Source organism: Argiope bruennichi, chromosome 9 (genome assembly GCF_947563725.1).
Source record: "Argiope bruennichi chromosome 9, qqArgBrue1.1, whole genome shotgun sequence".
Classification (NCBI taxonomy): Eukaryota; Metazoa; Arthropoda; class Arachnida; order Araneae; family Araneidae; genus Argiope; species Argiope bruennichi.
The window spans coordinates 18,138,540-18,210,628 of record NC_079159.1 but is presented as its reverse complement, the minus strand read 5'-3'; the positions used below and the strand labels follow the sequence as shown (position 1 = coordinate 18,210,628).

Genomic DNA, 72,089 nt, shown 5'->3' with positions numbered 1-72,089 from the left:
CTTGGGACAGTTCAAGACTGAATTTTGATGTTTTTTTAATTTGAAAATTAACGAGTCTTAATTGATTTTTAATGAAAATTAACAGCACTGTTTGACGCTTATCACTCTAATGTAAAAATGTAGTTGAATCAATCTGAATAAGATGTGTAAAATTTCATAAAAACAAATTACAAAAGTTGTCTTTCCAAAATTTTCTCGCATACTCTCTAAATAATGTATTATCCACGAATTACCACATAAAAATTACCACATTCGAGCATAAGGCAGTGAATACATTATATGTCATTGGTGAAAAACAGTTAAGGAATATAAATCTTTGACAAGAATTTAGCCTTTTTATATTTTGTTTTGGACGAATATGTGTATTGGACGCCTTTTTTTCTGGCCGATTGCAAACAAAATTTAATATAGATCTGTAATTGTATTTGCTTTACTCGAAATGAGGATGAGATGCTTCCGGCATGGTGGTTGGATCTCGCCACCCTGGAGGGTACTGGGGGATCTGACTCCTCCCATCGATGACGGGACGTACTTCCTTCGGGGAGGGTTGTACCGTGGCCGGTGACGGCCCTTAGGACTGAACCACAGTTCCCGCCAATGTTGCTGTTGCGGCGGTCCGGGCATTCAGTTTTTATGGTTTAAATCCGTGTGCCTTCGTGACGGGTTCTAGAGTTAGATGGCTGACTGACTTACTTAAATCTTAAACCCCCGGGGGGCATAGTGATTGAAATGAGGATGAGATGCTTCTGGCTTGGTGGTTGGATCTCGCCACCCTGAAGGGTACACAAATAGATGAGGGATCTGACTGCTCCCATCGATGACGGGACGTACTTCCTTCGGGGAGGGTTGTACCGTGACCGGTTATGGCCCTTAGGACTCAACCACAGTTCCCGCCAGTGTTGCTGTTGCGGCAGTCCGGTCATTCAGTTTTATGGTTTAAATCCCTGTGACTTCGTGGCGGGTCGGAGAGTCAGATGGATGACTTAATTAAGTCTTCGGATTTTTGAGTTACTGCATAGCTCATATACTAAATTCCACAAAATCAAGCTCAAACCTTTTTGAGTTACCATACCCGCGTGTGAACAAAAGATACAACGTCAAAAATATATTTTTTGCATTCAGGGATATCTGAAATTTGCAGATTCGGCAAAGTCTCGATTTCGAATTTTTTTTGATAGTTTCAGAACTGCTCTTCGTATACGAGAAAGTAAAAAAGTATTGACAGCACAGAAAGTGGATATTCTATCTCTTTTAGTTATTTTACCTTTACAAATGAAATTTTTATTAATTAATTCGAAACTCATAGAATATTTTTCTCTTTTCTACTAAATTGTGCGTAGTTAATGCTAATGACAATTGATATAGCAATTTGCAATCAATATCAGCAACTAGTTCAAGAGATACAATAATCAGAAGTGCATCGAAAGTAAATGACTTACATCTGGTCCTTCAATTCCCATCATATCACCTCCAAAGAGGTCAGGATTTTGCATTGCTCGCCGAATGGTTTCTGAAAAAGCAACAATTGTTCTAATAATATGTTCCTTTTTTTTCTAAAATAAACATGAATGCATTGTTTATTACCACATTGCTTATGAATTATCATAACAATAAAATTAAAACTTTAAATGTAATTAAAAAAATCAATAAAAAGTGGAATGTAATTCTTTTCACATAGTAATTTTTTGCGTTTTTTGAGTATGTTACAGATAAGTACTACTATTAATTTGGTATTTTATCTGGATTAAGTAAATCATTTATTTTCTTAAAAAATTTACTTTTCGCTCAATGAAAAGATAGAATTTTGAAATAATAATTTAATTCTACTATTTTTCTACTCAGAGTTCAGAAATGAACAGCAGTTTCTCTGAAAGTAATTCTACCTATTTTTAATACGAAATTATAACAGTCATTATGTTTTTTTAACCATATCGTAAAATCGTATTTGAATTTGGAAATGTAAGAATTTTACCTGTTTTTAAGCGAAATTATAAAAGTCATCATGGGTTTTGGTCCGAGACCGTACATTTATGTTTGAATTTGGAAATGCCATGGCTATTCTTAGATGAAAAGACACACTTTATGACCAATTAAATACAATCTATAATGCAGTCATTGAATAGGTGAATACAATTGCTCTTTATCTTCTATTTTTTTAAGCATGTTTTTTAATTTTAGAACAATTGAAGATTATCAGAGACATGGAGGCAAAAAATAGCAAAAGAATGTAAATTCTTTAAAAATATAAAAATCATATTTCCCATTAAAGTTTCAGATGACCTTTATTATATGGTAAATGGGGGAAATGCTTGTTAGAACATGTCAAGATATTGAATATCCTCACCGGCTGATTCAACAATTTTTTGAGATTTCCAAGTATTTTGGGTTTTTTCGTGCGTTTACCATTTTTAAATCTAATAAAAGTTATGGCAAACCACATTTCTTTTCAATACTTCCAATTCTTTTGAGAATTTTTCTCAATAATATGTGGTTAAATGTCAAAGCAGCATAAAGAACTACTATGTGTATCATTTTGAAATTTGCTGTATATCACTTAACGAATTTAAAAGTAAGTAGATATGAATTATTAAAAAAACCTATGCTCGAAAATAATCGTTTAAAATAATATCAAAAAGAAAAGCATTTCTTAATATTTGAGGGTAATAAATTCACAGAATCTTACTTTTAATTGTTTTGTTAATTTCTTATATGCTTTGTGTTTCAGTATGTTTTTTTTATCAAAAAAAAATTTTCACCTCTAAATATTAATAAATTTCGCCTTTTTAGCACATTTTAAAAATTATGTCTACAGGCTTGTTGCATTAATGTAAATTTTAGATTGTTGTATTTATTGGTGCCGATTGTTGTATTAATTGAAAATGAAACAAGCTTGATGATTGAAATGTGGTATATGACTATCACAAAAATCGCGTATTTCCATCAAATTTTTGAATTATTTTGATAAACAGAAAAGCGTACTTTTACTGAAAATACACTTTATTTTTTCTATAGTTTACTATTACTATATTCTATAGTTTACTACTATTTTTTCGACTATTAAACACCTTGATTGCATTGTTAATTACATTAAACTATCGAATAAGATGGAATATTAAAAGTAACCATTCTAATTGGGAATTACATGAGAAATTCCAGGAAAAACATTGCCGAATTTTATTAATACAACTTAAGAAACTTCTGATATGTGAAATTTTTCTGTTGTTTAATATTACTATACTCTATATTTTACTGTTTTACTATACTCTATATTTTATTGAGTACTAAAACCTTTATTGCATTGCTTATTACATTAAATTATCAAATAAGAAAGCATTCTAATCAGGGATTAGGAAAGGACATTACCGAATTTCAATAATCCAAAGTAATAAAATTTTGATAAGAAAAAAAGTATTTCGATAAAATATAATCATAATACCTTCATCGGGCTGATCTGCAAAAGCAAAACCCAAAAAACAAAGAGCAATGAATAAGTGCAACATCATGACGATGATACAAGACATAAATGTTTCTTGAAGAAAAATTTTCCCCAAAATGTTATCAGAATCACTCCAGGGAAATCAAGCATATGTTTATCAAAACTTCAGAGATAAACGTGGCAAAAGAACTCAATAATGGAAATGAAATCAGTTCCAATTTGAAATATCATCAAAGATTTGATTTTATATTTGCTTAACCTTTGCATTATATGCAGACTTAAGTTCAAATACCGTTTTAAAATTTGGCTATAGGTTGGTAAAAAAAAATTCCAGCCTTTTTACGTTAAAAGAGGATAAAATCCCACATCATTTTTTACTACTTGTTAAGTTAACTCAAAAGCATAAAAAGAAAAAGAAACTATATAAAATAACTTTTAAAGATACATTTTTAGTATTTTTTTTATTTTAATTATTGTCTATATTTTAGTCTTCCATTTATAATTCTGTGTAATAAATATAATGGAGATTTTTCTTCTATAAAAATCATTAACAAATTAAGCCATTTGAATGGAATAAAAAATTTAATTCAACCAAGCGATTATTAAGAAATAATTATCAAATAATATATTGTAATCCCAAAAATACGGAAATGTAACTTCCCCAGTATCTAGAACTAAAAGGCAATCAAAAGATGCTTCAGAGGTTTTTAAAATCTATTTCAAAATAAAGATAATTTCTTATTTGAACTTGCATAGGAAAAAAATTAAATGAGAGATTAAAACAAAATGAAACGAATAAACAGAAACATAAAAACAGACAGAAATGTTTCTAAATGTAGAGGTTTATAGAAAACACTTTTTCTCATAAAATTCTTTTATGTATTCAAATTTCGAAATAAAAAAATATTTCCATATATAATTGCGATTTCATTTCAAGAAATTAAGTATAATATCATAATAAGAATTTCTGAAATTATTTTAATTAAGTCAGAATATTATTGAGATTCATACCAAACATATATACGACTGAAAAATTTCATTATTCATGAAAATGAAAATAAATTTTAGCATTTAGTGATAAAAAAAAATCATAAATATAACACTTAGATTTATTGACGCATCTAAAATTAATTCTTCATTTGACCGCTTAAATTCAAAGATTAAAATAATTTTAAATTTAGCTTCCGTTTAACGGAGTTTCTAATTTTTTTCTACGCCTCTCAAAATCTTATAAGCATAACTCTAATTGCCTGATATTGGTTTTCAATATTTTATTAAACTTGTTCGGTAAATATCATAATCTAAATCTGTTAATAGACATTTAGCAGACGATTCCTTTTCAGACATTTTATAACTGCTACTATTTTTATTTTGTTAAAATATTATTAAAAAGTAAAAGCAAACGAATTTTTCTTTAATAAACATATTTTGTTAATATTATTTCGGTTTTTTTTTTTTGTATAATAGCTGATGATCAATTGTAAACCGTCTGGAATCTGGCAGTGTTTGTAATATACGCTGTTAAGTTGAAAGAATAAACAAGCCGATGGAATTCTAAAATGCTTGGAGTATTGTTTTAGTTTTTAAGAATTTAAGATGCTCTGCAAGCTATAGTTTGAAGCTTAAGAAAACGAAATAATATTAGTTTCTAGAAAGCATGCAAAAAAAAAAAATCATAAGTTTCAAAGAAGTGTCAAGTTTTTTTCCCAGGAATGAATGGAAAATTAGCTGGAATGATTTCCTTGAAACTTTCTGGCATAATTTACAATTAAGATTTTATGTCCCTTCGCTCGCATGAAATTATAGGCCTGAGTAACGACGAAAATACGTGCATGACACTGGAAAAACAACAGTTACGGGAAATAAATTTTAATCGTGAATCTAACATTTTTACTGAATCTATTGGGAAAATATGTATCTTGAATACCTTCTTACAGAACGAATTAAATCAAAATGTGACAGAAAAACTACAGTTGTAGCCACAAGATGGTGTGTACTAAATTTCAGTGATTTAAACCTTTTCATTTATGAGTTATTGCTTGACACTCATGCGAAAGTACACACCGACAGACGGACAACCTTTTGATGCATTTGGCTCACAATTTGATATAAATCTATATTTCAAAAACTAAATTTGTGTACAAATTTTATGTACCTAGATCTTTGCGTTTTTTAAGTTTTCGAGTTTTTTAAGTCTGTCCGGCTTACATCGAACAACTGGATAGACTTCCTGCCAATGAATTTCGTTCAAATATTGATAGAAGATTACAAATCTGGTCTTAAATCCACATGCCAAATTTCATTCATCTAGCTAAAAGCGTGTTAGAGTTATCCTGTTCCCAGACAGATAGACAAATTGACGGACTGACAGATATACCAAAAATTAACATGTGGACAAATTTTGTCAAACATTTTATAAAAATCTGCAATTTAGATTCTAGGTCTGAGTTCCAGATTATATTTATCTTTTGTTGTTATCGATTGCACTAGTAATGAAGGCAGACAGACTTGCTCTAAATGGGTTTTCTTCAAAATTTGATAAAAATCTATAAATTTGTTCTAAAGTTCATATACCAAATTTCTCAAAATCTAGCTCAAAGCACTTTTGAATTATCATGTTTGTATACAGACAGAAGAAATAATGGCAAAATTGTGTTTTTTTGTATTCAAGGAGATCTGAAATATGGAGATAAATGAAAATCTGGAATTCAAGTTTTTTGACGATTGCAATACCTCATCCACAAGAACATAAAATATTTAGTTTTGATACGTACTTATGTTTTCCTTGTTATAAACTGAAAGTTCAAAAATTATCAGAACCTGTTTTTATGTAGAAAATGGCTTCTCATTTAAACCTTTAAGTATTAGATTCGAACTTGATGTAAGAACATTATATATATATATATATATAAGAAAATTGTTAGTAAGCAAAAAATGATTTACTGAATATAGAAAAAAAAATCTTTGGTAAATTTTCCAACAATTAAATTCTTTGCAAATATGTAATATATAAAATCTTGTGATTTTTATCAACCAAAAATAAGATTTAAATTTAAGATGATATTTTATTTTTATTTTGTCACGCAATGTATAAAAAAGTTAGGACATTAATGTCTAAAGTTGCTTTATTTTCTGCCTTGATATGATTCAGATAATTGAAATTTAAACATTAACAACCCATAATTACCCAACTTTAGTATGTGTATCAATTCCTTTAGATACCCTGCAATTTTGTCATCCCTATTAAACAACATTTATTAAATATTTATATTTTAAATTTCAGCTTTAGCGTCTTTTTAACTAGACTTCACTTAACATTGACAGACTGATTGATCACACTGAATTTTTTAAAAATAATTACATTGTACTCTTAAAACGTCAATTGAAGATTTTTGCCTCTCAAACATTTACTGAATCATTTTAAAAACATCAGTTTACTACTATAACTTCACGAAAACTTTATGAGCTTACATTTGTTGTAACAGACCAAATAAAGCCCTTGAGCTACAAACTCCAATCAAACCTAAACATGAACCTGAATAATTTATTTATTCTAAAGTGAAATTTTAAAATAATGAGTCTCCGATTCTTAAATTAAGAATGTAGAAAAACCTGGAATTTTCGGTAACAGCCGAATCTTAAAAATCAGCATAAATACGTTTGACACTAAATTGTATGCTGAATTCGTGGTGCATTGAATTTTAAAATATTAAATTTTACTTTCAGAATGTTCATTCAACATCTTTATCTCACAAATTTTTAATAACCGTTTTTAAAGCATCACTTTACTACTATAACTTTCGACAATTTTATGAGCTCACATTTGGCATAACAGACCCCATAATGGACCTTGGATTGTAAACTTTCATCAAACCTAAACTTAAACCTGAATAATTTATTTATTCTAAAGCGAAATTTTATGATGAATCTCCGATTCTTAAATTGAGAATGTAGAAAAATCTGGTAAAGCCAAATCTTTACATAAGCACCGTTGACACTGAATTTCCGTACTGTGCACTGAATTGCTCATTCATTGAATTTTAAAATATCATTAAATTTTATTCTGAGATTTTTAATTCAAAATTTTGCCTTTCAAATATTTATTAATCATTTTTAAAAGCATGTTTACTACCATAATTTTCGACAATTTTATGAACTTACATTTGGCTTAAGCGACCAAACAATGGCCCTTGCGCTATAAACTCCAATTAAACCTAAACTTTAATTTAAATAATTTACTTATTCTAAAGCGAAATTTTAAGATAATGAATCTTCCAAAATTGACAATTTAGAGATTCCTTTGAGAAAGTAAAAATAATGGCGCCCTGCTCTATAAACTCCAATCAAACCTAAATAATTTATTTATTCTAAAGCGAAATTTTAAGATAATTAGTCTCGATTCTTAAATGGAGAATTTAGAAATTGTTTTGAGAAAGTAAAACAATCTGGAATTTCAATAATAACCGAATCACTGCATAAACACAGTTGCAAAATCTTGCAAATTAACATCTATTTTTATTCGAACCAAAAAGGAGATACTATATCTAAAACATGAAAGTATGCAGGTGTTTCGACATCCATCAGTATTTAACATCTGCAGGACACAAGGTCGTGGTCCAACCTCCGCTAGACCCTCTTTCCGTACGAGACGATTTCTTTAAATTCAAATGATTTTACAATCTGGGCCGAATTCGGGGAGGAGTCGTCTGCACCTTTGAAATCGAATTCACTCTCTCCTTTTTTACTTCTTTTGACCACCTTATTTCAGAGCAGAAGTTCGAATTTCTCCTTTTCCTTTCGTACCACGCCCGGACGGACGCGAACGCAAACAAGTAGCAACAAAAAAGTTTAGGTTTTCTGTGGCAGACCGGTAGGATTTTCAGGTCAGATCGTCTGTCATACAGGTAGGGTCGAGTTCAGGGTTGTATCGCCTTTCACTTTCTATGGTAGGTGTGAATTAAAGAGAGGTATTTGATACTTCAATTTTTTTCCATGCAGCATTGCCTTGTTTTTTCTACTTCTCAAAGAAAACGTGTTTGTATAGAAAAGGTTGCAGAGTACATAGGACAAAATATAGAGTTCTTTTCAATTAAATCGAGAATCAATTTGATTAAATTCGTTTCGGCTTTCAAAAGGTTTTAAAAGAAAGAGGATTTTATTTGTTAGAATTGCGAAACAACTACTAAATTAATATTTTAATCATTCTCCAAGCAGAGATGCAATAACTGCATCATTATTCACAATTTAAAGGCTATTTTTGAGTGCAATAACAATTTTGTACACTAATAAATAATTTTAAAAATTTATATTAATAAAATATATTTAATATATTTTAAAATATAAATTTATTTTAAATAAATTTATATCTATATGTATTTCATTTTGTACACTAATATAATAATTAATAAAGTAAATAAATTAATGCATTGTGATATCATATAAATAAATTTTAATTTTTGATTTATTTGAATCAATTAATTTGTAAATGTATTAAATTATTTCCCGTATTCTTGATATTTATATTAATATATATACGCATAATTGAGATGAAAGTAATTTAACATATTTTATAAATATTTATAAATATTTTCACAATTGTATTTATGTTTTATTTTTATTTAAAAATAACACCAATAATTTTTTAAATATTGAAAATATAAAATATTTAACATTTTATAAATTATTAATAATTACTTATTAAAGAAGATGAACCACTATGAAAAAAAATTTTTTTATTAGATTGGAATACTGCACAAATAATTAAATGGTTAGTTGTATTTCTCTTTTTAATGTTAAATTCTTATCTCGCTTTAGTTGGAGTATGTGAAAAACAGTTGTTTTGTAATTATAAAAAATAATTTTCGATATCAGGGCATGTTTCATAAATAGTCAGTCAGCATTGCACATGAGTAAAATACTTGAGTATATGTGATACATTTCTGTGTTGTGACTGATCAAGTATAATACATAGGTTTCTTCAGATTATCTTTTCTTGAATAAAAGGTTGAAGCTGAAATGTTGTTTTAGTTCTTCCCATCAATTAGGTCTAGGTTTCTATGATAAATATTGTTTGTTCTTTTATGTGCTGACTTTTTTTATGTAATACGCAGTTTTTTTTCTTTTGTAATTATAAAAAATAATTTTCTATATCATACATGCTTTATAAACAGTCAGTCAGCGAAGTAAGTCGATAAAGTACTTGGAACAGCAGAGGAACATAATGTGATATCAGTGTAAATGCAATTCAAATTTCTTTGATAAATATCTTTTACCGTTTTATGCGCAGACTTTTTTTTGCAATATGCAGTTTTTTTTTTTGTAATTATAAAAAAATTAATTTCTATATCATACATGCTTTATAAATAGTCAGTCAGCGAAGTAAGTCGATAAAGTACAAACATCAGTGGAACATACTGTGATATCAGTGTAAATGCAATTCAGATTTCTTTGATAAATATCTTTTGCTTTTTTATGCCCTGGCTTTTTTTTTATTTTGAACATTTGAATTTTCTGGGTGAACTAATTACATCTCTAACATTTTGAATATGCTGGGTGAACATAAATAATTTATTCTAATTAGATGTTGTATAGCTACAAATATATACGTTGCAAATGTTGTATAGTAAAATTTATTGTCATTGTATCAAAAATATATACTCAATGATACTGAAATGAACAAGCATTTCTATTTACATCCTCTGGGTAGTAAGTTTGGCCAAAAATATTTAAATTAATATAGTAAATAAACATAACACAACGAACTAGATTTTATGAAAATTTTTAATTCTAAATTTTATTCTTCAAAATATTTGAAACTGAATATTTATTTTTATTTTCATGCTAGAATATAACACCATGATTTACTTAAATCGAAAAATGCTATTAATATTCCATGTGAACTAATAGAAAATAAATCCTTTCTTAAAGATTGAAGGATTTTACGATGGTCATGGTAATGCTGAAGAATCATTCTTCGGGCTAAAACAGTCATCTTTCTCGCACATTCTCTAATAAAAGTCTAATCCATCTCTTATAAAATTGTGGATTGATTGTGAATTAGTGACATTTTCTCTAAAACCGTGTATGGCCTTGGCGAACAATTGTAACAAAATATCGATTATTTTTGCTATGTGAACTTAACCTTTTTACTGAATGTATCAAGCGAATATATTTTTTACCAACCCATTAAATCCAAAATTTGACACAGATCTGCAGTTGTATACCCAAGATCACATAAAGAATTTCGTACTTTTCCGTTAGCCTGGCGCAAATGTCGCCAATTGTGAAGCAAACGCGAATTTGGAGTAAGAAATTTGGCGGAATTCTACATTATTTGCCGATTTTTCGCTTGCTCCTGGCTAACGGAAAAGTCTCAGAATTTCATTGTTTAAAATCATTGCGTTTACATGCACGCGAAGGTTCAGAACGATAGGCGGCCGATCCTGAACAGATTCGGTTCAAAATCTGATTGGAATCTACATTTTAAATGCTAAATCTCTGAATCAAATTTTATATGCATAGCTCTTTACGTTTTGTATTTATCCATTTCACTTGTATTCGAGCTGCCAGACGGATATATTTCTTCTCAACGGATTTATTTTAAAATATGACAGAAATCTACAACTTTCATCTAAAAGTATATATACCAAATTTCATTTATCTAGTTCTAAGTTTTTTTCAGTTTGTTCACAAACAGATAAGCATAATGCTAAAACTATATTTTTGAACTCAGGAAGATCTGAAACTTGAAGAATCGTCAAAACCTCATGTTCGATTTTTTTTTAATGATTAAAATGCTTTGCTTATATTTATTCATACGATAAAGTAAAAATAATTGCTGGGATTAAAGTAAGCTTTGACAAAGATGACGCAGATAATGAAGAAAAGGGATATTTAAATGTTCAACCCTACAGATGATGCACGAGAACTATGTTTGCAAAACTGGAGGACGTTTCTATAAACAAATCCACACGCGGTGAAATACTCGTGTTTTTACCCAATTTTATAACCTGATTATAGTCAACACTTACATTTATTATAAAATCTTGCTTTTATAAAAAATATATTTGTAATTGGTCCTTATAGAAGTTTTTTGATTACAAAGCATTACTTGTTTCAGATATCTGTTATAACTCGATTCAACTTTCGTCTATGTAGAATTATGCACTTTCACATATGGAATGTGTGATGCGTTGTTATAAAATTTGTTAATTTAATATTTTATCCAACACCAGATAAAACCAGAAATTCGTCGTATCTTCCCATCTATCTGCTATTGCTTGTTGCCTATTGCTTCTATCTGCCTGCTTCTTTTTGTTTCCTGCCCATTACTTCCCATCTGCCTGCTTCTTATTATTTCCTGCCCATTACTTCCAATCTGCCTGTTTTTTATTATTTCCTGTCCATTACTTCCAATCTGTATGCTATTGCTTTCCTTTAAATATTGAGCAATTTTTATTTGAGGAGATGGCAAAAGAAGGTTGTGGCGAAACCGTTTCACTTTTTGCAGGCCTGCATATTTGAAATACTGGTGATCACTTGCGGTCAGTGGTTTGAACTCACCACTTATCTTTTCCAAGTTATACAGAGTTGTATCGTGGTATATATTGAGCAATTTAATGTTACTCATTCAAACTTGTGGCGATTTGAAATAAAATTGTTTTTCAACATTCTGTTATATTTTGCAAATCACATAATTTTCAAAAATATCCTCTATTGGGCAATCTTGAACTTTTGTTCAATGAAAGGCTATGATGTATGTGTCGAAATTTTGGTATAATAGCAATTAAAAAGTTGTAGCTGTAGACTGCTGTTGTTTTATGTCCACATATATTATTTAAAAAGTCCCCAAACTCTTAAAAAATGATGTCGGCATACTGAAAGATAAGCCAAGCAATATTTACAGCAGAGCTTTGATCGCAAGCCGCACTATTTTCAGGATGTGTGAATCGAGAAAAAGCAGCTTGAATTATAACAAAATATGAGCCAAACTATTCGCCAAAATATGCGCCACTTCTTATGAAACCTATACCCATCACTTTTCGTTACAAGAACTCATTGTACTCTCAGTTATTCATACGACAGCCTCAGAAATAATTTAGCTATCTTCAAAGTTACAATACGATTTAAATGTCCTTGTAAATACATTACTAGCCGTTTAAATAGCTGTTGTTCTGCATTCTATATTTCAAAAACACTTCTTAAATGTACTTATTTTACATGGAAAAAACCTAGAAAGCATCCGCCAACCATACCGATTTCGTTTGCTTGATTTAATTTTTTAAAAAAAATGCATGATACCTAATATTTTATTTTATTTTATTAAAGTATATTTCATTAAAGTTGGTCAGCATGACTATATTAATGACATGGTGATTGAACTGCTGGTCAACAATGACAGCTTAATAAGATTAATTTAGCCCTGTCAATCAATTTCAATGAACTGCATTTTAGCATAACTTAAAAAATATATATATATTATTCGAAATTGCATTTTCAAAAGGATGTCAGGGCATTTTGATTGATTAGCTATGCTCACAAAGTGACGAAATTAGATGATGTAAAAATGGGTGAAATGTTCACTTGTTGAGGATGGAGGTTCTCTCCAAGTTTCATTTTACAATATCTATACAAATGAACTATTAATGACTTATCTGTGAGTCATGAACTGTCACATAAAACAGAAATTGTCGAAACTGGTACATCTGTTTGATACTGGAGAAATCTGCCATAATTATTTTCCCCTAGTTGATGTATAGCGAAACAAATTGAGATTTTTATATATGTCTTGAAAATGGGGGTAGTAATAGTAACAATCATGGATGAAGCTTTTGTATGCAGTAATGATTCTTAGTTTATGTAGGCAATAAAAATTGCAGAAATCAAATCAGTGATTAGGGCCAGAGGTTGATTCTTTGGCTTTCTCATTATTTTAAATACCAAGTGATTACAAAAAAATTATCCCAATATATATGAGCTGCTAGCTATTAAATTTTTCACACAGACTGAATGAAGTTTTGGTTAAGGTATGCACTCAAAAAGAAAAGTCAAAACAACAGTTAAAGTCTTACAGATATGATTGAAATGGCAAAATTTTGAAAATTTCAAGCAGCAATATTACTTATTCATTGGAATGTTATTTACTCAGTAAAAAAAAACTTTAATAGCGTTGGAACAGTACATTTAGCGCGTTGTTCAAACTAAAAAGGAAAATGAATACATCTGCGAGTTTACCAAGGAACTTCCTTTTCTAATGTTGTTATATTAGACGCTGTGTCTTTCTTAGTGGATTTCCTTCGAAATGGAAAGAAGTGACCATGGAAGTAAATTCCTTAGTTCGGGGTAAGACACTGACATCATCTCTCAAGGTAAAAGAAAAAGTGAAAAGTGTGAAATGAACCACATATCTTGCTTCCTCATATTCTTACCTGCCACAGAGAAAACAACATGGTATATTTATGAAGACTTATTATCTGAAGGGGCAAAAAGCCTCAGATGCATTGCGTGTCTACTGCAAGAACCATTGGCTACGTCAAGCCATGTATACTGTAAAAACTGTACAGGATTTGATACTCTAATGTGAAAATAAACGTTGCACATGCGAATCGATCACGGGCAGAACGACCTTAATTTCCCAACGAGACTGCTGCAGACGTTCATGAGACTAATCCGAAGTTAGTCTTGCAAATGTACGCGTTCTTCACTTACTGAATTCTAAGGTTCCTTTGGTTCTGCTCATATCAGTTCCAAAGTGTTCAGATATTACAAGCGATTGATAAGTAAATAAGGTTAGATCTTGTAAATGAATTCCTCGTGCGCAATGGCGATGTTAATAGTTGTCCTTGGCGCATTCTGTGGATGGAAGAGGCTCATTTTTCGCTGATGGTTCATGTTAATGATATGCACGGAGCAGGCAGTAATCCCCATGATATGGTTGAAGTTCTGTTACATGAAGAGAAAGTAATTTTGTGGTATAAATGTAGTAATCGTCTTCAACCTTGGCTCTTATTTTGTTTCGGAAAGGTAACTGCCGAAAGCCTACAAATGTATTCAGTAATGACTGCTCGCTAACTAGAGATGTTGATTATCTACATAATTTCTAAATTGCAAAAACCCAGAACCCAATCTGACGTCATGAGTATGCAAGATCCCATGTGGGGTCCTCTAACAAGCATTTCTTAAAGCAACAGTTGGAGATACAGTTATCTCTCGCCATTTCATGTTTCCGTGACGGCCGATATTCCCCGATCTCACTATAATGGATTCCAGTCAACCCTGACACAAGCCCTTACCCTTAATCTCAAAACAGAACTGTTGTTGTTGTTTCTGATGGCACTTGCCACGGACAAGCCCGCTGTTCAACGACAGCCGATTTAAGCCAGGGGGGGGGGCATTTTTGTTTTTATCGTAGAGCCAACTTTGGCCAAGATTACGACTTAACTACTCACGCATCACTCATTCACTTGCACAACCCCTTTTTACAGGAGGACACATTCACACATCTCACAGATAAAACAGGAAGAACAACCATGCCCAAACCGGGACTCTAACACGGAACGTCCAGATCACGGGGAAGATGCGCTACCCCTATGCCAGGACGCCGGCCAAAACAGAACTAAACTGTATAAACAGGGATTATTTTGACTGGCTGTTAATCTAATGAACTATCCAGCTTTTGCATAAGAGGCTAACGACCAACAAAATTTCAAAAAAAAAAAATCTTTAGGCTGTTGGTAAAAGGCTAGAAATCTTTTCCGTCATTTTTTAATGTTTCGAAATATTAAAGGTATTGTTACATCTTGTTAAAATCATTACTATCCATAATGAGTTCTTCCTCTAATTTCATTGAGTTCGACACATTCTGTTATGTACTGCAGAAAGAGTCTAGTTCCCCACATGTACATGTGTTGTCTTGCATCCTTCCTAATGTGTCGAATTATTCAGGAAATCGTCCATGTACTATAATGGATTTTTGGGTACTGTATGCATTTAACCCACAAAAAATTCACCTGACATGAAGGATGCCTTCAGATATCCGATGCCAGAAACTTCTTGCCATAGTACGTGCTACATCTGCTACGTTCGAAGTGTCATCGTGTGGGAAGGAGGTTCAAGTAAAAAATTTATGATACAAAATAAAATGGTTTACTTTCTGTTGCATTTTTTTATCATAATTGGTTGCTTTCCCTTTTTTTTTTCTTAATATAGCTTCCAATATTAAATTTTTTCGCTAAGGAGATCGCATTCCAATAAAAAGAAGCTGTTATCATTTGAACTGCTCAAATTTTTTCATGGTAACTCCATCTGCAAGAGTTTAACAATTGTTTATCTTGCGATTCTTGAATGTATACCTTAAATCAAAATTTGATTCAGTTTGTTTGAATGGTATGATAATTAGGGATTTATGTGTCAGGATAGAATTTTTTTTATAATCACCCGGCAAAATCGTAAAAATTTAAGATAACATAATTTTTTCTCTTTCCTTAATATACTTTCAACGATTTTTTGGTGAAAACAAAAGTATTTTAAGTTTGTAAATTGAAATATGTGGAAATATTTCGCTTTTCATCATTTTTTTTAATTTTATGATGCTATCACTCAAGGAGTGTGGATTTTCCAGATAACACTAGGCAGAAATCCTATATATAATTAATTTCTCATAAATATAAGAATTTTCCTTTCTTTTATAGTAATATTTTATGCTACGTGATAAAATAATTTAACTTTTTGGAACAAAATTAAGAAATTTTTTAAAAGTCTAGAATAAATATGTCTGAAAGTAAAATAGCTAATTCATTTAAGAATTGTTCTCATTTATAAAAAAAGAAGTGTATTTTCAGGTCCATCCCTCAAAACAGAAGTCCTAAAAATTAATTAGCAGCGAACAATAGCATAATAAAGAAGGAAATAAAGTTATTGAAAACTCTTGAAATTGGCCTTGACTCTTCGAATTGCAAAACTATACTAAATGCAACTCTTGAGAGTTTGTTCAAATTTGAATGAATAATGGACAATGTAAATTAATAAAAATAATGAAGATTCTAATTACAATGTTATCCCTTTGCATTTAGGTCAAAGTCTACTGACGCTATTTAGAATATATTATAATGTTAAATTAGAAATCCGGAAAGTGTGTCGTAAAATGTTATTCTTCAGTGAACGTGGTAAAAAGCAAGAAAATTTATTTCAAACAGCTATAAACTTTTATTCACTTAAATAATTTGAAAATAAGCCTCTTATTATTAGGTCTAATTATCAAATCATGAATAATCTATTTTGGTTGGATTGTTCCTTTATGATTGTAAATTGAACGCTAAAATGTAAAATTTGTTGCCGAAGATTCAAATAATTGAAATTATGCTACATAAAAGACTATATGTACAATAATTTTAAAGAAATACAGCATTTTGAATTTTTTTAAAAAAATTATTTACAAAATTTAAAAGGAGATTAGAATTTCTCGTCTCTAACTTTATAGAATGGTAATATTTTAGGCTGGATTCATTCTATTTATTTTAATTTCTGATTTTTTTATTTAAAAAATTTCCTCTTAATTATAAGTAAGTAACACACTCAGAAACGAAAAAAAAATGCATGTACTGTCTTCACAATACGCTTGAATTTAAATCTAGTAATTGAAACAATAAAAAGAATTTTTTGTAAAATGTAATTTAGAACAAATTAAATAAATTTAAATAATTGAAAAATAAACAATCAATACACAAAGTAATTATGGAAATATGAATTAGAAACTAGCAAATATGTTCTTTCTCCTCTAAAACCCTACTTAGAGGTTGATTTTTTAAATAAATCACTGCATATTTGGAAATTTTTCTATAAAAATACAATGCATTGTTATTTTGTCATCAATTTCATGATGATGTCATGAGAAGAATTTAATGATAATATCTCAGTAAATTGTAAATCTTTAAAGGTTTGAAGTTTTGATATCTACCAAGTAATACCTGTCACATTTTCAATTCACATTTTTCTGCATCAATAAATTTAGTTCACGATACAGTTAAAAGTATAAATAATCAAAAATTAAAGAGGGAAGTCAATAATCTTATAATGACTGAATTCTTTTTCGTAGCTGAGAGTCTAAAACTGTACCATTCGTTTTATTGAAGATTTACGAAATAATTTTTATGGCTTATTGTGAAATAAACCAAGCTACTGAAGCCATATGAATTAAATTAGAACAATAATAAGATGAAAGACATCAGAGTTTGAAGACCATTATCTAATAGATTGTAAATGCTTTTACTGGAAAAATTACAGATTGTACAATATACTTCATTGAACCCCTCATCTATTATAAAATATTAGGAATTCTTTGTAGATTCATAAACATCCTCATCTTTACAAGAAGCATGTAATTTTTAAGATGCAAAAACAACTTTATCTTTTGTATGCAACGGCTTGGGCAATTATATATAGTTTTAGCAAATTCATAAAAATAGAGAAACCAATTTATTTTTAATAGATCTTGCTCGATCGTTTTGCAAAAATTTAATTCATATTTTAACAAAATGAAGTCACTGTTTACAAATGATATTGGCACGATAAAAAATAAAGTAGCGAGATGGATTGTATACGTCATGAAATAATTACAAACACCTGCTCTTCCACATTAAAGCAAACTATGCTGACGCGTGTATGAAAGAAAACAATACAGGTACTCATTTTTAAAAACCTGAAAGAACAAATAAAAATTCTGTTAGTTAAACATTTCAATCCTGTTTAATATTTATGATCATCCTTTTTTTTTCAGCAAATATAAATTTGAGGATTTGTATTTTTTTTTTAAAAAAAAGAGTTTTTACCAATTATTTTCGAAATTATTCATAATGAAATTTCCAATTATTTTATTTATGATGTTGAAACTCACTGTTTTTCTTTAATTTAAAGGACGAGTAAAATATCTATAAACTGATTCTGTTGAATTAGCAAAAACTGAGGCAGATTCCTTGATGAAAGATTACCAAGCATAAATTAAAATTGAGAATTATGCATGCTACTTTTACAAAAGATTAATTTATTACAAACAAGAAAATTTAATCTATCATTAAAAAAAAAATAATTTACGGATAAACCCAAATGTTCATTAAATCTCTTAATGAATATCGGATAGAAAAAGAAATTTTGAATATTTCCTATAGCATTTAATTATTTATCGATTAAGAAATTCTTCAAATGTATTGTTATTTATTATTTACAGACTTTGTTTATTTTTCGCACGTTATATTTTAAGGAATCAAATGCAAAAAGAGGCAAAGCAAATGAGAGGAAAGTGTTTGAATATAGTACACAAAATTAAAATGTTTTCCATTGTGATTTAGCAAGCAAACGATTGTGTGCTATCTTTTTGTAAAATACTTATTCTTTCGCTTGCATATCTGGGAAAAGACAAAGATTAAAATAATACATTAACAATAAAAATATCAAACATTTAAATGTAATTTAACAAAAATTTTAAATATAGGAAATTTGCACTGAGAATACAAGAATTTTTCAAGCAACAATAATTCTCTACACTTACTATCTAATGCAAATAGAGGCATAATATTTAGTAAGTAACTTATCCTTAGTGGCCTTTTAATCTTGTACCGTCTTGTGTTCTTGTGTCGGGATTAGGATCGATTGCCTTCAGATCCTAAAATCTTATTTATTGAATAAGCAGGTTCATCATAAAAGGATACATCATATTTAGTGAAAACGTTCTAGTGCCCACCAATCCGTAGATCACCTTTGTAAATAAGCAGTGTCGTCATAAGCAGATACATCAAATTTAAAGAGTAAGCAAAGTCAAGGTGACCTTGAATCTTGATTTAGGTATTAGGTTCGAATGTTTATCACCCTTTCAATCCAAAATCCATCAAATACTTGCAGCGTAAAAATTTTTTAATTAGATGAATTTGTCAAGGAAAAGTTTCCAAAAGTTAGCAATGTATAGAACTATGACGAGAGAAGTTCTAGATTTCATATCATCTTCATCATATCTGGCTTCGGTATAAAATTACAGAATTCGAATCTAAATAATTATAATGAATCATTAAACAAAATCCTAATCAATTTCAAAAAGAATTGATGAGCTAGAAATGAGTTCCGTTTAAGGATACTTAAATTACTTTATAATTTTCAGCTGCCAGCAATAATTAATAAAAATCTTTAGAAGAGTACTTTCCTAGTTTTACTCTTGGCTAAATTTAATGTGATTAATCCAGTATTATTAATAATAACCAATCAAAGTTATTTATCGGTTTACCGTATTGAGCGAGCTTAATTAATACTAACTATGGTAAATATTAATAATAAATTATTAATCATATTAATCAAAATACTTATCCGCAATACAACATTTAAAAAATGTAACTTCGTATTAAAGAAAAGATAATAGAATTTGGATTGTAAGCATTATCCACTTAATCCACATTTGGTCCAAAAAAATATTGAATTATGGTCAACAATTTTGATTCCAAAACTATTTATATCAAATTTTATTTATTTGACGCATTCAATTTAAGAATTATAATGCTCATATTTCATCGCACAGCATATGCGATGAAGTAAAATAAAAAAAAAGTTCTAAAAGCAACATACAACTTGGAAATAGAAGTGATACATTTCAGATTCATTTCACTCATATAATTATCTTTAGGTTTGAACTTTGATCCGAGTACAGTCTAGTTAAAATCTTGTTTCATCTGAAAGAGTTACTTATGATCCATTTATCGTTCAGTCTTTTGTTACTTTTGACAAACTGGAAAATTCTTCTTTCTAACCGCAATGAGAGCAGACGAGAAATGCTTTTTCAGTCATCTCTAGCTTCTTTATTCCAAACGATAAAAAAATGAGGAAATGAACATGTTTAGATGAAAGTGATCGACCTAGACTAGTGAAAGCAGTCCACATATTTTACTATTCTATTCCAGTTTGTTAAGCATAAAGAATTTGTTTGGATTTTAAATAAAATGTTTCTTTTTTTATTTATTAACTAGCCACTTTTGGTGATCAATAATTCTTCGTTATTATGGGTTATGTAAAATTTCAGTTTCTTCGGGACAGTCTTTTTAAAGATCAAGTTTATAGCCATGTATTTTGTACTACTATTTATGCGTCTTACGCAGCTAGGTTTATTGTGTTATATGTAGCTCTTTATTGTGTTATGTGTATCATTTTATCTAAAATTTACCTAAATTCCAATTTATTCTGTAATATATTTTCTGAATTGAAGCAAGTTTTAAAAAGTACAGATATTGAAGGAACGAAAGAATATTTTCCTGTTATGGGAATTTATCCAAAATTGGATAACAATTTTTCAATTTTATTCTAAATTATGATACTCATAGGTAAAAAGATAGACAGAATTACCAAAATACCTTTTTTCAGATTTATCGAAGTCTAAAAGAAATAGATGCACCAAAACCACCAGAGCGAATTCTTTCTATTTATGATTCTAGAGTTTATAATGGAGTAAAAATACAAATTAAACAATCCTTATTCTTCATTTTTATAAGAACAGAATTTAATTTTTTTAATCTAAAGAAGTTAAAGCTATTTAAGTATATCGTGCGAAATGAAACAAAATCAAATCCACTGAATACGAATTTTTCATTGCTGTTGTCGATTAGTTCCACGAATAGAAAGAATAATATTTTCTTTTTACATAATTACATGAAAAATAAATTTATATAACATTTTCTTAATATTATTGTTCGAGTGTTCTAGATTATTTTCTGTACAAACTTTATATAATGAGTCATTTTCAGGTTCGGCTTTTTCTGTCATTGATGAGTAATGTTTGTGAGCAAAAATAAATACTCCATATGAAAACTTTTTAATTTTTAATATAAGTAATAGGAATAATAATTTATTTAAGACAAAATATAATAAAAATATGAAATCTGAAATTTGAATATTTTTAACGAATAATATAAAATTCCATCTTTTTTTTATATGTATTGAAATGGATTTATTTTTGCTTGAGATTCTGCCAACTAAGAAATGCAAATTCCTTTTGTATAAAAAAAAAATAGAAAAACAGGTTAAAGCGTGGCAGTAAACAATTAATAGAGCTTTTTAGGTACAGCTTCTTGGGTAAAACAAATAATATAAAATAAATGATAAGCATCTAAACTCCATCAGTTTTGTAAAAGAGAACTAAAACTAAATTGGCTAGAATTAAAACGGAGAAAAAAAATAAAATAATTTTTTTTCAGTGGTTCATATTGATCTATCATCCAAACAAAAACTGACTTGATATATTACTTAGTTAGAAACTAAATTTAAAGAAAGTTTTCTCTGTTTTCAGTGCAAAAAAAATGTTTTTTATATTATAAGGCCAAAACCAGGATGATAGGTAAAATCCTTTTAAACCCTTTAGATTCAAAACGGTGTTTCGTATAGCCAGGAAAGTAATGTATACCTATAAAATGACTATACTGTATTTATTGAAACAGGTTACAGTACGTTTAGCGGTGGAATAAGAAAACTACAAAAAAGTAACTCAAAAAAAAAGAATAATAAAAAGTAAAGGAAAGGATAGTAAAATAAAGGCCAAAAATTCGAATTAGGAAAATGCACGCTATATCATAATAAAAATATTTCGCTGAGTTATCTGTAAAACTGGTTAAGAGATTTACGATTAAAACTAAGAAATTTCAGTGAATTGAAAAAGAGTTCATCCTAAAAATGAAAAATGTATCCTTAAATCCTCCCTAGTGCGTTTTTCAATTATTATTATTTTTCAAATTATTATTTTTGTTTGTTTTCCACCATGTTTAAATTTCACTTCATCGTTGGTTGACTTGAGAAAACTGTATGATGATACCGGTAGACATATATATATATATATATATATATATATATATATATTACAAATAAATACTTCAGCCAATTTTATAAATAGCTGCATTAAACCTTTCCCAGTGTTTTATGATTATATGCATATCAAGAAATATCGAACATCCTAGAACTGAAACCAATATAATCTTTTGGTTTAGTTTTGCTCTAATTGGCTGTTTTAGCTGTTATTTTATAACTCTCAGTGATTCGAAAGGCAATCTATTCAAGGCTTGAAGAATAGAGAAGCTACAAATAAGTAACCGAAACTTTTTACGGGAACTGAGACCTCCTCATTTGTTTGATGAAACGGAAAGATTTATATCGTAGTTATACAAGCATTTATGCATTTTAAAATGAATTGCTACCAAAACAGAATTCCAGCAATTACAAAATTTAGATAACCTGCAATTAAATGATTTTCACTGAGTACAATGCAGTATTGGCGTTAAGAATGGCGATGAGCATATAAATAATAATATATTTTGAAAATATTTTTATTGTTTTTATTTATTTTTAAGTACAATACTTTTCAATAAACTCAAACTATAAGCCAATAATAAAAGAAAAATGATATGCTAATTAAGTACATTAAAATTCTCAAATTATTGAACCATTAAGTCAAGCAATCAAAGAAATTTCTACAAATTTAAAGGAAAGCTTTAAAAAACATGTATCAAAAGGTACTAATTAAAAATTCAACTCAAACTAAACTAAAAAGTTGTGTGCCAAAAACAGAAGTAAAAATATCCGAAGGCAATATGGAAAAAGAACATATCAATGTAATCAAATACTAAAATAGGTTTGATATTTCAACGGTGGAAAAATGCATTGATTTAAAAAAATGTGTTTAAATTAATTTTAAAATATTAATTAAAATTAGAGAAATAACCCTTTAGAAATGAGATTTACGGCACTAAATTTTACGATGACAATTTTTAAAATCAAAATTTTTAAATTTTACTATAGTATAAAAATAATTTTTGAGTAATAATTTGTTTCAGAAGATATGACAGAAAAACTTAAAGTATTTCACCCCACATTTTTGTCCCCTTTTAGGTGATCGTCAGAAATTTTTGAAAGCATAATAAATATTTTTAAGTGCTAAGAATTCTTTTAATAATTCTTCATGTGTGCCAAATTTCGTTTAAATCCGTGAAGAAATGTGAAATTGTATAAATTTACAAACTTACAAACCAATAAACAAACGAATCAATTATATAGCTATAGATTGCCGTACAGTTAGCATTTTTCTTTAGGGAAAAGTATCGTATATATTTTTCTTTTGTTTTTCTGCAAAATATGATTTTTATATATATTTCTCAAAAGATATTTAATAAGGAAATACATAAAGGCTGAAATCAAGCAGTTCATATATATTTGCATTTTAAATATGATCCAGAATTTTCTTTATTTCCACATGAGAGTATTTTGGTACACAAAGATATTCAATAGATCTATTTTATATTGTCTTTCTTGAATAAGCTTTTTTGTGGCTGAAACACTAAAAATCATTTGCTTTGAGATAAATAGTCTGACAAATTTATTTGGCAGATTAAAATCAAGTATTTCAGAAGCATCTTGACGACATAGTAAATTTTGCATTTATTTGTATATTAAGAAGCATTTTTATTATAATTTTTTGTGAACAAAACAACTCTAAATTTTATCACTTCATCAATATTTTACCTCTTGCTACATAAATAAATTGACAGAAACATGCATAGCAACATACATAGGACGTCATTACAGCGTCTACTTTTATCAATCAGTAGTCTCATCGAGAATTACAATTAAATCGCCAAAAAAATTACAATTAAATTTTTTATACATAACTGTAATTATTTAGTAAAGTGTTTCTAAACTTAAATTTTCTTTGTAACTCGTACTTCTTTAGCAGCTTCACACTTTTTCTTTTCGTATTATTATACATATCCTTAATTCTCTCTCTAATTGAGCTAAATTTGAGCATCAATTGATTATCAAACTTCTACTAACCCAATCATTTTCTTGCTGACTTGATATAGTTTAGTAAGTTTGGTAGAAAACTCAAAACTCATGCTATTTTAGAAGTCTTACACTTTTTCTCCTCTTTGTGCTATACAACTCCTTAATTCTTTCAGACATCTGAATTAAAATTTCAGCTTCAGTTGATTAAACGCCAACTAACCAATAACTTGCATGTTGATGTTTTATAATTTAGATAATATATTAGAGCATTTGTTTTACTGATTAAAAAAAATTCAGTAGGCTGCCATCAGAAAGCAAAAATTGCAGGCAAAAGACTAATAATACATTTTTATTTATCCAGTGATAATATTGAAAATAGCAAAGATGTCTAGAAATCAAACTAACTATAAAACTTTTCCTCGTGGCTTGCTTCCGAAGTTAAAGCTTCATTGCAATTGCCACAAAACTAAAAATTATCAGAAATTTTATTAAAATGGTGCATTAAAAAAAGAATTCTAATTATTATGCAAAAAAATAAACCGAATCTTTATTCGATGAACATCAATATTAGAAGATAAACCCAGGATAAAAAGTTTACAACAACGAAATTTCCTTATAGCGAAAAAAAGGTTTTGTTGTAATTGCTTTAAAAAAAGTTTTTAAATGGTATAAATTGTTTCCCAATATTTTTTCAACAGGATGATAATAATTTTATAACATGAAAATGCTACGACTTCGTATAACTTTTTTTACTAAGACTCTAATTAGATTTAAAAATTTCCTCTGAGATCCGAATTCCTACCTCTATTTGTGATATTATGTTAGTCTCAGAAAGTCAAAAAACAATACACCCCTTCGTCTTTAATTTTTCCAGAATTTTTTTTCGAATGCTTCATAAATTTCTAACCGTTATTATTAAATATTTGCTTAAAGTTATTTATCATATTCAGCTCAAATGACGCAAAAATAAATAATGCGATTAAAGCAGCATTTCTTACACTTGGTAATGTTTACTATTGTTGCTTTACTGACTCTTCTTATTGGCGAAAAATTCATATTGCAGTTTTTATATATGTTTATTTAACTGTGCATTAATTACAAAATAAAATGCTTATGTAGAGCCGTGTTACTTGTTTACGAAGGATTGGTAAGATTGATGAATATAGGATAGGGTGTGCCCATCAATAATGTGAGCACCGATAAAGAGATCATTAATATTTACTTTAAATAAAAATTAGAATTTTGCTAGCAAAAGAATAAACCTTGCAAATTAAGAAAACAAAGATACTAAACAACATATACTGGGTGCAAAATAGTTCACAAATAAAGATAAAAAAATAAAAATAATAATAAAAAAATAAAGAAAAAAATAATAAAAATATTAAGAAGAAAAAAAAAGTTATAAAAAGGGGTGGAGGAAATTAAAAAGAGAGAGGAAAAAAGAAAACGTAAAAGAAGGAAAAGAATAAAAATTCTAATATTAATAATAGTAAAAATAAAAAAGAAAAGAAATTATTGTTGCTAAAAATTAAAAACTGTTCAAACCAAGACTAAGTTTTGCATCTGAAAAAAATATTGAACTGTTTATACACGTCGCAGAGTTCGCTGGCAGTAAATTGAATAGTACCAAGATTTTCAATGGAGAACTTGAAAAATATTATTTTCAGGCTGAATAAATAAGTTCAAAATGTTTTCAACTTCAAATGTTAGAAGACTGTGACAGGATCGAAAGAAGGTTGGATTGACCAAATATCAGGTGATTAGACAGAGGGTACATAATGTTGCATATTATCTTCTTCATCTCCATAATGCTTAATGCAATAAGCGAAGATTGAACTCAGGTGTTTGGGATAAAATCCCTGGTCCATTGATAATTAAATATAAAATTAAATAATAATTTGTTAAATAATTAATAAAACATTTTCTCGAGTACAAAATATCGACCTCGAAATTTTGATAAAGTTCCACATTTTAAAAATCGTCTCATTCGACAAAAATATTATTAAAGTAGAAAGCTTCGCCGCCTTCTCGCTTTCGTTCACCAACTCCGATGGTGTCCTCGAATTATTGATGTCCTGAGGAATTGATTTCCCCCAATACCTAAATATTGATTCAATTTTTTATGTTTTGCCAACATAGCAACTTCAGAATAAAAGTTTCTTTTCAAATTAGCAGATTCTCGCTCGGTCATTTATCGAATTTTTCTTCATCTGATATCTTTGGGCTCCCAATTCCTATTTTAAAAAACAATGTAGCGTTAACACGTGTATAGCTTAGGTATTCAAAAGATCGCTAGTCAAGAGACAAAAAATTTTTCGTTTCTCAAAAAAAAAAAAAAAAAAAAAAAAAAAAAGATATTTATTGGTGTTGCCACAAACCATGTGTCTAAAATCAGAATAGATATATAATATTTTTTAAACTGATTTGTTGTTAATTAAAGCTTTATATTTCCTGTTTATCATTATTTCCCATTCAAGTGCGATTTAAATATTTATTACATAATAATAATTTTCATTAAATATTTTGAATAGTACTGGCAAAACAATTCTCAAGTATCATGGATCAGATGATTCGCGACCTAACAATCACAAAACAAATGGAAAACAATATTTACATAAAAAAAATTTTAATTATAAGAATAGATTTGTCTCCCTAAATATGAATTAGATAACTCAAAACCAAGAAAAGATAACTGAATTAATACTACAAATAATAATAACAATAATACTACAAATTTTGGTCTCTAATCCCTACACCTAATTTAAATATCTGTATCAAACACAAGAGAAATTCAACCGTGGAAAATTGTCGTTTTGGCCATGTATACATGAACACATACATTTTTAATCTGCTTACGAGACGAAGGGCTTCCTTGATTCAATTCACCGTACAAACAAAACGCCTCATTTTGGAACAAAAGGAGGAATGCACAATTGTTCTTTTATTTATTAGTCTTATTTTTATTTACATATTTATTTTATGACTAACAGAGTGTCAATTATTTATTTATTTTCTATTTTGCTTACAACAAATATATTAATCTCTTCATAGAAAATATCTAAAATGTAGAATAAAATTCTTTCAAAATTTAGTATTCTGCGCCAAAAATTTTACAAACAAATAAAAAAATCCTAAAAATTCCAATTTAAATAAAATTTTATAGTTAAAAATATTAATTAACTAATTATTTTTTAAAAATTTTTTAACACACAGCTATTTTTTTATTAATTTATCTTATTTTTATTTACATATTTAATTTAGAAAAGCCCAATGTCAATTATTTATTTTTTCTATTTGATTTACAGAAAAAAATTATTACATTTTTTTCAGTAAATCAAAATTTTTGTTTAATCTTTTCATGGAATGTATCAAAAGTGTAAAATAAAATTCTTTCAAAATTTAGTATTTTTCTCCAAAAAATTTGTAAACATATTAAAAATATACCAAATGTAGGAAAAATTCTTAAAAATTTCATTTTAAACAAAATTTTATAATTAGAAATATAAATAATTTAATTAATTTTTTTAAATATACTTTTCTTACTTTTCTATATTTTTTTAGAATAGAAAGTTCTGTAAAGTAAAATTTAGTAACCAGTTAAATTGTAGTTCATAAAATTTTTACAAAATAATAGTTTATCGAATTTAATTGAAAAGTATCAAAATGCAGTAATACTGCAAATTCTAGTCCCTATGAAATATAGGAATATTTTTTTTTTTAAATCGATGGTTTACTGAATGAAGATAAGTTTAAAATTTATTTTACGAATTTCTTCGAAAGTTGCTTTTTTTCACAAACAATTCAATCTGTGCAGTAACTGTGTTGAACTGAATTATCATTTTACATTCAGTTACTTATTAATTTAATGTCCGGAGGCTTTATGAGACAGTGACATGTACATATCGCGCAGAAGGCCTAATTACGGCATCACCCCTCCCTAAAAATGCCCCCAATTTACTAAATGTTTGATCGAGGCTAATAAAGGTCGGTTGGACAGCCTTGTGGAACAGTCCGACCAGGGTGTGCCGGCTCTCTTTCCCCTCCCCTGCTGTGAAGCAAGATCAAGAGCAAGAAATAGACCTTTAGCTTAACCCCTGGACAGTATAAAAGCGACCAGAGATCAGTTGCAAATCATTCGAATCGTTTTACTCCAGTCTTGCATATTCCTCACTAGGAACTCAAAGCAACCTTACAACATGCTGTTTAAGGTAGGTTTGCCTGCTTGGTTTGGCATCTTATATTTTTGTCCTTTATAAATATATATCTATAAAACTAAATATTTAAATTAATTTCCGTTGATGTAAAGCATTTTAAAATAAAGGAAAAATTTATTTTTTAATTCTTTAAGTTACATATAAAATTTTCATAATTTTTCTGAATGCAAAATCGGAATATTTTATTACTGGCAAAATAGAATACTTAATATTACATTTTTAAATTAGAAATAAAAATTATATTTTCTTTTCGTGTATAAATAGAGGATATTTGAAAGCAAAAAAAAAAAAAAACTTTAAAGCATTATTTGAAATTTTGAAGAATTTTTTAAAAATAAAAAAAATTACATTCCTAAAATTATCGTTTAAAAAGTATTTTTTTTAAAATCAAAGTATAAAAATTGATGCTAGAGAGCGTAATTGCTCAAATAGAACAAAAGTAAAACTGTTTCGAATTTTAGGTTATTGTTATGAATTAACAAAAAAATAGTACCACTGAAAATTGGAAATCAAAATTTATTGCCTTTCGTGAAATTATAAAAGGATAATTCCATTTTAAATATTAGATTTATTTAAATTTTTACACGATAATTTATTTTTAAAATATTCACAATTAATTAGAATTTAATTAATAATTTTTAATACTTTAAGCCCCTTGATTCTGATTCTAATTAAAAATAACATTTGACGAATTATTGATGTATTGAATTTCAATAAAGAATTTTTACTTCATAATCGTTTTGAAGACAGAATGCAATGCATTTGATTGAATCATAAACATATTTAAATTTACATCGGCATATAATTCTTCACTAGTTTCTTAAACACAGGAAATATAAATTTAAATACGAAAATATAAAATATTAATATTTCTATTTCTTATTTGTTTCATATCGGTCCTATTTTGTGATTCGAAGTTTGAAATAAAATTTCTATAACAAACAATTTCATATGTTACAAAAATAATTCCTTAACTGAATTAAATAAATTTAGTCTTCACGATGAATCTCTCATTTTTTTCAGGGTCTTCTTCTCCTTTCCATCGCCGCTGTAGCCTTGGCTCAGTACGGACACGGATATGGTGCTCCAGCTCCCGCATATGGTCATGATGACTACGTAAGTGATTTTAAATCAACAAAATTTATCTTCCCAGTTATATATTAATTAGATAGTAAACATAAGCATAAACATATAAAAAATAAATAATTACATAGAACATATATTCTAACAATTAATAACAGTTTTTGTTTTTAAATTTTGGGGTATAGCAAATGTTTTCTTCCTTATTTCAAAACCCCGATTGATTTGTTACAGTTATCGTCAAATGACTTTCTTGAAGATTAGTTTAGTTTAGTTATATTAACGTCCCGTTGTAAAGCAACACTAGGGCTATTTTGGGACGGACCTCGTAATTTTGAACCGCAGTCAGATGATGAGGACGACACCTGAGATGCCCCCCCTCTCCACGCCACACTACACCAGCATGACGGATTTAACGTGCAACAGACCCCCTTACACGACGGTTCTTCGGTAGAATCGAGTCTCGAACTTGAAATCCTACGGCTCACAAGCCGAGACCTTATCACCAGGCCACCGCGGCCACCGACTTTTTTGAAGCGCATGCGCATTTGTCTCAAATTAAAATTAATATTTCAGACATCTTTCCGAACCTAAATTACACACTGGAAATATGGAATAATTACACTGCAGAAATCTGTGTTAACTAATCCTAGTTGGCTTAAGTACAGTACACAGTTATGAATCATTTTCTTTAAATGAATCTAGGTCATTATTTTAAAGTAAAATAACCCCTTTTATTAGGAAAGAAACTACGTGACCATGTTCTCCTGATACTAATTAAATACTTCTGCAGATGAACTAATATCGATTTTTTAACACATCCAGTTTTTTCCTTTTAAAATACTTTTTTTTTAACGTAGCTCATATTTTTACATTAAAAATATTTAAATTCAGGAAATCAAAATGCTGTAAATATTCTACATCTGTGTGAAATCACCAAATATTTCGTACTTCCAGTTAATAATACGAAACTTCATTGACAAATTCTGCATATATCGTAAATGGCATCTGCTGAAAACGATTTCTTCATTTTTGGTCCATGTTTAGTCCATGCCTCTATGTAGTGTTTCTAATATTATGCATTAATAGATAAATGGAAAATAGGTGCATACGAAAACGATAATTTCGATAGAAAATTACTTAAATTAATTAATCGTATTTCAAATAGGGAATTTATATACTTATCAAAGCGTTACAGAAAAACAACTTGAGTTGAGGTACGTTTTTTTAATCCACATATGTATTGAAAAAGGAACTTGTGTACAGCCGACCACCCTGTCACCACCAGTATCGACAGAGATAGAGAAACTCGAATAAATAATATTCACAAATCTCCATTTGAATTAAATGATTCTGTAAAATAAATATTATTCATTCAGTAACGAAAGGAATATTGATGTGGATAACCAGGATTAATTTAAATAAATGTTTACGTATTTCATTATTTAAATAATACCATTATATTTAAATACACTATTCATTTTAATATAACTTCTTTGTTTAATTTTTACTTGGTGTTTTTTTATCAATCTAAAAGATAAAAATTCTTTTAAGAGTCCTATCCCCAGTCTTTCCTCATCAAAAAATATTGCTTTATAATTATTGGTTGAAATTCCTTTAAAGTGAATTTAGGCATTGAATTAATAGTTACTGAATTATTCAGGAAAATATTTAAAGTTCCAGAAAATTAAAACGCTTCTTGTATAATTAGTCTTTTGTAGATTCAGCACCACTGAATCCCACTAAATTAACCAATATAAAAAAGCACAACCATCTCAGTAAATTATTTTCTTTTAATAAAATATGATCAAATCTATTAAATTCAAATGATTAAAACAGTGCTGTCATAGTATTCGATATACATATATTTTAATAATTAATGATTTTCTGTCAGGCCCAACCCATCCCCTACCAATACGGATACGACATCGCCGGTGACCACGGTGAATTCAAGCAGACCCGACAAGAACAAGGTGACGGACACGGCAATGTCCAAGGAAGCTACAGCTACGTAGATGCCCACGGTATCTCCCGACAGGTCGACTACGTCGCTGACGGACACGGATTCAGAGCCCAGATCAGAACCAACGAGCCTGGAACCGAAAGCCAGAACCCCGCTGATGTTGAACTCCATGCCCAACCCGCCCAGGTCCATGCCCCAGCACCCGCTTACGGATATGCTGCCCCAGCTCCCCGACACGCATACTATTAAGTAAGTAAAGATATCTATCCTATTAATGAGTAATTCATATCTACTTTTTTTAATTAATTAATTTTGTTAAATAAATAATTAAATTATTTTTGTGATAATTTGCTGATTTTCACTCCACAAAATGTGGAAAGAATATTATGATTTTCAATGATTTTTTTTAATCACAATATTTTTTGCTCGTTTTAAAATCAAAATATTTGAATAAAAATAGAATAAAAACTATTTATTATTTAATAAAAAGCTTTATGCTGAATAATCAAGATAAAGAATATAGAATATAAAGGACAAATCATGCCATATAAGAATCATAACAACTTATTCTGCTCTAATAAAGAGACTTAAAAATTTCTCGTCATATCCAAAATCTCTAAAACGTATTGAGATTTACGATTAATATTTTTAAAGTGCTTATATCCAATTTCTGTGGTTCTTTTGTTTTTCATATAGTTCGTATATTCACCCTTTGAAGCCTAGCTGTTATTATCATTTATAATTGACTAAGTTATTAAATTTAAAATTTGTTTCATTTAAAAATATTTAATAAACCTTAAAACTAATTTTCAGATTTAGTAAAAGATTTGGAGAACTATAAAATTCACATTTTCATTGATTTAAAAAAATTTTAACATTTTTGGTGATTTCAATGTTTGAATTTCGTTGTCACTATTTAAAAAAATTCCCGGTGCAGTTGATTTTTAATAATTTTCTTTGAACTAGCGAATTATACAAGATTAACTATTTAGTCATTCAACAAGAAATTCATCTTCAAAACCTCATTCAGAAATTTTAATTAAATTTCATATCCTTTGAAGAGTTTCTTTTTTCTAGGATTATTGAAAGTTCTCGTATACTTCTTTTTCAATTATATGACATTATGAAAAAGATAAAACCCTAGCAATAAGTTCTCCAAACTAAAAACAATATTTGAAGGGCTAAATTTGATTGTGAAACTTAAAATATTAAAACAAACTATAAAATATTTATCAGAATTAATTTTTCATCAACTGTAACTCTGAAATTTTGAAACACGCAATGCAAGCTTTAACGATCATTTTTCGACTGTACAATGTACTAATTGTTCGGCAATCTAACTAAAAGCTTTTATTTTTAAATAATATCGAATAAAAATTAAGTAACTTTTTTTGTTTGGGTGTTTATTAACTGTTTTTACTAAAAAAAAGTTATAAACTGTTTTTTACTAAAAAAGCTATAAGCTGTTTTTACTAAAAAAGCTATAAACTGTTTTTACTTAAAAAAATCTATAAATTGTTCTTAATTAAAAAGCTATAAACTGTTTTTACTGAAAAAGCTATGAACTGTTTTTACTAAAAAAGATAAATATTGTTTTTACTAAAAAAGCTGTAAACTGTTTTTACTAAAAAAGCTATAAACTGCTTTTACTAAAAAAACTATAAACTGTTTTTACTAAAAAAGATATAAATTGTTTTTACTAAAAAAGCTATAAACTGTTTTTACTAAAAGAACTATTAAAGGTTTGATATATAATTATAAAATAGAATTTTTCAATCAGACAAAATAAATGTAATGGTAATTGTCTGGGTAATAGTCTAGGTTAGTTGCTATTTATATTGCTCAATTGTAATTTCTAAAAGGCAATATAAGTCATAAAATTTTTCTTTTAACTAGAAAAGTTGCTAACTTTTAATTTGCTTAAATATCGATTCAAAAACACCAAAATCTTCAAGATTCTCTCCCTTAAGAAAAGTTAATTAATCCTTTGAGTGTCTAATGCAAATATTAATCATGTAATAAACTGTATACAAATTAATATATTTTTATAATAATTTTTACTAATACAGATATGAAATATTGACATTTTTATTGCATTGTTTGTACATGATAATTAATGGTAGCATTTTTCTTTTTCAGATTCAGGTATAGTTATTAGGACTCCAATCGACAGACCTCACAAAAGAATAATAATGTTTGACAAAACAATGTATTTCTCTTCGTTGCAATCAAAAAAGAAGATAATCTGTCTCGTGGAGTTTCACAATTATTTATTACCTTAAAAATAACTCCACCGAGGCAAATTATCACGCACCGCTTGCTTAATTATCGCGAAATATTTGTAAAAGTTTTTTTGTTGTTAAAAGTAGTAGCTTCAATAAACTATTTTTAAAAACAAATATCTTCTTATTTTTTTTTTTTTGTCTTGAATACTTTAATATGAAATTGTATCCTTCAATATTACTGGTGTTTAAAGTATTTGAAATTCCACTAAATAAACTCCTGAACATTGATATTATAATTTACTACTTTTAGATTCGCAAATTTCATAAAATAGGTTATTTGGTTTGAGATCCCAATCAACCAATACCTATTAAACTGACACTATAATGTTTTGCTTTTAAAATTCAATGTAGCCAAATTTATTTCAATTTAGATCATATAAAATCAATATCTGCACAATGGCATTTAGATGTCTTGTTTCAGACTCTCAAATGCTACAAAATCCGTACAATAAATGTATACACTATGATCCAGTTGATTTGTTTAAAATTTCTCCTAATCTTTGCTTAAAAGCCAACTTTACAATGTCCTGCTTATAAAATGCATTACAGACAATCTTAATTTAATTTAAGATTACAAAAAATCCTTACTATCATACATACATTATAATGTCTTGTATTTAGGCTCTCAAATGTCATAACGTTCTTTGTGCACATATGATGTTGAATTCCTCTTCTCGTCTGCAATTAAATAATGAACTCTGCCTGGAAGATAATTGGACTTTGTTAAACACTTCTTTGTTACGCAACAACCTTTTTTTTTTTTTCCTTCTTCTTCTTCTTCTGTAGAATTCCCAATATATTCCAAAATTGTATTGGTTCAAGGTATTTTACCATATATCATGATAGCACGAATCCTTTTCAATCTTTTTAATCATCCGAAATTTAGCACAGGCTGAAGTTTTAAACAAAGTGCTAGACCATTTCCAACGCCGGCGTCCCGGCATTTGGGTAACACGTTTTCCTCGTGATCTGGTAGTCCTGAGTTCCAGTTCCAGTTTGGGCATGGTTGTTCTTCCGTTGTTCTGTCTGTGAGATGTGTGAATGTGTCCTCATGTAAAAAGGGGTTGTGCAAGCGAATGAGTGATGAGTGAGGAGCAAAGTCGTTCTCTTGGCCCTAGTTGGCGCTACTATAAAAACAAGAGACGCTCCCCCAGCGGCTTAAATAGCTGTCTTCGTAACAGCGGGCTTGTGCATGGCAAGTGCCATAAGAAAAAACAAAGCTTATTTCTTCTTTTTTTCATTCATTATAATGTAACAATTTCTAATATCATTGATAATATGAAAGCTTCTAATGTGAAATGCATTGTTTAACTGCTTCCACTTTTATTTTTAAAAAATATTATTTGGTTTGAAATTTTATGGCGCAAGAAATATACAATCAGTATTGTGACAAACAAGTTTTTCTCTTATGTTCTGTAACTATTTGCAGTTTTTGTAATGTTTTTATTAATTAATGAAAATCAACATCTTAAGCTGAAGGTACGTAATTAATGTTTTTTAAAATGAAATATAAAACAAAAAAAAGGAAGTTACTTTTGCAAAGAATTAATAAGTAAGGCGAAAACTTTTTTGCAGCACTTTTTGTTAGTGGCAAATGCAATATTTAGATGGCACGGCAGTCTATATTCTACAATCATTGAAAAATTATTAGAAATAAATGTTTCAATGCAAAGGAAACCACTGAATGAAATATTGTACTTAACAAAGGCTTGGTTGGTTGGTTTGTTGTTTCTTAAGGCACTTGCCATGGACAAGCCCGCTGTTACGAATATTTTAAGCCGGTGGGGGAGCTTCTCTTGTTTCTATAGCAGCGCCAACGAGGGCCAAGAGCACGACATTGCTACTCACGCCTCACTCATTCGCTTGCACAACCCCTTTTTACAGGAGGGCACATTCACGCACCTCACAGATAGAACAACGGAAGAACAACCATGCCCAAACCGGGACTCAAACCCAGGACACGGGGAAGACGCGCTACCCCTATGTCAGGCCGCTGGCAGGCTTTTTTGGCAACACTGTATACTAGAGAATAAAATTAATACGTCGGGTAGTTGAAATCTCTCTTCAATTTGAGACCATCTTCAATGCCTTAGACAATACACTTAGAACAATGCTATTATACAACCAGTGCGAGTGGTCTTTCTAAAACTTTCTCGCATTCTTTCTAATAAATTTGCCATGCCAGAGAACGCCTTATATGATATTGGCGCACAATAGTTACGAAATGTTAAATTTTGACGGGAATTCAGCCTTGTTACTGAATCTATCCTGTAACCATTGGCAGTTTTTTGGCGATTAATCCCTTGCATGTGTAAATAATATATCCAAAAATCGAATTTATGTTTTAGACACGTTTTTCTCAACCGAATGAAAAACAAAATTTTTTCACAAAACTGCACTTGTAATCACAAAATTCCATACCGAATTCGATATATTTATGCCATTGCAATTTTGAATTACGCGTGTACATGTTTCTGAAAGTGCAAACCAACAGACAGTGAACCGGTAGTTGTATTTGGTTCAAAATTTGGCAGGTGTAGATGTTAAATATGTGTACAGAATTTTATCTTTCTGGATCTCTACGATTTATAATTATCGTGTTAACTTATATTCGAACAGCCGGACAGACAGACTTCCTCTGAATGGAGTTTGCTGAACTTGATAGAAATCTACAAATTGGTGCAAAGAGCGTATACCAAATTTCATCCATTTTTGTGTCATCTTTGTTACTGATAGACAGGCAGACATTTTCCAAAAATCTGTTTTACGAACTCAAGGAAGTCTAAATCTTGAGTTCAAATTTTTTGACGATTGCTATTGTTCTTGTATATCTTCTGTATACAACATATACAAGAAAGGAAAAAGTTAAAATCTTGAGTTCAAATTTTTTGACGATTGCTATTGTTCTTGTATATCTTCTGTATACAACATATACAAGAAAGGAAAAAGTTAAAATCTTGAGTTCAAATTTTTTGACGATTGCTATACTTTCTGTATACAACACATACAAGAAAGGAAAACGGGCCAAAGCATGAATTGAATAAAATGGAATGTTAAACAAAGCATGATAGTTACACCAACAAGATATTATTGAGTAAGGCCAAACACTTTTAAGACTGCTCTTTTTGCTAGTAATAAAGGCAACTGATAAAAGGCACACACAGTCAATCATTGAAAATCTATTAAAAATAAGTATTCGAGTGCAAAAAAAACTACTTTCGGGTACCTTACCCGAAGAGGGGGAACTTTTGTAGAAAATATGGTGAATTCGTTGGTTAGATGAAGTCTTGCATCCATTTTTGGCATCTTCAAAATCGGAAGATACTTCTGGAAGAATCTCTATGAAATTAGAAGGTTCAAAACATTCAGTTTTTTGATAAAGTTTTCACTTCACATTTTTAACTTACTCACTGCATTGAAATATTGTCTTGTCACAAACAAATGTAAGGATTGGCTACCATATTCTCTAAATTTTATTCGATATGTTTTATTACCGGTGGATGTACTTGAAATATCTAACGCATCAACGAAAACGCTAATTACGCTTAGATAACACTATTGAATGAAATATATTATATGCAATACTTTGATAGGAATTTCGTATTTAGTTAGCTAACGGTGATAGATCCTTTGAGAGTATTAAGAAAAAAATATAGATTTTGAAACTACTGTCGATGATATTTCGATAGTAATACAAGGAAATAAACCAACACAACTTCATTCGTTAATTCCATTTCTAAAAATAACTTAAATAAATTTCTTTACATGCATTTTTATAATCTTGTTTAAAAATTAAATTATGACTTTTTTGCTACTCTTTCATGAAATTAAGACCAATTTCTTTTTTAATTAATCTTATATAGAAATAATTAAAAGCTTCCAATATAGGCAAGAATATGTATATTATAATCCAGAATTCCAATTAAATTTTAAAAGTCCCTCAAACAGTTACCAATTTATAGAGAGAAAAAACACCTTCATATCTAACTAAAAAGAAATGAAAAACCAAGCCGCAAAATTTGAATCTTGAAGAAGAAATATATTCGATATTGTTTCAAATGGGCTATAATTTCTGATTTTTTGGCAAATTTGAACATATTCCACCAACAAGAAAACCGACGGGATTTGTCTCCATGAAAGTTTTTTACACATTTTCTAATAAACGAGGCATTTCCCATCCTTTGCTGAAAGTTATATACCTTAAGTATGACCACGAATGCTTAGATTTAGGTTTCAGAGCCTCTCGCATGAGAATTCTGTCCTTCGTAGCATAGCAAAGAAAAGAGAGTTTGCATTTTGGCAGCCTTTTTCTTTTCAAACTATTATAACCAAAAGTAGACTCAGAATTATAATGTAGTAACAAGAAAATATAACAAATTAAACTTATTTAAATTGTTAAATTTTCTGGTTACCGTATCTTCACTCGTGCAAAGACAGAGGCCGATGCATAGTCAACTCTTTCATGTATTTGGCTCATAATTTCCTACGAAACTACACTTGGATGATAAAACTATAAACTAATTTTATTTATCTAACATTCAGTATTTTGTGTCTTTCTTTTTTTTTTTCCTTTACACTTAGAGAGATAGAAAAACAAACTTTCTGTTGTTGTTGTCGTTATTACTTATGGCACTTTACAAGCCCGCTGACAGATCTTTAAGCCGAGTGAGTGTCTCTTGTTTTTTCTGAAGCGCCAATTAGGGCCAAGCGTACGACTTAGCTACTTCATGCGTCATACGTTCGCTTGCACAACTCCTTTTTACACGGTAAGGAGGGGGGGGGCACATTCACACAATTCACAGATAGAACACAACTGAGGAACAACCATACCCGAACCGGGACTCGAACCCAGGACGCCCATAAACTTTCTATGCATGGATTTAATTTAAAATTTCATCGAAATCTTCAGATTTAATTTAAAAACCACTTACCAAATTTCATACTTCTAGCTCAATGCGTTTTTGAGTTATTGTTTTCATAGACTGCAATAATTTCAAACATGTGTTTTTCTATTTTAGGGAGGTCTGACACATATACATTCGTCAAATTCTCGAATTCGAATTATTACCTATTTGTATACTTCGTATATATAAAAGTCAAGAGATGAATCATTTTTTAAGAAAGTTCTGAAGGGGGTTATAGATTTGCAACTGATATTAGTAGTCTGTATCCTGGAGATGTGTCTCTCTTCAAAAAAATGCATGTATAATCCTTTTTAGAATCCTATTTAAATTAGTAATTTTATTAATTTCCAAATCCTGAAATAATAACTACACCACTTCCGTATCGTACAACTGTCATTTTATCCATTAGTGTAAAATCTGTAGAATTTTTTTTTTGTTGTTGTTTTTTCACATCGATTAAATTTTTATTTTTTCATATACGAAATACAAAGAATTTATTGATATTGTCAAAAAATCCGCACTCGAAACTTTGACACATCTCCACAATTTAGACTTCTTGACTTCGAAAAACACATTTTATAAAAATATATGTTTAACTGTGACAAAAATAATATTCGAATATAAGTTAATGATGTCATGTCTGCCTTACCACGGTAAGGTGGTGAGTAGCTTCTGAGGGTAAAGACCCCTGAGCACACGAGGGCAGAAGTCTGACTTCTAGCTCATCTGAAGATGACACACACACATTCACTTGCACAACCCCTTTTTACAGCGGGGCACATTCACACACCTCACAGATAAAGAACAACCCTTCCCGAATCGGGATTCGAACCCAGGACGCCCAGATCACTGGGAAGATGCGCTACCCCTATGCCAGGACGCCGGTGAATACATCTTAATAGGATAACTATAAAACGAAGAGAACAGTACGAATAAAATTTGAGGCATGGATTTAATATTTATATTGTATACACTGGTCAAATTTTGAGTCAAATGAAAGGACTTGAACGTCTAGTCGGTCTGTATTTTTAGAAATATATAAATGTAATGGCTTAAATATCAAATTTATTATGATATTATGTGGTTACATTTTTTTTTTTTTTTGTTTCAACCCTTTGGGAAAAAAAGACCTTTAAAACACATTCAATTTTCGAATACTATTAACTGCATGCTAAAAAGAAATCCTCACCAAGCATGATTCGATAGATTCAATAAAAATTCACACCAGTGTTTAATGTTTCATAACTATTGTACGCCAATGCAAGACAAATCGTTCTGAGCCTGCCTGAACCAAGGTTCACAATTTATTGCAGGAATGGGAGATAACGCCTTTATTAGGGAGTATTATTTAGTAGAAAGTATTATTAGTATTATTAAGAGAGTATTATTAGAATTATTTAGAGAGTATTATTTAGTAGAGAGTATTATTAGTATTATTAAGAGAGTATTATTAGAATTATTTAGAGAGTATTATTAGAATTATTTAGAGAGTATTATTAGTATTATTTAGAGAGTATTATTAGAATTACTTAGAAAGAATTATTAGTATTATTTAAAGAGTATTATTAGAATTATTTAGAAAGTATTATTAGCATTATTTAGATAGTATTATTAGAATTACTTAGAAAGTATTATTAGTATTATTTAGAGAGTATTATTAGAATTATTTAGAGAATATTATTAGTATTATTTAGAGAGTATTATTAATATTATTTATAGAGTATTATTTGAATTATTTAGAGAGAATTAATAGAATTATATAGGGAGTATTAAACGTCTTTATTAGGGAGACTACTCTTGCTGGTTTTAATGATTTATATCATTTTAACTAACTAAATGGCAATGTTTTGAAACTTAAAATATTCCTGAGACTAAAATAATTTTAAGCAGTAAAAAAAATTTGTATATAAATTACTATCAAAAATACGTTAGTGTCTGTTATGAGTGACACTAATACACTGAATGTCAAGGTTATTCATTGACACTATTCACTGAATATCACTTATTCTTATTGGTCCATCTTATTCAAAAACATTAGTGTCATTCTTATTTGAATAATTTGAATATCCTGAATATCACTTATTGTTATTGGTCCATCTTATTCAAAAACATTAGTGTCATTCTTACTTGAATAATTTGAATATCCTGAATATCACTTATTGTTATTGGTCCATCTTATTCAAAAACATTAGTGTCATTCTTATTTGAATAATTTGAATATCCTGAATATCACTTATTGTTATTGGTTCATCTTATGCAGAAACATTAGTGTCATTCTTACTTGAATAATTTGAATATCCTGAATATCACTTATTGTTATTGGTCCATCTTATTCAAAAACATTAGTGTCATTCTTACTTGAATAATTTGAATATCCTGAATATCACTTATTGTTATTGGTCCATCTTATTCCAAAACATTAGTGTCATTCTTACTTGAATAATTTGAATATCCTGAATATCACTTATTGTTATTGTTTCATCTTATGCAGAAACATTCATGTCATTCTTACTTGAATAATTTGAATATCCTGAATATCACTTATTGTTATTGGTCCATCTTATTCAAAAACATTAGTGTCATTCTTACTTGAATAATTTGAATATCCTGAATATCACTTATTGTTATTGGTCCATCTTATTCAAAAACATTAGTGTCATTCTTATTTGAATAATTTGAATATCCTAAATATCACTTATTGTTATTGATTCATCTTATGCAGAAACATTAGTGTTATTCTTACTTGAATAATTTGAATATCCTGAATATCACTTATTGTTATTGGTTCATCTTATGCAGAAAAATTCATGTCATTCTTACTTGAATAATTTGAAAATCCTGAATATCACTTATTGTTATTGGTTCATCTTATGCAGAAGCATTAATGTCATACTTATTTGAATAATTTTAATATCGTGGTAATAAATTTATAATATGCTAATAAAATAATGAAATGTATCATTTATAGGGATACTATTATCAGATAATTGCATCTCATTTTGCTCTTTGGATTTTAAAACTTTATTCGATGTAATACAACCTTAATGTGATTGAATTTCATAGCACTATCATAATTATTAAATCCAGCCAACTTGTTCTAGTGGTGAATTAAATTTTTACCAGCCGTCAGAATTATTAAGATTCGTAAGATTGAGAATGATTATCTATCTGAAGGAGAGGAAGGAGATAAATACAAAAAATTAATTCGGTGATTTTTCATTCTTAAGAACACTGGTTTCAGGCGAAGGCGGGACCTGGGTTTAACTAACCTGCAATAATTCCAGTTTGTTTAGTAGTTATCGTAACGAAAGGGCGTACTAATTAACTAAAGTAAACTTGATCGTTGAATAGAGCACCAATTTAATTAAAAAAATATTCGTCTATAAATCACTTTTTTTTTTTTTTGCTTAAAACACGTGTGTGTGTAAAATAATCTCGTGTGACTAAAGAATAAAATGCAGCAAAAAAGATTACGATAATATATTACATTCAGTAATAGGATCACAAAATCTGCTTAAAATTCAATATGAGATAATTTACGCTTGAAAGTTTGACATTTCAGGGTTACAGAATGATTCAAAATTATCAATGAATAAGTTTGAAAATACATTAGGAATAAAGAAAGAGTCAGGAAAATATTGGACAAACAATCAGAAAAATTCAGGGCAATATTGAAATAAATGGACGCAAATGCAATGTACAGAGAGATAATTTACCAAATAAATTATAACAGGGAGATTTTCAAGCTAAGTTGTTTTCAAGGACGAAGCTGCATCTCTAAATAATGTTGAACTCATTGGCATATTTTAACTAATGAATGTTTGAAAATCCTCGCCCAATAAGAGAGCCAAAACACCTCGTTTTGTCTTGCCTTATGAGGAATAATTTGGTCGTTCCATACATGACCCTATATGAAAACATATTGCATGTTAAGAGAGAATAATTATTTGAAACAAACTCGTAATTTAGCGTTCAGTTGCATTTATTATTACTTGATTTTGCATTTCTGGACTTCTTGAATATTATTGATAAGATTATTTTGAATAACCTGCTATAAAAATTTATTTATTGACCTGCTCTTATGAATATACAGATTCCGAAAATCGTCAACACTACCAGTTTTCAAATTCTTTAACCACATGTTTCAAATCTGTTATCAGTTTCAAATGGATTTCAACTTCTTTAACCACCTGTTGCGTAAAGAATATTTTGAGTCGCTAACTACAAGCTAAATGTATTTATTATTCTTTTGTTCATTCCATACATGGCCTTATGTGAGAACTTATTGTATGTTCGTAAAAGATGACTCCTAGAGATAAATCCGTATTTTGGTGACCTGTTGCATTTATTATTGCCTAGCTTTGTATTGACATTCCTACAAATTATTAAATAGATTGCTCGGAATAATCTGATAAAGAAATTTGGCTATTGATCCGTCCTTATGAACATCCGATCCCAAAACTCGTCAACGCTATCGATTTCAAACTATAGCAACAAGTTGGATTACAACAAAAAAATTAACATTAGGCCAGTGGTTTCTCATTTCTTAGGCAGTGCTGACCACCTGTTGTGAAAAAAATATTATAGACACACATATACAAGATGTTCAAAAAAAGTGGAACAAAATTTTACTGCTCTAAATATTAGACCTAAACATATACTTCTAAAAACAAAGTTTCAAATATATAAGGTGAGAATTATATGAAATATAATTATATGAAAAAAATATGGGCTCTGTGGAGTTTAATAGTAAGACGTTTTTAAAAATTAAATTTTTTATATCCTCCCGAATGTCAAATAATCAATTTGTAACGTATTTTATTTATATAATTTATGCACAGAATCACCTTTTTTTCCTTAGAAATATGATTCTTACAACTAAATAATAATACTTTTAAATCTTAAAGATCAAATTTCAAAATATATTATTCCTCTATCTGTATATGCTAACATTCAAAGACTAAAATGTATTATATTAGGATTTTCATGCAATTATGCAATAAAAAAACAATTTAAACTTGATTTTAATACATTATTAACAATTATTCTTCAGAAAAAAATTCGGAACCTGAATTTAATATGCTGGCTTACAAACAATATAACTATGTGTACTAGATAAGATAACAACTGGTTTCATATCTATGGATGGCAAAATCTTTCAGATACATTTGCTTGTAGTTAATTTTGTTAATGAAATCAGTCAAAAGTTTCTAACTCCTTTTTCCTTCTTACACTCATACGCTCTTCACTAGTTTGCTTTTGTATTTTCTCAAATACAAAGTCTCAAATACAAATACCTACATAGCATAAATGAAGATAGAATACACAATTATTTGCATTGTTGATTCATACTACAAAAGTCATAAAGAATTAAATAACTATTGTGATTGATGAAACAAAATGCAACATTAATTCTTAAAATGATTGATAAAAATCAAAATACAAAATTGATTATGATTCTGATTCACAAAAAAAAGGGAAACATCTATTCTTTTCATGATTGATGAAGCAAAATGCAACAATTATTCCTGGCATAATTAATGAAACTAAATGCAACATTGATGCTTAATATAAATGATGATGCAAAATGTAAAGTTGAATCTTGACATTGTTGACGAAAGAAAATGCAGCACTTATTCTTGGCATGATTAATTAAACAAAAAGCAACATTGACTCTTTAAATTGTTGATGAAAAAAAAACTCAAAATTGATTCTCATCCTGGTTGACAAAGAAAAAGACAGCACTGATTTTTGTTATAATTGCTGAAGCAAATTGTAATTTTGGCTCTTATCATATTTGATGAAACAAAATGAAACATTGATTCTTATTTTGGTATAAATCAGTTTGGTATAAAGTTTTTCGTTTTCAGTTCTTGCGAAGTTAAAAATTGGATTAGTGGTAATTTCTTGGAAACTTTATATTAGAAGTAAAAGTCAGGAGAGAGTTAACATATTGGAGAACAAGTGTAGTTCTTAATGTTTGTTCTCTCTCTCTGGCCCAAATTATAAAAAATTATTGTTCCTCAATATCTTTTGCTTATCATAGAATGCTTTAATATAATACAAACTATGTATATTAATCATTCATTTAAATAAATTCCATATCATTTGCGAGAGAAATCATAGAAACATTCGTAAAATAGAAGAAGAAACTATTTTTCAAAATTATATGGAGGATGAGTATTTCCAAGCTAATTTCGATGATATCATTCCAAGAAACAATATGGTCATTAATTTTATTTCTTCTGTTTTATGAATTTTGTTATAAAAACATTCGTTCTTTGAATATTGTAGCGTGGATTTGAATATTGTAGCGTGGATATAATGCTACATCGTAGTCTATTTCAGTTCTTCCTATATACGCAAAAAATTCAGATACAGTTCATAACAAAGAATACAGTATATTCTCTTCACATTTCATTGGTTCCTTTTTACTGTGCATTCTATGGGGAAGTTTGGGGTTATTTTATTTTAGTTATATTAACGTCCCGTTTTAAAGCAACACTAAGGCTATTTTAAGACGGACCTCTTAATTTGGAACTGTGGTCAGATAACGAGGATGACTTCTGAGTTAACACCTCTATTCAAATTTCCATCGACAGAACATTTGCCTCCAATGGATTTAAAGTGCATCAGACCCACTCTTACATGACGATTCTTCGGTGGAATCGGATCTGAACCAGAAACACGCCGATCCCGAAGATGAGACCTTACCATCAGACCATCGCGGCCCCCTTTTATGTGTAAGTATTAGTTATAAACAAATAAATAGTTGGAGCAGGTTTAAAGTTTGGAGCAAACTTTCCACTAATACAGTTGGAAATTTCCAAAAAAAATTTTAAATAAATTGCTTATCTAAAATTACCCAAGAGTAGATTCAATAGGGGACATTAATCAAATAAAATGTCTATCTTAAAATTACCCAGGAGTAGATTCAAAATGGGATATTAATAAAATAAATTTGTACCTAAAATTATATTCATTAACATCATCAGCTAATAATTCATTCGTACTCAATCAATAAGATAATATAAATATTAAGGAAAATAGTCAAAATGAAAAGTATGACGATAAACAAAGTATAACAATCAGACAGTCCATAACAATAGACGAAAATGGAAAATTAAAAACATTTTTACTTGAATCCGATTCTTTCTTTTCCGTTCATGATTAAAAAAATAAATGAGCTTTTAAAAGAAAACTGGTTTCTCTTTAAAATCTGTACGATTTGAATCCAAAATAACGAAAATAAGATCAATAAAACTAAATAGCAATTTATCATAAAACAGCCAACGGGCTTAAAAGAACGATATATTTATAAAATGAATAGATAAAATTGGATCCACTAAAAAGGTAATTTCCTATAACTAAACAGGAAATGTCCGTTGCCCAGTAATGAATCATGAGAAATAAACCCAACTGCAAATTGGAATTAGGCTTAATAAAGATTCTACAAACATAATGATTATACAATAAAAACTCGAAAATTATGTTTAACGTGTGCAAAAGATAAATTTTTAATGTAAAATTTTTAACTCATAGAAATTTTAATGTAATTATAAGAATATTAATTATTTCACAACATTACAATTAAACTTCCTATGGCACCATTTATGGTGATTATATATACGCCATATGGCGCCAGGAGCCATATGAGTTCAATATCACAAATCAGCAGCAAAACTTTGCTTATTGATTACCTGAAATCCTCATTTTGAAAGTAAATGTAAACCACCCAAACTATTCCATTTAATGCCAGGCAAATATATTCCCAAGGATCTAAATCCTAATACTTATGCGCCACATTCTAATGCACTTTCTGTATTTTACGCCATCCACTTTGTTGATATTTCTGATTTCCAATCAATTAAATCTTACAGGTAAAATTCAACAGATGAAAAGGCGAGACAAAACTTAAGGTAAATAATAAGAAAATGGGTACTGAAATTTCAAATCATATCACAAAAAAGGCCAGAAATCATCAATAAATACAGGTAAAAATAAACTGAATAATTTCATTTTTTATTTTCATCGTCCAAATGTTATAAATGATATTATTGACGGTAATAGAATTTATTACTTACAGCAAGGATATAGTGCTGGCCTCATGGTTAAATCGTAGCTTGCTGCAATTAAATCTCTGTATTATTATAAACATCTTCTTGTTAGATTGACTTTGAAAGTTGATTAATTGGATACGTTTCAGATCCCTTCCTTGTCATTTGACCAATGTTCAAAGTTACGAGGATTACAAAAAAATAGCAGTGATAGTACCTAAAAAAATGAAGTAAATGTAATAAATAAATTACTATGCAAGAAGAACTTCGAAGGAAAAAAACTCTTATTAGAAAGTCAAGACTCTTATCTATTTTCTTGCCTTTTCAAAAAGCCTCCTTTCTCGACATAAGTGCATTCGCAAGTAATGCTTAATTTCAACTAAATACCCTATATAAAACTTATCAAAGGTTCTCTTTCAAAGTATTTTAAGCATCAAATTGTATTTGATATAAAGCCCTTATTTCACTAACCTTACACCTGTTCTGTTTATTAAGCATATGCGCACTGTTCCTAATGGTGTCAATTTTTATAATATACCAGCATCATAAAAAGCATAAGCATGAGATAAACTACAAGTTCTTACTACAAGTTATCTTACTTTTCCTTTCCTACTATTATGAAACTGTTTGCAACAATGAAAATTATTTTGAAAAATTCTGCACACACAAAAAAAAATTAATTCTGAAACTTTAGGACAAAGTTGTTTGGCAAATTGATCGGTATCATCAAAAAATACTATTTGAATTTAAAAACAGTACAAAAAAATTCTGTTTTGTGAAATAATAATATTTATAGATTTTATCGCAGAAAAACACGAAATTTTCGTTTCATTTTAATTAAAATTCTAGATGATTTTTTAACGCATTTTTATTCTCCATATTACATATGTGCGAAATTTGGTAGTTTGGGTAAAACTATCTGGCATCAGAAAACCAATACACGCATATACATTGTCCTTTATTACTGCCAGAGATGAAGCGAAGAATATATACTGTTCGTTTCGGAATCCTGAAACTAGATCTTTTCAACACTTGTACTTCGCTAAGGGGTGGCACGCAGAAATATATTCCAAATTCCGTTCACCCTAATGCTAAGTATATATATATCTCCTCCTTTCGTCTTCTCTTTCACCCCTTTTGACGAAATTAATACATCCTGACACATCCAGAAAAACGTGGTGGGTTTCAGAATCCGAGAACGAACAGCACTTATAAAATCGTTTACAAGCCTAAATAATGTCTTGACTGCAAAGAGTGAGATTTACAGGGTATTTTAATGAATGATGAATGTATTATATCAGGTCATTCGACCCCGAGTTTGAAGACCATTTGGAGAAGAATTTAGTGATTCTTTTGACAAAAATCAGGATTGTAAAACATACAAGACTATGTCTCTTTAGTGACTCTATCTTTATTAGAAACAGAGATCTGAAGATCTTTCTATAAAATTATATGTCATATCACAACATATTTGGAGACTATATAAAGAGGAAGCGTTCACATATTCTGTGAATATAACTGCAGTGAAAGAATTACAAGGTATAATTCTCTCATTGCAGTTATGTTCACGGAATGAGATCTCTGAGCCTATAACTGCTTTCGAATTAGTTATTCGCTGTGTGCTTGTATAGTGACATTTTACAAGTGCTGTTCTTTGTGTACATTTCAGCTATGGTTTCATTGCTTGTGTTACATGATTTTCTTGTGAAATAAAGCATCGTTTGTCATCATCAAACATGTTGAATTTCATTCACCTCACATCTATAGGATAATTATTGTAACAATATATTTCCTTTTTTAAGGTATTTCTATTCCGTTAAAAAATATTTTTTTTTAAAAATGCCTGTTAGTCCATTTTTATATTTTGATAAATGATAAAACGACAGTGACATAATTTTAAACAAAGTTTCCGATGCTTGGGTCGTAGTTACAATCAGATTATGTCGAATACAAGTGGAAGGCCAAAGCCTTTCTTATCACCTTTTAATATTTTTTTTTAAATATTTGTAAAGAAAATAATAAATTTAAGAGTATTTTAATAAAATTTCTTGACTAACAATTTGAAATTCAATTTCATGCAACTTAGAAATAATTTCTGATCGAATTACTGAAGAGTGAATTGTATCGAAATTCTAAACAACTCTATCGGAATAAAACAGCATGAAAATCTTTTCATACATTAAAATTGTTTAGAAAAAAAATTTAAAATTTTAATCAATTATATTTAAATTACATTTTAAAATATGCGATTTCATTTTTGCTTTGCATTAAAAAAATACTGGGTAAATTTTTAAACTCAAAATTAGATAAATAACGCGGATAAAATAATTATAAGTGTTTATTTTTATAAATACTTCAAATTATTTCTTGAAATCAATAACCAGTATGATTTTCTTAAATATATTTATTTTCAAAATATATTTTTGAAAATAAATGAAGTAAAGGCATCTCGCACAAGCGCACAAAAGAAAACAAATATGCAAAATCAGCTGTCGAACAACATGTCCGATCGAGGTTATGAAAGGTCACTAGCAAAACCTTGTGAAACATTTGAAATTGGGTGTGACGATTTCATCGAGCAAGTTTTATCAAAAGCAGCAAAAAGAATTTAGTGCTCCTAATTTCTAAACGGTATAAAAGCGGCGGACGAATCGACACCAAATCATTCTACGCTCTCACTTTCGAACTTGTTTATTCCTTCGTAGGAATTTAGCTCCACCGCTAAAAATGCTGTTTAAGGTAATTGTTTATTCTCAAAATTTTAACTAAGTTCTAATTCAAAAGATGTTAAAATCAATTATTTCTTTTTTAAATAAAATTGTATCTTGTAATTACAAAATTCAAAAAGCGTCGCATTTCATAACATTTTTCGTATGGATTTTTTTTTAATTTTATAAATTTGTTTAATATTAAATTACGTAATGAATCATATGTGTGTTCATCATCTTTTTTTTTTCAATTAAATTTAAAAATTTATTAGATGAAAAATAAAATTATTTATATTAGTTTGAATTAAAAAAAAAATAATTCAGAAAAAAATTAAGGAATTAAATATTTTAATTTACAGTTTTTTACCGTAAAACTGGAAAAAAAATTCGTAATCGCAATCGTAAAAAAATCGTAAGAAGTTTAAGTAAAAAAATCATAAAAAGTATGAATGTTTTTTTTAAATTTTATAGATTTGTTTAATACTAAATTGGATAATGAATCATATTGGTGTTCATCTTTTTTTTTTAATTAAGTTTAAAAATTTGTTACATGATAGGCAAAATTATTTATATTAATTTGAGTTGAAAAAATAAATAATTCAAAAAAAATTAATGAATTACATATTTTAATTCGCAATTTTTTATTGTTTTATTCAGTATTCCATGATTATATGTGTTAGATTATTTTATAAAAGTTTACTGAGAGTATTTAATTAAAATAGTTTCTCTTAATTTTACTAAATTTTAAGTTTTATTTCAAAATTTATATTTTATAAATATTTTTCCTGTATTTTTTATTATCATTTTTATGCATTTTTCCCAATTTTGAAAGAAAACAAAAAATATGTAATATAATGCTAAGAAATTGGAAGAAAAAAATGTATATCATTATATGTTATATTATGTATAGATGATATAATTTGTAGATGGTAAAAATAATTTATACTATTTTTTTTAATTTATACTAGTCTATAAAATATCTGCCATTCTGTTTTTAATAACTGGTAATTCCTTATTAAATTACCTTAAATTTCTTTATTAATGTAATTCACAAAATAAGAAATAGTTAGCATTCGTATTTATACTTTTTTTTTTCCTTCATATTTCCCTAAAAAGTAATATATTTTGTAAAAAAAAAAAAAAAATTGATCAGATATTTACTTTTTTTTTTGAATATTTCTTAATTATAATGTTTTTTATAAACCTAGTTAAAATTTAAGAATACAAAATAATTTCTTTACTTGTTTTCAGGGTCTTCTTCTCCTTTCCATCGCCGCTGTAGCCTTGGCTCAGTACGGACACGGATACGGTGCTCCTGCTCCCGCATACGGTCACAACGACTACGTGAGTAATTAATAAACATAATAGAGTAAAAAAATTGCATAAATTAATATGTTCCTAAGCATAAATAATTAACCAACATGAAGCAAATATTCTATAACTTTATAATCAGAAAATGTATTGCAAACTTTATAGAGCTTTATTTACAGATTTTATGAATATATTGACATACATTTGAAGATAGTATTAGTTAAATTGATTGTGATACTTTAGTTAAATTGATTGTTAAATTTTATGTTTTTAACCCGGAAGAACGCGCATCGGGTCTCAGAGACTCAAGCCCTTAATACAGGAAATCAGTTATAATATAATACAAGAAATCAATATTTTTTAATGGGAAAAACTTTAACTTCCCAATAGTTGTACTTAAAATCATTTAAAAGCTGACTCCAAGTGTTTCGGAAATTTAATTCAGTTTCTTATCTCAGAAAACATGCGTCTGAGACTTTGAAGACCGATGCATGCGCCACCTTTTCATCTCTTTAAAGAATGTCCTAAATCGATTTATTTCGTTATACAATTTTATTCATAAACAGCAATTATAAATCATATATTTTTGAGTTTTTAAAACTAGTTATCCATAAAATTCGTTTTAAAAACATCGATTAAAATAATTTTGTGAAGAATCATCGATTAAAATAATTCGATTAATTATATGGAATTTCAGTAAAGTTATTTATCTTGGGAGCTATTCTTTTATATTTTATAATTTATGCTTTTATGCAATTAAAGTTTTCTGTATTATGAATGTAATTTTCTTTATGTTTTGTTATGAGAAATATACTCCAAGTCTGCGAAACCAGTTGCGCATTCTCGAATAATCACAAGAAATGCGAGTCTTTCGGGGAGTAAGAAAGAAAATTTAATCCCGTTTTAAAAAAACATCTGTTAACTAGCATGGTTCCTTTTTAATTTCCAATTTTTAAAAAAATTGCTCTTATTTTTGATGGAAATTAGTTATCTCGTGTTTGTTGCATAGTTTGAGAAAGAAATACTTTTTTTTAAAAGTAGCATTCCATATAACATTTTCATTAATATTTGAATAACGCTGAAGCAGTTAGATGTATATGATATAAAATTCAATTTTGTCCAAACAAAAAAATCCCAGCTTAAATTTTAATTAATTAAAATTCTAATTTAAAAAATTCAAAACAATCTCTCCAAGTTAGACATTTCCACCCTCCAAGATATATATGTGCCAAATTCGCTAGCTCTATATCAAGCAATCTGCCTTGAAGAGGACTAACAAACACACACACACCTTATTATTAGTAGAGATAGGAATAGTGACGAAAGAAAAAAGTAAATAAGTAACAGAGTTAAATAAAAAACAGCAACAACATTCATGTAAGGTGATTCTTTGTTAGATAAAAAATATATATATTTATCTAACATTCATGTATAAGTCACAATAAAGCATAATAAATATATTTGCTAAAGTTAAAGCAAGTACATTTGTAGTGCTTTATTTTGGCTTATACATGAATCACACTGTATCATCAGATGAGATAATTGCTATACTGTTTCATATGCTCTACACATACTGGGTCAATCGTCTTACAATTTATTAGAGTACATATTCCCTCGTGTAGTTAATTTGAATTTGCAAAAGGTTTCCCGAAGTTCAATTCGATGGCTTTACGTCAGATAAGTAAATATATTACCTATCTGATTATCTCAAGAATGGTCTGAAAATTTCAAATAACTAGGATAAAAGGATAGAAGGACTCATTTGTATTTGAAACATTATTAATGCGCCTTTTTAAAAATGGGATCTTAAAGAAATATTTGAAATCTCATATATTCTCGATGCAAAGCTAAACAGATTTGAAGGAATGAATCAACCATCAGATATTTAATAAACACTATTTACAAAAAACAATCTTCTAAGTAAAACTATTTTCACATTACAATTTTAAAAATATTTCAATTTAAATTCAGAATTTTTTCGTAAATAGCACAGTCAAATTCTCTTCATTACATATTTTAATAATTAATGCTTTTCTGTTAGGCCCAACCCATCCCCTACCAATACGGATACGACATCGCCGGTGACCACGGTGAATTCAAGCAGACCCGACAAGAACAAGGTGACGGACACGGCAATGTCCAGGGAAGCTACGGATACGTCGATGCCCACGGAATCTCCCGACAGGTCGACTACGTTGCTGACGGACACGGATTCCGAGCCCAGGTCAGAACCAACGAGCCCGGAACCGAAAGCCAGAACCCCGCTGATGTTGAGCTCCACGCCAACCCCGTCCATGTAGCCCAACCCGCTTATGGTGCCCCCGCACCCCGACATGGATATGGACCTTATTAAGTAAGTAATTTTGCATCGTTTGGTTTTTCAAATCGACTCTACTTATACCCTGATATATTTATATTTTTCTAAAACTTACAATAGTTACAAATATTAACTTATATGTGAATTTAGCGTTTTTACTGAATCTGTCTTGTCATCATTGGTGAGTTATTTGGCAATTAATGCCTGGTATGGGGTTCATAATATCTAAAATTCGAATATATGGTTTAGACGCGTTTTTCTCAACTGCACTGAAACCAAACATTGACATAAAATTAAATTGTAGTTACAAAATGTCATACCAAATTTGATACATTTTCATCATTGTGTTTTTTAATTATCGCTTTTACGTATTTCTAAAAGCACAGACTGACAGACAGTCAACTCTCAGTTGTAATTGGCTCAGGATTTGGGAGGTGACTCCATTATAGATGTTAAATTTGTGTACCGAATTTTATCTATCAAGCTCTCTTTGTTTTGTAATCATCGTATTGACTTATATTCAAACAGTCGGCCAGACAGACTTCCTCTGAACAGACTTTACACAAAATTTGACGTAAATTTGCAAATTTAGTATAAAGGACATATACCAAATTTCACACATCTAGTTCAAAGCAGTTCTGAGTTATCTTTGTCACACAGACATATAAACGGGCAATTTCCAAAATTGTGTTTTTCGCACTCGGGGAATGCTAAAACGTAGTGATTCGTCGAAATCTCGAGTTCGGAGTTTTTGACGATAACTGTACTTTCTGTATGCTACGCATATTTTTCTATTCATAATTTCAGCAGAGTGAAACATAATTTTTCGTATATTAGAAATTATACGCATATATTAGAAATTATACGCATATATTAGAAATTATACGCATATATTAGAAATTATACGCATTGATTTTCATTCCATCTGACTTTCCGAATCATAATTTATGTTATCTCACTTTTCGACTACATTATATTATAAACTATACACATTCATTTGTACGCTATGCAGCTTTTCCATTCATAATTTCGGCAGAGTGAAACACAATTTTTCGACTACATTAGAAATTATACGTATTGATTTTCATTCTATGTGACTTTCCTAATCATAATTTATGTTATCACACTTTTCGACTACATTGTTTTAGGAACTACACACATTCATTTGTACGCTATGCAGCTTTTCTATTCATACTTTTAGCACATTGCATTTAAACTTATCGACTACATTTGGAAGTAATAAAATTCTGAAACCTCTCGATCAGCCGTTAAGATTGAAAATGAGCCAAGCAGTCTAAATGTATTTTGAAACTAAATTTTATGGTTATCATGCATTACTTTTAATTGTACTGACGAATTTGAACTTTCTATTTTCTAGGTCAGCAAGAACTCAGGAATTCATTTCAATAACATCATTCAAGAATGCCGGCTCACAAAATAATGCGTCGATCCACAAGAGCTAGACGCATCTCATTTCTCTTTAGAGAGCAGATGTTATTCTGCCCTTTGGAGCTTAGATATTATTTATTATTTAGGAATTAATTTCGTAGGAACAAATTTATATTAAATTTTCTGGTCTGATTTATTGTGAATTTTATGTGTAAGCATCTTTTGGTGATGAACATATTAGAAACAATAAATTGTCTGTTTTAACGAAATTTAGTTTCCATTTTGTTGTTTTTGAATTTTCAATACTATGTTTCAATAGTATATTTTAAAAAAAATCAAGAAATTATACTGCACAAAACACAATTTTTCTTCCGAACGAAAAAGTTACTGTTCGGAAGAAATAGTATACTGTACAAAACGTACGCTGTGCAAAACACAATTTTCTGCTGCAGATTATTTCAATACTAAGTTTCCTCAATATTAAAAGGCCAAGAAATTACATTGCACAAAACACAATTTTTCTTTCTAACGAAAAGAGCTTCTTCTGTTCAGCATCTAGTAAAAAATTAGGAGATAGAATGAAAAAAACATGTGATATATAAAAAAACCTAACAATATCAAAATTCTCTGCAATAATGGTATTCCTATTGCATATTTAAAAGACATATCTAATTGCATTGTCAAAGTCAAACAATAATAGTTACGCAATATTATTTTCTCACCATAAAAATACAGCTGAAAAGCAAAATCTTAATTTTATTCCTCTCCATATGTTCTTTAAAAGCATTCTCTGGACTAAACCAACGGTAGTGATCACCCTAAAGCTTTTTCGCAAATTCTCTAAGATAATTAGTCACGCCAGGGAACGCCTTACATGACACTGGCATAAGTTATAGTTAAGATATATAAACTTCCGGTGTGAATTTATAAGTTTACTGAATCTATCCTGTCATCCTTGGCGAGTTATTTGGCGATTAATCCCTGACCTGCTTTAATAGTATCCGAAAATCGAATTTGTGTTTTAGACACATTTTTCTCAACCTACTGAAACAACAATTTGAACAAATCTGCACTTGTAGTCACAAAATCCCATACCAAATTTGATATATTTAAGTCATTGCGTTTGCATATTTCTGAATGTACAGATTGACGATGGTCAACACCTTGCTGCATTTGGCTTAAAGTGTGATTGGCATCTACTCTATAATTTTTTAAATCTATGTACTTAATTTTATCTGTCTAGTTCTCTTCATTTTGTAATTATCGTATTAATTTAAATTCGAACAAACGGACAGACGGACTTTCTTTAGAAATATTATACTCAAACATTGACAGAAATCTGAAAATTTGATACAAAGAACGTATACCAAATTTCAACTGTCTAGCATAAAGCGGTTTTGAGTTATCTTTATCACAGACATATAGACATTTCCCCAAAATGAGTTTTTTCCAACTCAGGGTGGTCTAAAACATGGAGATTGGTCGAAATCTCCAGTTGGAATTTTTTGACGATTATTAAATTTTCTCTATACTACATATACAAGAAAGTAAAAAGGTGTTTCTCAGAAATCCATAAATCATTCCCAGATCTCTTAAACTATGATTTACTTTATGGTAGAATACCTGTCGAAGAAATCTTTGCACAATCTACTATTTCTCTTCAATAGATTTCGGCATGAGTACTCTTTCTCATCATCCTGGCTGAAGGCTATTACAGTACCTATTCTTAAACCGGGAAAAGAGCCAACAAACCTATGCAATTACCGCTCGATTGTACCCACTAGCTATCTAGGTAAAATCCTTAAAAAACGTTCAATAAGCGTTTAATATATCGTTTAGAAACTAACAAATTTTTAATCACTTTCAAAATGGGTTTAGACAGGGATGTTCTATAATAGATTATTTGCTCGTCTTAAAGACACAAATTCGACTTTCATGTAGTATTCATTCATTCATTCACATAACGTATAGTGGAGGGGTTTTTTTCTATAGAAAAGGCTTACGATCTTTTTTGACGATTCAACATTTTTCGTGATCTCTATAATTGTAACCTCCTAGGTAATCTATTCATAATCATTCAAAAATTATTAAGACTCAGAAAATTTAGAGTCAGATTTGGAGACCAACTGTCAGATGATTTCATTCAAGAAGGCAAACGTCAAGGCAATATTAGTGTAGTGTTTTTTGCTTTAGAGATCAACTAAAGCCCTATTTTACTACAACATCCACTTTTTTGTGAATGGTTTCATTGTGTTAATAACCTGTACATATCTTGCACAGGAGATAATATTACTTTTATGGAATGGCAACTTCAATTGGCAGTAAATAAAATTTAACAATTGTTTGCATTTAATGGGTTCGCTTTTTTCTGATCCAAAAATGTGCACACTTTTGTTGAAAACGAAACCTCTGTCTAGATCTTAGGAATACTTGACTGTCAATTTATCAGTTCTGTCAATGAAATTAAATTTTAGGTCTTAGTTTTGACAGATTCACTTTGACAGAAGATTCACTTTCAATCCTCATGTTTTGCGTTTACCAAAAAAAAAATCTCGAAAAGGCTTTAAACATCTTAAAAGTTGTTCAAATATGTCTTGAAGGGGCTTCCAAAATATTATTACTTCCAGTTGACAGAGCAGTTGTGCTCTTCAAAATGGATTAAGGGGGTATCTATATATACGGTTTTGCACGGCAGATTGTGTTAAAGGGATTGGACTCTCCGTTCTCATTCAACTCTCTCGACGTTCGCAACTCCACTCTGAGGTTTTACAGTGGTGCATTTTGTACCTCTCCTGTCAAAAGTTTGTACTTTAAATAGTATGAACTCTGACTCGGTAAAAAAACTCAAACATACTCTATTCTTCATCCCTTTGTCCCTTCCATCACAACAGTTTTTTTACTTATAAGCAAAGTCAATTCATATTTCGCTTATAAAATGTCAGACCTTCCGTCATTCCCTCATTCTTTAAATGATCAACAAACCCTGTAAACAGTTTAAACCTAAACAATATCATCTTTGTACCAAAAGTAAAATATCACCTCACCCCATGGAAATCACATGGACTAAAATATTTAAACTCATTTACAACTTTTGATAAATCTATTATGATCGTTAAAATTTTTCCACACCTTTTTACTCATCATCGTGAAGAATATAAAACTTTCATTCCAATTTTTTTACAGATCGTTCAAATTTCTCGTCCTGTACTTTATTTGCTTGTATTTTTCTTAATTCTATCATTTCATTTCAACTTCACCCTTTGTGTTCTATCTTTACTGCAGAAATCGCAGCCATCCTTCAGGCATTATCTCAAATTTCAGAGTCCTTCTGATAACTATATCAATTACACAAAAACAAGTCAACGTTGCTTGGAATCATTGACTCCATCATTTCAGTCATCTATTGACTTTTAATTTCTTGAACTACATGATTATCTCACCGATGTACAGTATCTCAATGTCCAATGACGATTTCTCAAATTTAATAGAATACCCACCCTTTAATAAACAATGAATCCTCTACTTTAATTCTTCCAACATCAATTAAAAAGACATCCTTCATAAAGTTCCTCAACCCCAACTCTTTATTTTTTAAAAAATGATTGGTTTTTACTATTTGATTGGATTTTTTAAATTTATTTTCGAAGTTGTATTTTACATTGCGACTAGTTTTAGCAGTCTTTATAGGCTTGTAGATTTAGGAAAATGATACAACTAATAAGTAAACTTTTAAAATAAGACTAATTATCGCCAACTTAATCGTGAATGCTTCTTGCGCCAATAAATTCCATCAAACAAAACTGTTCTTTTCTAATTGGTCCCTCATGTGAAAGCAAGATCCTTTAGCAACGTGTTTATTTATAAGTTTATTATGTATATAGGCTGTTTCAAAATAATAAAAATATCTTTTTCATCTGGGGAAGTTTGTTGTAATAAATGTCGAATAATTTGAATTATTTCGAGATCCACACTATTTTGCTTGAATAATCGTTAATGAGTCCTGAATAAAAGAAACTTATTGTATTTCTTTGATTATAAAATGCCTCAACATGTCATAATAGCATTATGTAGAAACAAAACAGATTTGAATTCCTATAGAATCCACCTTTTCAAAAAACAATGTATTTATTATATGAATCATTTCAATCTTTTTTGTATAAGTTTGCGTTGATTAAAGATTTTTTATTCAATACTACCCGCCTTTGGAGCCAGCAGGTGCACCTTGATATTGGTTGTATTTAATTTCAATAAAATAGCTTAAGCATAACAACAGTTCAAGCGTTAAGAATATTAAATTTTTTAAAAGATTATATTTTTGCAAAAAATCGGCTTTTAACAAAGTCAACAACTTTAAATGTTTTTAAAGCAAGTTATTATCTGTAGTGATATAGAAAAATTCAAAATGTGTCCATTAGTTCTTACTCAACTATCGTGAAAAACTGAGAGGGTTTTTTTTTTCAAACAAACATGTAAGAAATTAGTAGGCATTCTCACAGAATCCGGTATAGCCTCTGTAATAGAAATCTGATTTAGTACTAATACCAGATTTAGTTCTAAACCTAATAACGTAAATTATATAGCAACAATAACACTCGTAAAAAACATATTTAATATCATTACAACGCTCATGCAGATCCTGCAACTAAGACATTGTGAAGAATTGCTGTAAAAAATTTTTTAAATATCTTAAAAATGTTATTAAAATTTGAGAGAAATTGTATAAAAACAAAATTTTACGATTTGATTGATTTTTTCTGATTTGAAAGTGATTAAAAAATTATTTTTGTATCAATATTCTCTGAAACTGTATAGAGAAAACATTTGAAATTTCAATTAATTATTCATTTTAATAAAAAAAATATTAAAGTTTTGCAAAATCACTTTTTAATGAGCATTTACAATCCAAAAAGTAGCCAACAGCCAAATATTGAAAAAAATAACCAAAAATTAAATAAAACTAGTATATTGATACATATAAATTTCAAGATCCAGTGGGCAACTCTGTATAGCATTTTGCATGATTTTGATCATGAATGTCGCAATTGCCAACATACGAACATTATCTTGAAAAAGATAATCTTTTATTAATAAGTGGAATTTAATTGGACTGACAATTTGTCATGAAGCAGTATAACATATTACTATGAAAGAATTATGTAATCTCATATTGAACTTATACTCTCCTTCAATATCTGCCAAATCTAATCAATAACCAGATTTAATCCCTACCAATGTATTCTGGCGTTAATAGAAATCCAGGCTATGATACTGCAGCCCATGCTCAAGGCACAAACCTTGACATTAAAAAAAGGCGTTGCTGTTATAATGAAATGTCACAGATTAAAATGTTTTCATTAATGGAAAACTGTATTAAATTTCTCTCGTTAATTGTATGATATTTAAACAACGATATTGATCGACAAGAATACTATAGATTAATATCTTTGCGTCAACTGACATTAAATAAAATATTAATTCATTTTTAATTGCTTTCAAAATTGACTTTACCGTTGTTCATAATCATGTATTTATAAAAATGATTTATAAATTCTTTAACAATAAACATATGAGCAAACAAACCCTTCAAAAATAAATTTTTTATCACTTATAAATCATTAAGAGATGTATAAATATCGTAATCCTAGATTTATTCCATAGTCTGTTGTTAAAACATTTACAATGCGTTTATCTTTAATAAAACTGCACAATATATTGTATTATTCAATAAAATATCCCAATCAGGAAATTTTAAGAAAATCTATATCAATATAATTTCAAGTATCTAATAAATTATTACTATCTAATTTAACATATCTCAATTTTTAGTGTGTTATATACATTGCATGTATATCGACATATACATTTTTGATATATACATATATACATTCGTTTAAAACGGCAGTAATATTAGCTTGCTATTCTTTCTACTTGGTGAATTTTAACCTTATAACAACGAAAATATGTATGACGTACTGACTATGTACGCAATACAGAAATACGCCGGTTTTAAAGATGTCACCCTTTTTCAGATAACATTTTTTCGGCATGGCGAAATTCATAGTAACCAATAAAATTAAACAAATAAAAATTTCTATTAAAATTATTAAAATTGTTTAATTGAGTAATTTCTATTAAAATTATTAATTGTTTGTATAAATAATTTCTATTAAAATTATTAATTGTTTGTATAAATAATTTCTATTAAAATTATTTAAAGTGAACAATAGATTAAGTTAAATGTTTTGTAGATTAAGTCAGATGTATAAAATCTTATATTTTTATTTATTGGAAATAGTTTATATATTAAAATGCTTTTACATTAAATGCAGCAAAAATTTATTTCACATAATTTTTAAACACTATGAACAATTTTTAAATACATTATGGGGTCAAGTTATTCATTTATTTATTTAGATTTGCTCTATATTTTATTATTATAAATTTATTTCACATAATTTTTAAACACTATGAACACTTTTTAAATACATAATGGGTTCAAGTTATTCATTTACTTATTTAGATTTGCTCAATTTTTTATTACTATAAATTTATTTCACATAATTTTTAAACGCTATGAACACTTTTTAAATACATTATGGGGTCAAGTTATTCATTTGTTTATTTAGATTTTCTGAAATTTTTATTATTATAAATTTATTTCACATAATTTTTAAACACTATGAACAGTTTTTAAATACATTATGAGGTCAAGTTATTCATTTATTTATTTAGATTTGCTCAATATTTTATTATTATAAATTTATTTCACATAATTTTTAAACACTATGAACACTTTTTAAATACATTATGGGTTCAAGTTATTCATTTATTTATTTAGATTTGCTCAAATTTTTATTATTATAAATTAAATATACATTTTGAATTAAACGAAATATTTTTGTGCAATTTCAGTTTTAAAAAATGGCATTTTTTTATGATCTTTATTCTGTTGGATGATTTCCAAGAAATATGTATGCTAGAATTTGATTAAAATTTTTTTTAACTGAAATTGACTTTTTTTGTAATATAAATGAAGTATCAAATTTCTTTAAATGAGTAATTACAATTTTTATTAAACATTCTAATAAAAAATATCATTACCTTCGCATTTTTAAATGTTAAGTAAAGCATTATGAAAAAATTACTCAAAACGTACTTACTCATCTAAATTATTAATTATTAACTCCATTTAACAGGTATTTTATGCTATTCAATTTATAAATTTGGATTAGCATTTTTAAGTTACTTTTGTATAAGCCTACACACTGAGGTGGTAAAAGTCTTGGTGTAGCAATATGCAAATATACAGATAACAGAAATATCATTACAAATTGCATAAATGTGCAGTTTATTGGCAGGGCTTTCATTTGTACTGAAGTGATTCATGTGAAAAGGCCTCTGACATGAGTGTGGTCGCAAGACGAAAGTTGACATACTTAAAAAAGGAATGTTGTTGGAGCTAAACGCATGAAACATTCCATTTCGGAAATAGTTAGGACATTCAGCATTCTATGATTCACAATATCAAGAGTGTACCGAAAATGTGTAATTTCCTGCACAACTTTTCACAATAGACAATATAGTAACCCACCACTTTCAATTAATGACCACAACCATCGACGAATGTATACAATTGCCAGTATTGAAAAATAAGCAACACTGCATGAAACACCGAAGGAATCAGTGTGGGACGTACGACGGACATGTCCGTTAAGATAGTGCTCGCAGGAATTAGACTTTAATGTTCTATGGCAGTAGAAAAATAACTAGAGTACCTTTATTAACAGCACGACATCACCTGCAGTGCTTCTCCTGGATTTGTGACCGTATGGCGAATTGAATTGAGCGGGGATAGAACCGCTCAGCGGGGGCAGCGGGGATTAGCTAATTGTGATGCGTGAGGATTTACTCGGCTGCGAACCACAAGGACCCAGGTTCTATCCCCGCTCAATTCAATTCGCCACATTGGTGACCTCGGACGATGACCCTTCAACCTTCGTACAGATGTTCTGGCGCCATCTACCCACAGCAAACCAAAGTCGTCAGATTCACTTGACACAGCAACCCAAAGTCGTCAGACTCACTTGACGCAGCAACAGCATGAGCAACCACTCACCCACATATACTCTCCATAACGCTTGGCGCTACTCAAATAGGTACAGGCGCATTAGAATCAACAACTATTACATCACCACTCAACAGCCATATCGTTCGTTCACCTCCGACTCACTGGAGGGAGAGTTTGTGGTGAAAGCTTATAAGCCAGTTAACAGCTACGCTGCACCAGCAACTGATTTTGTATTGTGCTCATGTTACTCGGCTGCAAACCACAAGGTCCCAGGTGCTATCCCCGCTCAATTCAATTCGCCAAAACCGTATCGGTTAGACACTAGACGACTGGAAAGCAGTGTCTTGGGCAGATAAATCACCAAGTCACGATCTCAGTTGGTAAGAACTGATAGTATACTTCGAGTGTGAAGCAGCTCATGGACCCAAATTGTCAACTAGTCATTGCGCACGCTAGTGGTGCTTCATAAAGGCGTGGTCTCTTTTTATATGGAATGGTCTGGGTCCTCTCGTCCATCTCAATTCATCACTGATTAGAACTGGTTTTCAGAAATTACTTCCAGCCATTCATGCACTCAAACGGTGAACGAATTTTTATGGATGATTTTGAGCCATGTTACAGGGCCCCAATTACTCACGATTGTTTTGAAGAAGATTCGGAAGAATTCCAGTGAATGATTTGGCCACCCAAATAGCCCGACATGAATCCTATCGAACATTTATGAGACCTAATCGATAGGTCAGCTCGTTACATAGAATCTTGCACAGGCAACGCTTTCGCAATTAGGGACATCTATAGAGAAGCGTAACTCAGTCTGAAAGAACTTGCAACGACTTGTTGAGTCCATGCCACGTCGAGTTGCTGCACTTCTCCAGAGTTTTAAGAGGTATCCCACGAATTTTTGGCACCTCAGTATATGATGCGATATTTTTTGCGATGTTTTTTTTTTCTAATAATGTTTTTGTGTTTTAATTGATTCATTATTCATAGATTCCTGTATGGTTAATTTTTTTTAGAAATTCCACAAAAGAAAAGTCATGCTAGTTTCAATGTAAAAAATCAAATATTTGTAAAATTCTTAATTATATAGAAAAAAGAAATTGAGAAAACTTTATAATATAGAAATCATCTTTCATAATATGGTGAGTAATTAACATGTAAATATAATTCTAAGTCTAGGTTATGTTAAAAAATTTGTTAAACAGAAAAATTCGTAAATAGAAGTTCGTTCTTTGGAGACTCTACCGTAATTTTATATTATTAAAACAAATATAGCACCGTTCAAAGAAGACTTTATTGCATTTTAATTTTGATAAACAACAATTGAAGCACTGATTTTGATAAGATTTCATCAAAACAAATTGTGCAATATTTTAAAAAAACACACATTTGCAAATTAAATTTGAATTCGTGATTATATTTATATATATATTAAAATCTCTAAAAATTATCGAAAAAAATCAGGGAAATTTCGTAATATGGAAATCATCATTTTTCTTAAAATGAAGATAAGAAGAAGCATGTAAATACTTTTAGAATGTAGGTTCTTGTAAAAAAAACGTCATTAAATAGATGTTCGTTCAATAAAAGTTATTCAGAATTTTTATATTATTAAAAAGCAAATATATCACTTCTATAATTGAGCTATGTGTTTTACACATGTTTTGGAATTAAAATATAATATGTTTATCAAAAAACCGTAATTTTTATATTTTTCAATCAATTTTTTATTAGTTTCTGCCTACTATTGCTTTGGTTTTTTATAAATATTATAATCAAAGCTAAATTTTTGAAGTAAATAATATAGGTGAAAGATATGAGAAAAGTATTGAAAAGAAACAATTATGCATTCCTGAATGTCGAGCATTTCCAATCGAGGCTAATAAAGGTCAATTAAGAAAACTTGTGAAACTTTTAAAATTTGGGTGTGACGATTTCATCTGCAAAGCTAGATCAAGACCAGCAAAAAAAATACAGTGCTCTGAATTTCTTACCGGTATAAAAGCAGCAGTTTGAGCAGGCTAAAACATTCCATTCAGTGCTCTCTGATCGAACTTACTTCTTCAAAGGATCTTAACTTCTTCGCTGAAAATGTTGTTCAAGGTAATTTTTGGTCTTCATACTTTTATTCAAGAATTTTTGAAGTTAATTTCTAAAATGACTACATACAAATTTATGATCTTTGATGTAAATAAAAATAGTTCTTTGAAGTCGTTCATTTAATTTCAGAAATAATATATATATGCTTAATATTTTTAAAAAATGTTTTTGTTAATTTATGTTGTAGATGTAAATGAGGAATTTTTTTAACTAATGCATTGAATTTTAATGATGAATTTACCGAATGCTTTATCAAAATTTTCTTTTTTCTGATACAATCTAATCTAAATATGAACTTAATTATCTGTATTTTTGAAACAAATACGATAATTTTAGAAAAAAAAAAGAATATATATTATTATAACTCATTTAAAAAATAAATCACTTTGTATATTCAGTTATTTGATCTAAATATTATTAACAAAATTAATATAGCACGGAAGAAATTTATCGTACAATTTAACCAATTTTCCAATCAATAGAATATTTTAGTTCTTTACATTTTAACTAAAATTTTACTCCAAATTATAATAGCGCCTTAATATTAAATATTATTATTTAAATTTCAGCTTTGGATTTTTCTAAAATATTTATCAGATCTTAAATTTTTTAAAACTTTTTAGCGAATCAATAAATTAAAAACAATAGCAAAAATATTTGATTACATAAATTCATGAAATATGCTGTTGTTTTATCACTAATTTCAATATCATTATGAAAAAGATGGTTACTTAAAGAGAATATAACCATAAATGATGTCCAAATATTTTAACTGTTTTAATTTAAAATTTGACCAACACAACCACGCCTTTTAAGAAAGTGAGAGCCAACTTCTTTAAGCCAATTATTATCTCCATTTATGAGTTGCCCATGTGGAAGATATAAAGACAACATAATCCTGAATAATTAACCCTGCTCTCACGTGGCATCTGGGATACAGAACCACTTCAAATGCTAATAATCCCTGCTCTGTGATAAATATATAAGAGACTCCATCTTTGACAACACCTTTACAGACTAGGCATTGATAAAGAACTCACAGCAGCGAACCTAACATTATTATACTCGCGATGGAAGCGAGAACCTACTTACTTATTCGGTCATTACTTATTCGGTCATCCCCATTCATAATTTGATCCCTGAAGGGATTGAAATAATGTAATCTCGAAGTGGTTATTCCCTCCTTGACAAAGCACTGATTAGATTGGCTTACTGTCATCATAACAATAGCAAGAGAGAACGGATGTTAATTCTTAAGGGTCATTATTAATCACGATAAATCTCCTTCCGTAGAAGTATGTGTCATGGAATGAAGTATTTCGATACTTTGACATTATTATGCCAACAATATAATGCCTAAATAATGATATTACCATTTCTCATTATTTATTTTTTCATGAAAAAAAGTGTATGTAAAAATATATTATATATGTTTTTTTTTAAATTTCATTCGTGTTTTTCTATCGACTCAATTAAATTCCTTTCGTTGATTTTTCAGGCTCTTCTCCTTATCTCCGCCGCTGCCGTAGCCATGGCTCAATACGGACACGGATATGGTGCCCCTGCCTATGGCCACAATGACTACGTAAGTAACGCAATATAACAACAGTAACATATAAACATAAAGACAATTACACAAAATAAAACTGAACATCTTAAGTTAATTGCTTTCGTTTCATAATAAAGAAATTTGAAAAGGAATATTTTCTACAACTTAAAAATTTTAGATTCTTAGCTTCTAATAAATTCTCTAATAATAAGGAATAAATAATAATGATAATAAAAGTAATAAAATAATAATGAATTATTTGAATGCTTAATTAGTTTTCTACTTTCAAACGTTTATAATATTCTTTCTTGTGTTTTATATAATAATTGTGCAAAATTTCGTTGAATTCGGCCCAGAATTCAAAAGGAAGAGTGGAACATGTACTCATATATGCATACAAAGCCACAATGAATTTTATTTATATTAAGATAAGTATCAAGATAGTTGTTCAGCTTCTTCTTCTAGTGTACAGCCGACCACCCCACCACCATTTAACGAGGCAATATCGACAGGATTTATTGTGGACAACTGCTATCTTTAACATAATTCATCGATATTACTAACAAATTCTCCGAATTGGAATCCTTTTCAAGGCAGTTGGCACTAAGCCACAAGTGGTCAATCTCTGGCCTTCATCCAGTCGTTCCAGATTGTTTTCCGTAGAGACTACAGATGTGTCTAGCGATTTATTTATTTTTGTTTATGTGGAATTGGCAAGCATATCTAATATGTATACACCAAAGAACACTAAATAGGGATATTGATTATAGCCCGCGATTATCCATTTCTCTGGATGATTTTTTTAATTGATGGACATTTCTGGTATCACTATATCAATCAATAAATACTAAATACAAAAATTTGCCACAACTAATTTGACATTTAGAACTTTTAAAAGAATTATAAAATTATATATTCAGAAACGACTTTTTGATATTTCGGCATCTAATAACTAAGCAATTTTAATAGGCCCAACCCATTCCCTTCCAATACGGATACGACATCGCCGGTGACCACGGTGAATTCAAGCAGACCCGACAAGAAAAAGGTGACGGAAACGGCAATGTCCAGGGAAGCTACGGATACGTTGATGCCCACGGAATCTCCCGACAGGTCGACTACGTTGCCGATGGACACGGATTCCGAGCCCAGATCAGAACCAACGAGCCTGGAACCGAAAGCCAGAACCCCGCTGATGTTGAACTCCATGCCCAACCCGCCCAGGTCCATGCCCCAGCACCCGCTTACGGATATGCTGCCCCAGCTCCCCGACGACACTATTAAGTAAGTAATCTTTAATGATGAAACTTCCCAATAATTATAAGTTATTTCATTTTAAGTAAGAATAATTAGATCTAAGTAAGAATAATCGGACAGTAAAATTTCACAATAGTTAATTATTTTATTTTCTTAACTTTAATTTTTAATTACTTACAGTTCAAATAATGCATTTATAGGACAATTTCTCAAGAGTAATTTTTAATTATTTCATTTTTTTTTATTTTAACTTTTAACAACTTACAGTTCAAATAATGCATATATAAGACAACTTCTCAGCAGTAATTGTAAATTATTTCGTTTTCTTTACTTCAGTTTTTAACTACTTACAGTTCAAATGATGCATATATAAAGCAACTTCTCTGCTATTTATTGGAATAATAATTACGATTTGTATGGCTTTAAAGCATTGGATGTCTAAATCTTAAGTCTTTCTCACATAGATATACAATAAAAATTTTAACTATTTTCATTGACATGTATATTATGAATCCTGAACAAGAGATTTCCTAGCACCTCATGTGTGGAACCTTCACAAGTAGGTTAGCCCAACGATGGAAATGTGGCCTCTCTTATTTGCCTCAAATCATTGTTTTGATTTAATGGAAACTTAGAAATTGCACATCTTTTCCAGAACTTCATGTAGCTTCTCATAAGACTTATAACTCTAAACAAAAAAATCTATTTGCTCTATCTATGATCTGTAAGGTAAAATAAAAGAAATATCAAAATTTAACGCTTAAAATTAGCCTTATGATTACAATCTTATTAAAGTGAAATATCAGAAGGTTTGCCTCAAATATTTATCAAAACCTATTATTTAAAGGAGGAAAATAGTATCATATTTTTTACTTTATTTAATTTTGTCTATTAAAATGATAAATGTGCATACTTTTTTTATAAATTTTGCTATTTGATTTATCATTAAATTCAAATTGATGTTCACATTATATATTCAAAATGTTGTACACGGAATAGTGTCGCATTATTTTACTTGGGTCTCATTAATAATTTATTACCGTCATTTGTTTTAAACAATTTATTTATTTCTGTAATTTTATTTATTTATTACTACCTACAAACCTACTTGATCAATGTTAGTTAGAATAAAACTGTTTTTTTTTTCAAAGCAATCACTTTCGAATTTATGAAATTATAATCAAATAGATTGAAATTTAATCCAATCAAATCTATAAATAAGAATCACATCTATCAAAATAAATTAATAATAAAAAGAATCTACCTAAGAAAAAATAAAGCAATTTTAATGAAACTAACTTAAAAGTAAATATTGCCTGAATCAAAACTATTAAAAAGAAGATATATTGTATTTAGAGAACGCTAATGATATTGCTTCTAAAACACAAATGAACTATATAAAAATATGTATTTATCTATTATAAGTATACATTATATAACTTAATATTTATTTCCAAATTAGAAATAAGTGTTAAGCTTAAAAGCAAAAACTGAATTAAATGGAATAAAAAGAAGGAAATGAAGAAACCAGCCTGAGGATTTTATCAAGGGTTACTCTCAGGCAGGAATTCAAACAGGAGTTTTTTCTGCGAGGAGTTTGCTTTCGTCCAAGTATTAACTCTCATGACCAGAAAATCCGAAGAAGTAAAGTTTCTGAAGACAAAAATTAATATTTAAAAAAAGCAATTACATTAAAATTACACAATAATAATGATCAAAATATTATTTCAAATTTCAAATCTACCCAAAACCACAGTAAAATTAAATCAAACAAAACCATTATAAGATCATTGTTAAACTATATAACTAAAAAACATCAATAAGATATAAAAGTAAAGAACTTTTATTCAAGGAATGTTCTTCATTTCCCTCTTTTTATACGATTTAATTCATTTTTTGTTTTTAAACTTAATATTTATTGCTAATTTGATTAACAATGGTAAGTAATTCTTCAGATGTCTGAAATTATAATGTATCATAATATATTTGTAAACTTTTCATTCATTATTATTAATCTAGAATTTCCTCTTTGCAGATCAACAAAATTCAGGAATTCATTTCACAGATTTCATTGACAAAACTGGTGGATAAAATAAAACTTCCGCTTTCAGAGAGTTGCTTATTCTTCCTCAAAAGATGGACAAAGGCCTATTCACTGAGCTGAAGTCATATTTATTACCTTAAAAATAATCATACAACATGCCGTACTAATTTATTTAATTTATTGTAGAATATTTGTGTTAGCGTCTTTAGTAGTTGAAATGGTGAAATAAATTATTTGTTAGTAAAAAAAAATCAGTTCTCTGTTCTTTTTATGAGTTAAAGTTTTGGTTTTCATTCATTTTCGATTAGTTTTAAATCTGGGTTGAAAAATGAGAATACATGAAACTACATTATTTATTTTTTCGTATTCAAATTACAATAAAGAGAATGTTTTGTAATGGTCAGAAAATTAGAACTCGAGGTTTTGAGACATTTTTATAATTAAAGTTTTTCATGTTTCAAGCCTTCTTGAGTCAAGTTAAATTTGATATGTGGTTTTATGGAAAATGTGCGAGATTCTATCAAATTCTAAATGGAATCGATTCGCACGAAGTCTGTATATATATAATTGTTCGTATACAATCGATCACGATATCAAAAATTTTTAAAGAATTAAATGACTAAAAATTTAGAATATAAAGTAAAAATCCTTATAAAATTTTGAATCATATCCACCTAAAGGTTGACTATCTGTCTCTCTGTATATTCGCAAATGTCTAAACGCAATTCTTCAAAGGCACAATGACTTAGATAAATGGAATTTGGTATATAAAGTTTTTGATAAAATTACAATTCTGTATCAAATTTTAATTTCAATCCGTGGACAAAAAATTGTCCAAATGCATATTATAGTGAGTATGTTGCGATTTTCTACTGAACTGCCCGATTTTAAATATAATATTTTTAATGTACACAAACACAGCTACACTACAAAATTTACAAAAAAACACATAGACAAGTAAGTTAAAGTAAACTGTATGGTGGAGGGATTCCACCGTTTCCAACTGAAAGCATTCGGCATTAGCGCAAGGGTTGCTCATAGAAAAAAAGTCGACCTCAGGATGCAGGTCTCCCGTTCAACTGCTTGTCTGTAAACGCAGCAAGGGGCTTCTGTAAAACGCCACAAGGGGGCGCTCTCTGCTCAAGGGGAAAAAGAGGTGCTATAATATTTGATTTTCATGATGATGTAAAGTGCAAAGCTCTCAGATTTTCAAAGCTTCTGCAAATCTGAGCACTCGTGACTTTCAATGCTTTACTCAAATTCCACAATTCTTATACGAAAAGAAGGAGATAAAACCTTCATTAAGGAGTGAGGGAAAAATTTCCGGAAGACAACCTCTACTAATTTTACATTCTTCTATTAAGCTAGCGGCTTGTGGTGAATTGCACGTCCGGGTCACCAATTTAGAGGTGTACTGTGGTGAATTGCATATAAGCCAGTAACAGCGATTCTACCCGAACAGCTGTTTTGGTAAAATCGGATCGTTACTGGACTGCTAACCAATAGGTCCCAGGTTCTATCTTGCGCGCATTCCCATACCTCTTCAGTCTAATCTGCGACCTAGTGGGATAAGGTTGGCACAATTGTTTAACTTTTAAGTTCCACACACTCAAAATTGTAATAAATTGTAATAAAAAAGTTCCACTTCTCCGAAACAAAATTTGACGAGTTATGAAGCTTCGAATTCCTTCATTTTAAGACAATCAACGATGGCACTGTCGAAAAAGCACAATCCATAAAATAATCATAAAAGCCTTAAACTAATATTTAGTAATCACAAATTGTTTTTTGAAGAATTCGTTATTCTTACCATAATCCTTAAATATCTGGCATGAAGCTGGAAATATCAAGCGCGAATTTTTCAGGCTTTAAATTGCATAACTTTTTCAATTTTTTTCAATAATAGAGAACAATGTTCTGTTATTCTATACAGAGTTGTCGTCGTTAATTTTAGATGAAAACTGCACAATCTAAAGCAAATGTATGATTGACAAAGAATTTTCATTAAAAACCATTACAATAAAGCTCTATTTATTTTAATTTCAGATCCTTTGAAAAAATATGATCAAAATGTTTACTAAAACGAGTAACGACAACAAAATGATTGACGGACATGAAAAATCACTGATACTTTATCGCAAGTACAATAAAGTACATAAACCAAGTACATAAAATGAAAACACATTGATTTTTTAATCAATAAATTAATATGTTAAAATGAATCGCCTTAGATTTACAACCAAAAAAAAAATTTCTCAACATTTATTCTATTATTCAGATTGAGTTTGGCATCACTTAATATAAACAAATGAAATCCCATTTATTATTTTCAGAATTTTGAAATAAAGGGTAAATATCTTATTTTTTATATGCTATGAAGTAAATTGTTTTTTTAGTAAATTGTTTATTTATATGAAAGGGAATTTTGTAATAAATTATTTTTATTTCTATTTTGCTTCTTATCCACTAAAAAGAAATAAAAGTATTGAAATAAGTATAGTTTATCATAAAATGTTATTTTATCCACTAGTAGCTAAAGTAAACTACAGTTCATAATAAAGAAAAAGTAATTATATTTTGAAACGTACATATTATTGCACGAACAACAGCGCCA

At 29.0% G+C, this 72,089-nt stretch overlaps 2 protein-coding genes across 2 annotated transcripts in view; one reads left to right on the top strand and one right to left on the bottom strand.

Annotated features, from left to right (window-relative positions):
* LOC129984540 (astacin-like metalloprotease toxin 5) overlaps positions 1-3,542 on the bottom strand; it is a 10,291-nt gene extending 6,749 nt beyond the window's left edge. Inside the window, exons 1-2 of the mRNA XM_056094446.1 lie at positions 3,437-3,542; positions 1,440-1,510 (exon numbers count right to left, since the gene is read on the bottom strand). Coding sequence (XP_055950421.1) covers positions 1,440-1,510; positions 3,437-3,521 — 156 coding nt within the window. The 5' untranslated portion in view covers positions 3,522-3,542. The remainder of the gene's footprint in view (positions 1-1,439; positions 1,511-3,436) is intronic.
* A 24,836-nt stretch (positions 3,543-28,378) lies between these two features.
* LOC129984854 (uncharacterized) lies at positions 28,379-67,458 on the top strand. The gene is made up of 8 exons (XM_056094816.1): positions 28,379-28,437; positions 29,467-29,559; positions 31,418-31,729; positions 49,373-49,471; positions 50,692-50,784; positions 52,793-53,101; positions 66,124-66,210; positions 67,144-67,458. Exons 1-8 carry the CDS (start codon positions 28,426-28,428, stop codon positions 67,456-67,458), a joined length of 1,320 nt encoding a protein of 439 aa, XP_055950791.1. The 5' UTR covers positions 28,379-28,425.
* The last annotated feature ends 4,631 nt before the right edge of the window (positions 67,459-72,089 follow it).

Bases quoted from the DNA above. Each gene is read 5' to 3' on its own strand.
- LOC129984854 (XM_056094816.1), top strand. The intron at 29,560-31,417 runs GTAAGTGATTTT...ATTTTCTGTCAG, and splicing joins CATATGGTCATGATGACTAC to GCCCAACCCATCCCCTACCA. The intron at 50,785-52,792 runs GTGAGTAATTAA...CTTTTCTGTTAG, and splicing joins CATACGGTCACAACGACTAC to GCCCAACCCATCCCCTACCA.